This window comes from Arachis ipaensis, chromosome B9 (assembly GCF_059453495.1).
Source record: "Arachis ipaensis isolate K30076 ecotype BB chromosome B9, ASM5945349v1, whole genome shotgun sequence".
NCBI classification, from domain to species: Eukaryota; Viridiplantae; Streptophyta; class Magnoliopsida; order Fabales; family Fabaceae; genus Arachis; species Arachis ipaensis.
In genome coordinates, this window is record NC_142444.1 from 2,705,205 (window position 1) to 2,777,293 (window position 72,089).

Here is a 72,089-nt window from a genome sequence, read left to right on the forward strand (position 1 = left end):
TATAAAAATTTTGATTTTTTTAATTTAATATTTTTTATTTGTACTTTTTATTTTTAATTTTCAACCAAATTCTAAAAACTGAAAAATATGTAAAATCCAAAAATAAAAGATACAAACCGAATGCAATATATGGAATAAAAGTAGGGTAAAAATGCGAGGCTTACCTTCCCATACCCACCATCCCCCAATCTATCTCCAAAAATTCTTTACGACATAATACTCTTCCAACCCGTCCCCCAACCGGCTTGGTAACACGCCCACGTCCAACAATCAAAACCACATGTCTCACCCTAATCTTATGTAAATCAGATGGATGGACTAACATATATGTCATTCTACACGATAACAAAATAAAAATCAGCCATCTAAAATAATAAGAATAAAATAATAAGAATATTTTGTACAATAAAAAAATAATAATTAGGGTCTAAATTTTCGAATTCAGGTGTTACCATTTACCATCACATCAGCAACTATGGGCTGATTTACAGCTCTTCCCACATATCTTTTGGAGCCACTGGTTTAAGGGTTTCAAACTTAAACATGGGCTGTATATATAAATATAAAGAGTACGTATAAGATTATATAACATGTGAAAAGAAAAAAAATAATAAAACATGTAAAAAATATCAAATTAATACCTCTTGCTAATTGAGTTAGGTTGCCATCTTCCTACAAATAAGCATTTCTCCTCAATCATTCTCACGTACCCACTTTTTTTTTTTTGGACATGGTGAGTACCGGAAAACCCGGCCACACCAAAGAGGAACCAAACCCAATACCCACCAAAACCCACTCTCACGTACCCACTTTAAAACCATATAACTTGAAGCTCCATCACAATCTTTAAGATCCAATCCAGTAACTCCTAGATGCTCCAGACATTTTGGATCATTTCTCAGTCATTCAACTTCTTGATCAGTCAAATAGTTATTAATTAAATCTTGTGGTGAAATAATTATGTTTTCACCACCAGATTTTTGTAGTGCATTATAACACATCTCTAAAACACCCGCAACTGTTATAGTCTGTTCTAAACTATCAAGCTGTAATGTTGATAGTTCGATAAACTAGAAGGACAGAGAGGGAAAAAAATAAGTTCTTCTCATTTTAAAAAGAATGAAAAATTTCTTAAAGAATATTCGTTGAGTTATTACATCTTATGTACTATGTACTCTTTATGTACTCTCACTAAAAAAATTACAACAAGTAAACCTACATCTACTATTGATAAAAAAAATCTAGATAACATCCAGCAATAACCTAGTTTTTTTTTTAAAAAATATTTAGATTAATATTATTTCACTGTCTTTACAGGTGATCTAATAAATATACACTTTTTATTCATATTAAAATAGGTAAAAAATCACAGAAGTTGAAAAATAATCTAATTATTTTAATTAGTTAATTAATTCTAATTAACAAATTTTTATATACTCTAATAATATTGACTAGTTAATTAATTCTAATTATTTTGACTAATTAATTAATTTTTATTACTATTATATTGATCTCCCTTCATTTTGAATCTATCCTCAATTCTAAAAATATAAAAATATGTGTATAATGAACTAATATGTTATAGGTAATTTAGGGTGATTAACAACAATAACAAAAATATTAATTCTGTTTTTATCAAAAAGCTGAAAACTTCTAATTATAATTTTTATTCCTATTGTAAAACTAAAATTAAGAAAATAGTAGTTCTTTATCAGTTTTCACGTTATAATTAAGTATAAGATTTTACCATATTCACACTGATTTCTGGTCCTATTTCAAAAGTCTCCTAGTCAATGTCCTGTCACAAAAGTAAAAGTGTTGAAAAAAAAAATAAAAATTCTATAGAATAAATTTTTAAAATTTTAAATATAGGATAATTTTAGTTGTTTTTTTTTTCTCTTTTGTGAGATTTAAATCTAACTTTTTGGGAGTGTATTCTTGTACCTTTGTGCCTCTACCCTAATTAAATTTTGAGGTCAATTTTGAGTGAGAAAATATAGCCACCAAGGTGAGAGATAAGAGGGAAAACAGAATTTCCATTTTTATGCAAAGCAGTAAATTTCAAATGACAGTTTCTCATTCATTCACCGTTGGACCGGCTTAAAATTTGAACTACATGTTCTTCTCATCTTGTTCTTCGTTCTGTTCAGTGGAGATGTTGATTGGAGGTTTTCAGTGGGAGAAATTGGCTTCGCAAGAGAGAAAATAGGTTTCTCATTTTTACACAGAGCAGCAATATTTGAACAGCAGTTTCTCATTATTTTACCGTTGGATCGATGTGGAATTCGGACTTCAGATTCTTCTCATTTTTTTCTTCATTCTGAACGGTGGAGATTTCAATTGGTAGTCTACAGAGAGAGAAATAGGCTTCGAACAACAGTTCTATTTTTGGGTATTTTTCATCTTCTTCCTTCTCATTTGTAAATTTTGGTGCTTTGATGATTTGGCTGGTTATATACACGTTTTTGTGCTTTGTTTGAGACTCTCTTGTACCTTATTTGATTATAGTGAAGCTATTTCATTGGTTTGGACGACTCGTGATTTTTACCTCTCACATTGAGGGAGTTTTCCACGTTAAAATCTCGGTGTGTTCTTGTTATTACTTTACTTACTATATTTGCTTGTTCATAATTGCTGCCATATTGTATTGTAAGTGCTTCCATATTATTCTTGTATTGGATATTTGTATTGTTTTCGTTGCTAGGCTCTTTCATACTGGCATTAGAGCTTGTTGATATTTTTCTAGGCTTGTGATTCTGTGAACAATGGAAGCTAATACTAATACTAGTAGGATAATTACTCTTAATAGTCCTAATTATGATTTGTGGAAGTCAAAGATGGAAGATTTACTTTATGTCAAGAATTTTCATCAACCAGTTTTTGGTATAGAGAAGCCTAATAATAAATCTGATGACGATTGGACTTTGTTGCATAGACAAGTTTGTAGATATATTAGGCAGTAGATTGCCGATAATGTGTTGAACCATATTATTGGAGAGACACATGCTTGGACCCTTTGGATTAAACTTGATTAGTTATATGCTCGAAAAACTGGAAATAACAAGATGTTTTTGATCAAGCAGTTGTTGGCTTTGAAGTATACAGATGGGACATCAATGACAGATCACTTGAATAACTTCCAAAGAATTATGAATCAGTTATCTTCCATGGGTATTAAGTTTGATGAAGAGGTTCAAGGATTGTTATGTCTTGGCTCTTTACTAGACTCGTAGAAAATTCTCAGAATGTCATTGTCCAATTCTGCTCCTGATGGTGTAATCTCTATGGATCTTGCCAAGAGCAGTATTTTGAATAAAGAAATGAGAAGAAAGTCATAAGGTACATCGACTACACATTCAGATGTTCTTGTTTCTAAGTCTAGGAAAAAGTCGAGGTCCTAAAAGTAGAGATCAAAGCAGAAGCAAGTCTCGAGTAAAGTATAAAAATATTAAGTGTCATCATTGTGGTCAAAAGAGACATGTGAAGAAATTTTGTTGGCAGCTAAAGAAGGAGAAAGTCTAGGCAAGTAAAGACAAGAGCACAAATAAAGATGATGGTAGCAACGAAGACAAGGTTAATGTAACTCATGATGATTTTCTTCTTGTTGAGGAGTTTGAATTTGTTAACCTTATTGATAATAGCACTAGTTGGGTGATTGATAGTGGTGTTTCTATTCATGTTACATCTAGGAGGGATCTGTTTACATCTTATACTCCTGGTGATTTTGTTGATATGAAAATGGCTCATCAAGATGTTGTAAAATGTGCCGGTGTTGAACAAGTTTGCTTAAAAACATCCAACTGTACCAAGTTGACTTTGAAGAGTGTGAAGTATGTTCCAGATATTCGGTTGAACTTACTTTCTGTTGGTAAGTTCTGTGATGAAGACTTGGATAGCTCATTCTCTCGTGATAGTTGGAAGCTCATCAAGGGTTCCATGGTTGTTGCTAGAGGTACACGATATTCTACTCTTTATTTAACTCCAACAAAGATTGTGAAAGATGTTATTAATGCTGCTGAGTTTGTTGATGGAATTGATTTATGGCATAAGAAATTATGTCATATTAGTGAGAAAGTCATGAATATGTTATCCAACGGGAATCTTTTATCTGGTTGCAAGGTTGCTTTGCAAAAGTGCAACCATTGCTTTGCTGGAAAATAAAACAAGGTTTCTTTCAAGAGCTATCCACCTTCAAGGAAGCCGGAGATACTTGACTTCGTGCATTCTGATGTATGTGGGCCAATGAAGACAAGAAAACTTGGAAGGTCTATCTATTTTGTAATCTTTATTGATGATCATTCTAGAAAATTATGGTTTTACACTTTGAAGACCAAAGATCAAGTTTTGAATGTGTTCAAGCAATTTCAAGCTTCTGTTGAAAGAGAAACTGGAAAGAAATTGAAATGCATTCGTACTGATAATGGTGGAAGCTTGATGTATGCTATGGTGTGTACTAGACCATACATTTCTCATGCGGTTGGTACTGTGAGTCGTTTTCTCTCTATTCCAAGTAAAGAACATTGGAATACTGTTAAATGGATTATGAGATATCTGAAAGGTACAACTAACTTGAGTTTGAGTTTTGGTGGTGAGAAACCTTTGCTTGTTGACTTTACTGATGCAGACATGGTAGGAGATATTGATTTTCGAAAGTCTACTTCAGGTTATTTGGTCAAGTTTGCAGGAGGAGCTATTTCATGGCAGTAAAGGTTACAGAAGTGTGTTGTACTTTCTACCATAGAGGCAGAGTTTGTTGCAGCAACTGAAGCATATAAAGAGTTGTTGTGGATGAAGAATTTTCTTGTAGCACTTGGTTTCAAGCAAGACCGTTATGTATTGTTGTGTGATAGTAAAAGTGCTATTCATCTTGCCAAGAATTCTACTTGTCATGCAAGATCTAAACATATTGATGTTAGGTATCACTGGATATGGGATGTGTTAGACTCCAAGTTGTTGGAACTTGAGAAAGTTTACACTGATGACAATGGTGCTGATATGATGACAAAAGCATTGTCAAGAGATAAGCTTGAAACATGTTGTTTGATCGTCGGAATGGCGAGGGCCTCCACCTAGTCGAGAAGGGGGAGATTTGTTGGGTTTTTTTTCTCTCCTTTGTGAGGCCCAAACCCAAATTTTTGGGGGTGTATTCTTGCACCCTTGTGTCTCTATCCTAATCATATTTTGGGGTCAATATTGAGTGAGAGAGTATAGCCACCAAAATAAGAGAGAAGAGGGAAAACAGAATTCCCATTTTTATGCAAAGTAGTAAATTTCAAATGGCAGTTTCGCATTCATTCACCGATGGATCGGCATGAAATTTGAACTGCATGTTTCTCTCATTTTGTTCTTCATTCTGGTCGGTGGAGATGTTGATTAAAGGTTTGCAGTGGGAGAAATTAGCTTCGCAAGAGAGAAAATAGGTTTCCCATTTTTACACAGAGCAGCAATATTTGAACAGAAGTTTCTCATTATTTCACCATTGGATCGACGTGAAATTTAGACTGCAGATTCTTCTCATTTTTTTCTTCATTCTGAACGGTAAAGATTTAATTAGTGAGCTGCAGAGGGAGAAATAGGCTTTGAATAGCAGCTCTATTTTTCGGTATTTTTCATCTTCTTGCTTCTCATTTGTAAGCTTTGGTGCTTTGATGATTTGGCTGGTTATATGCACGTTTTTGTGCTTTGTTTGAGACTCTCTTGCACTTCATTTGATTATAGTGGAGCTATTTCATTGGTCTGGATGACTTGTGATTTTTACCTCTTACATTGAGGGGGTTTTCCTTGTTAAAATCTCGGTGTGTTCTTATTATTGCTTTAGTTGCTATATTTTCTTATTCATAGTTGCTGCCATATTGTGTTGTGAGTGCTTTCATATTGTTCTTGTGTTGGATATTTATATTGTTTCCGCTGCTAGGTATAACACCGTACCACACAAAGCTTTACGCTTAAGTCGTAAAACAGAGGTGGTGTGGTATTACGACCTCTAAAATAATATATATATATATATATATATATAGAAAGTAAGAATAGAGGATCAAGATACAAAATATCAAGCTCCGAACTCATCCGGCGAAGCTAAGACTGGCCAGAGAATAGTTACATACGTATATATATAATTCATAACCCAAAATACATAAAAGCAACCCTAGTTCTCCATAAACCTCTATGAGGTGTAAAAGTAAAACATATATACAAGGGAGAATCTATACATATATGGCCACGTCTCTGGTGGCCACAATTTCGGTGACTAGTGGTGGCTATCCATTGACCATCCAATGAGAAGATGACAAGTGGCATCATAGTTAGTTAGGTTAATCTTTGTTTAAGAAATTAACTACGGTAACTCTTGTCTCTTCTACCAGGGGTATTAGGTTGCGGCGGACGTCGTTCCAGAAAATGAGCTCGAAAGTTGATGAAGCAATATTGGTTTTGTATCGATGATGTTGGATCTATTATTGGCCGGAGGCATGGTAGAATGCGAAATGATGATTTTGAAGTTATTGGCGTGTTTAATGGTAAAGACTGAAGATGAGACTAAGGCAACATTGATGCTTGCGTCAAGGATGTTTGATAATGTCATTCATTACAGGACCCGTTTATTATAGTCATTAGGTTTGCTTCAGCCTCCGGAGCACAAGGTAGTAACTTGGATGAGGCGCTCCTCCCCCAGCGATGTATGAAGGGAACACCAACTTGTTCCACCGACAACATTCCATTCATGGTTTCGGAGATACTCTCCACGAATACTAGCGACGTTACACTATCAACGACATTTTTTTCACCACATGGTCACCAAGTCGTTCACAGAAAAGGACCCCTCCTGTGATAGACTTAGAAAGAGCACACAACAGAAGCATAATTTATTTTTTCCCAAATCAAATACTGAATAAAAATTTAATTTTCTTTTAATTTTTTTTGGGTGAAATTTTTGTTAATTCAGTTTTAACCATAGAAACATATATTTATTGTGTTTCATTAACAATTTTACCATCATTGCCATAGTGAACCCGAGAGTCAAGCGACCTCCAAACTCCCTAGGTGTCAGGCACTGGTTGGTTCAGCCGGCTTAGCCATTTGAGGCATTGAACCTTTACTGCCACCATAGATAGCACCTATATATATATATATATAACCAAACACAACAAAAGTATAATCCCAAAAAGCCCACTTTGCTGCGGAGAGCTCCAGATGCCTAGCGAGGTGCCTCTCTGCCTGCATCTGAAAAACACAAATATCGTATGGGATGAGAACCAGGAGTTCTCAGCATGGTAAATGTGCCACGTACATAAGATATAAGGTCCTGGGAATGCCAGAGGCAATCCTAGAATGCCGACACTCATATTATAAAACTTAAGAGTTAAAACTGAAACCATAAATAAGGTGGTTTTCTAAGGATTCCTAAACTTAACCAAATACTATCCAAAACCCTCAATTCTCCGCCTTTCCTCCAATCCTCCAACTCCGGTGAAACCATAGACAGACAAACGGGCAAAGCAAGCACATGTAGGATACAAATACAGCAGGTAACAATTTAGCAAGTAAGCAAAATAATCACATAGACAAGCCTAATTAATGCACAAGCAATCAAAACACACAAATGCATATGATGCATGTCTGTCCTATGGCTAATGATATCATCTATCGGTTATATAGCCAATCCGACACGTCCTGGGAGCTAACCATGGACTCAAACACCCATTGCAGAGCAAGTGAGTTTGAACTACAACACCCTTGCTACTACCTGCTTAACCCAGAGCTAGTGGAATAACCACTACTACGGCTACTATCCAGGCGGGTGTTTAAGAGCTCAACTTGGAGCAAGTGGGACAAACCACAATCCTTGCTACTGCCCAGGCGTCACAATCACTGACCTGGAGCAAGCAGAACGAACCACCATCCTTGTTACTACCCAGGTATCTCAAGCATTGACCTGGAGCAAGCGGGACGAACCACAACCTTTGTTACTGTCCAGGTATCTCAAACATACATTCATTTATTACTCCATAGTTAAATTCATTTCTTCATAACTCTTCCTCTCTCTCTCATATCCGGAGCAAGTGGACATCGCCACTGCCTATTACCTGGGTCACAATCACATTTATTTACAAACCAGCATCTCCGTTAAACTTTTCAACTTACATCACCTCTTTACAATCTTTCTTCACTCGTAAGTTATTATCCTCTCAATGTTCAACTCCTTTTCTATAATTTATTTAAGTTTAGGACACTGGAGAGCAAAAATAGAGGTTTACAAGTTTGAAATTTAGCTTTAAAACACAAAAAGTAGGTTGCTGAAACAGGGGCCACACGTACGCGTAGGCCACGCGTACGCGTGGGAGTGCATTACTGAGACGTCACGCGTAGGCGTGGGCGTACATTTTTCCATGCTCACGTACGCAAGCTCCTTGCTCGCGTATGCGAGATTCTCAACCCGAAAAGGTTGGTCGCATTGTGTACAGGTGGTCGTGTACGCAAGACATGCAGATCAACAAAATGCTGAATGCTGCAGAATTTTTAGTTTTGCCCTCCAAACTTTCGACGTGTATAACTTTTTCATTTTAAAACATTTTTCATCCATTCTTTGAACGGTGTAAACTTTACGGATCCAATTTTCATATGAAATAAGTTTGAAATAAATTGGGAGTCCGGAAGCCGAGTTATGGCTCGCCAAAATTCGGCCAAAAATCATATTTTCACAAAATCTTCCAAACCTCTATTTTCACAAAACTTAACTCGTTAACCATATTCACCCAACATTACCCTGCACCAAAACATACCGAAATCATAACAACATAGTCCCACACCCTACCATAACTAATCATACCTCAATTATACATACATTTCCTTCCAACATTTTCAATCATAACATCAAAATCATTAATCCTTTTACCACATCAACTATACTCATATCATAAAATCATTAACGTTTCCATGCATTATCAACAAATCATTGAATTTATTATGCATTATCAACTCAACATACCATGTCAACTAAATTACCAATCAATCTCCAAAAATTCATAATTTTCACTACATCATCAACTACCAACCATAAGCAACAATCGTCAACCCATTATCATACTAATTCAACATCCTTTATAAACTTTACTAAGCATTTAACACAAGCATACAATTCTAACCTATCCTATGATCATCTAGCCTAAGTTTTCACAAAACATTATATATTAAATACGAGAAACCTAAATCATACCTTAGTTGATTTTCTCGTATAACCCGAAACACCACCAAAAGGTACCAAACACAGCCCCAAGGATCCAAAATCTCCAAAACAATGACACCTAAACTCCACCAAATCTCCAATATTTGCAACCAAGCTTCAATTCACACACAAAATTTAATATCCAACACAAAAAATCAAAGAATTAGCTAAGGTTCTAGAATTTTCACCTTACCCAAGTACCAAATAAGCAAGAGTGAATATTTTTCTCAAGCTAATTCGAGCCTAAACTCCAGAATTAAACACTTTTCAACATAATTACTCATAATTTTCAAAATTAGAAAGGAAAAAATTAGAACACAGAAGTAATTTTCTTACCTAATTATTGATTGGGCTTTGTAGAACTCGACGCTTCGGTCACGTGGCCACAAACGGTGCGATGATCGGAGCTCAGAGCGAAAAGTTATTTGAGATTGAATTAGATGTTGGAAGCTCTCTTCCCTTACTCTCCCCTCCATGAACGTGTTTCATGTGATTTGGGAAAAAATGAGCTGATGCTCATGTGGCTTAGTGAAGTTGGGTTGGTTCTTGGGCTTAATATGGGTCTGGTCCGATCGGTGAGCGACGGCAGAGCAGAGGCAGACTAGAGGCGTAGGCGACGAAGCTTTGAGCAGGAAGTAGTGAGTGACGCAGTTAAAGGAAGAAGGTGAACGGTAGCGGCTCTCCTCTGACAGCGATGAAGGACGACTCTTCTCTGGATGGCGACGAAGGCAGCTCTCCTATGAACGGCGACGATGAAAACTGTGATGGTTCTCCTCAGGCGCGCGGCGTGAAGACGGCTCTCCTCTTTTCTGGACGCAGAGGCATGGCTGGAGCAGCTTCGTCTTCGCGGAGTAGAGGCGACAATGCGGGTGCAGGCGGCGCTAACACTGTGTGAGGCAAGCACAAACTGATTCTCACCAGTTCTTTTTCTTATACGATTAGATACACCAATTGGACTGGCCATGTGATCAGTTTATTAGTTTTTTAGTTGAACCGACTGATCTGGTCCAGTTCTGACAACTATAATGGGAAGGTGAGGCTAGGCTAGATTTTCGGTTTTTACCAAATTTTAAAAAGAGAACGACACCGTTTTTTAAATTTAAAAATAAAAATATTAAGCATGACCCGTTCGAATTATATAAATCGACCGGGTCACTAGAACAGGATGAGTTGAACTTTCAACCGAACCTGATGCTTGACCGGTCCAAAGAATGGCTCAATTCAACCAGGTGATCGAGTTTTTAGTCAAACTGGACATGTCGAGTCGGGTTTAATAACTATAATTCCAATATAAACAACTTAGAATAAAAAAAATTCTAGCATAAACAATACAATAAAACACTGCACCATAGCACCATCAACCACTCACAATAAAAAAAAATCAGCATAAACAACTTAGAATCAGAATCATAACATAAACAACTCAGAATAAAAAAATCCAGCATAAACAATGCAGTGAAGCACTGCATCATAGCACCATCAACAACTCACAAGTAGAAAAATCAGCAATTTGCAACTCAGAAATCAGAATAAATAAAATTAACAAAATAACAAAAAAATAACTAGAGGCGGCAATGCTACCGGTAGCGAGGGAAGAAGAGATGTGACAGTGCGGTGCATACTCAATAGCAGAGAGAGAGAGAGAGAGAGAGAGAGAGAGAGAGAGAGAGAGAGAGAGAGAGAGAGAGAGAGAGAGAGAGCAAACATTTGCGATGGCGATGCCCCAAGCTCAACACAGACCTTTGTGCGACAATGTTGAGAAGAGAAACAATGAGAATCGAGAAGAGGAGAAGAGATCGGCAGTACCCACAATCTATTTCCGCTGGCGGTGACAACACCTTCTATTGGAAGAGAAGAGTTTGGCGATGGAATGGTGGTTGGGTTTTTCCATGAAGAGGGTTATGATTGGGTGAGGAAGTATGAAAGAGAAAAGGGGCGGGGTCGGGACGTTTAGGCCTTTAGTTTTTTTTTTTAATGAAACGACGTTGGTTCGACTGATTTTTTTGTCGATTTTTTACAAGGCAATTTTATGCATCGATTGGATTGGGCAGGAGATCAATTCGGTCCAATTTTCATGACACTGATTGAACGCATTGACATATTTTATCAATTATTTAATTATATATATTATTCAAATCTAAAAATATAAAATTATAATAATTACTTCCATTGAAATAAACTTAACACAAAAGATCTTATAACATTTTCATGACATTTTCTATCTTCTTACACAACATGTAATACTTTTTTTTTCTCTCGTATTAGTAGAGGTCTATTTTATATTGATTAGAGGTCTATTTTATACTCGTTAATTGTGAAATTTTCACATTTAATATGCTTATTAATATGTAAAAAACTAGCTAGAATTAGTATCAACCACAAAACTGAAGTAAACAAGAAGTATGAATGAAATCTAACATCCCCCGAATATAAAACAAATACAATTTTATTATGTAACTAACAAGAATTTAACTAATTTCTACCAATTTTAATTGAATTGGACTCCAAAATCCATTTCATTTAAAAAGTTACATTCCTAATTACCCAAAGTTAATTCTAGTGTCTCATATTTATTATTGTAAACTTAATTTACCCAAAACTTTTACCGTGCAGCCATATCCTCTACTTTATTTTTAATAGATATGTATCTTCTGTTGTATGTGTCTTCTGTTTAAAACTTGTTTGAATGTGTCTTCTATTAAAAGTGTCTTCAATGAATATGTCTTCTATTGGAAGTGTCTTTAATAAATATGTCTTTTATTAGAAGTGTCTTTAATGAATGTATCCTCTGTTACGTTTCACACTTCTTTAAATGTGTCTTTAATGGATATGTCTTTTATTTAAAACTTACTCGGATATATCTTTTATAGATGTGTCTTTAATGGATTTGTCTTCTATTTAAAACTTGTTTGAATGTGTCTTTATTAAATGTATTATTAATTTCAATCATTCCTACAATCTTAAATTATTTCTAAGCAACGTATATAAATACAGGTTACTAAACATATATAATAATAATAATAATAATAATAATAATAATAATAATAATAATAATTCAAAACTGTAACAAGAACTAACTTAACGTTTTGTATATGCTCCAGTTACAAGGCTCATACTTTACTAATGTAACATACAAAATGTTACTGGTCCATAATTCATAACTCACCCCAAGCGGATCTATGCAATAATTTAGAGCATATCCATTAAGGTTTGGCATAAAATTGAATTTAAATAATAATAATAAGATAAAAGATCCATTATCTCCATCACAGATGAGTAATATCCTGAATTAACTATCTTTTATTCATTTTCTTAGCCTCTACATAATAAACCCTTTTTAATGGCCATACATCAGCAAGAAAAAACCAAATCATTTACACACTTGCATAAGAATCAAACTAAATGAATTTATTTTCATTTTTGACTACCAACTATAAAAAAATTGAAGTATGTTCAGTTGTTTTGATCCTTCTTTTTACTCATGTTTGTTACCTTCTATTCTTGCACCAATTCAGTAACAGCATCATCTCCAAAAGCTTTATCCACAACATCATCAAAACCATAAGCAACAATCAGACCACAAAATCCCACAAATCAATAGAATAAGAATAATCTTCATTAGCAACAAAGGATGTTATAAACATTACCATAATAAATGCAGAAAATTATTATTGTGATTACATATTCTCAAAATCATTTTTTATTTTCAACTTTAAAATCTTGAGATCATTAAAAAACACAGGATGTTACAAGTATTATCACACTAAATGTAGAAAATTACTAAATCAACAAAACAAGAATAATCTTCGTTAGCAACAAAAGAACACAAACCCCCAAAATTAACAAACACTGCAAATTCCACAAGGACCCACAATTTGTATATTAATGTACAAAGTCACAACTCATAATCTCAGATAAAATTAATATATATGTGCTACAACAAAACAAGAAAATGTATCAAAAATACAAAATTTGGATAGTACATACTTGACTAAAATTTCTCCCAAGTTTCTAGTAAATTATCCCTCAATGTATTCTTTAATGTTAACAAGCTACAAAAAGATTCATAAAAAAAAAAATAATGTTAGTAGCTAAGAACTAAGAACCATAGTTGTAAGAATCGGACCGGTGATCAAACCGGTCAGGTTACTGGTTCACTGGTTTATTGGTTCAACCGATAAACCGCTGGTTGAACCGATAAAACCGGTTTCACATGAATAAAAAATATAAAATAGTCAAAAACTTAAAATTAAAATTTGAAATACATATTTTTACTAACATTTTAAGAACAGTTAAGTCAAATTCTATAAATAACTAATACAAATATAAACATATAATTAGTTCATACTACTATATAGTATCTTAATTAGATACAATAAGAATAACAATCTATGAATTATATCCAAAAAATAATTTCAAGGTCTAAATATTTTTATATAATTAAATAATTATATAATTTTTTTTTTTTCAGAATAAGTAATTTTTATTTTATTTTTTTATTCATTATCATTTTTATTTTAAAATTAATTAATTTATACTTCAATTAAAAAATGAGTTAAGTATTTTCATGTTTATATATATATATATATATATATATATATTAGTTAGAAAGAATTGATATATATATTTTAAAAAGCATTTAAAACGCCAAGGAAATGGGTTAGTCTAGTGGTTGTTAACTTGGTCTTCATTCCAAAAGAGCCAAGTTCGACTCTCATTGCTTACAATGCCTTTTTTCTGATTTCACAACCCGCATGCTGACGTCAGCATGACGTCATCGGCACGCAGGTTGACCATTGACCACTTGTTGACCGGACCGGTTTGATCGGTTTGTATCGATTTTGACCGGTTCATTTTCTTAAGCGATCAGAATACTAAACCGGACCGGTATAAGGTCCGGTTCACCAATTTTCCGGTCAAACCGACCGGTCCGGTCCGGTTTTTACAACTATGCTAAGAACCCTAACATGAGTAAACTATACAATAGCAAACAAATAGGGAATGATTCAGAATATGCACCTACAAATTCGTATAGGAATCAACTGAGACAAGATAATCTGGAGAAAAAAAATATCATAAACACTAGATGATTAAAATCATACTTTAACAGTAAACCAACATTTTCTCCTTGTTTCGTTTAAGGGGAGGAGAAGGAGGGTTGTGGTGGTGGTGGGGAGGAGGGCTGCGGTGGTGATCTATGAACCATGAGGGGAAGAGGGTTGTGGAGGTGATCTGCAAACCCCAAGGGGAGGAGGGTTGCGGCACCAAGAATCTCGCCGACAAGAACTATGAGTGTTTATAGATCGGATTCGATCTGCAAATCCGCGGTGTTTATCCGAATCCGATCCGAAAATTGCGGATATGGATTGGATCGGATCTGATCCGCAAATTAATAGGATCAGATTGCGGGTTTTGTGTAGGAATCCGCATATCCATGTATCCGCAAAAATAAAGAAATAAATAAGTAAATATTCTTTTTATGTTTTATTTCAACTAATAATTATCATATATGTTATATTATTTTAATTTATTATTTAAGAAAAGTATATTTAATATTATTTTAAGAGTAAACATATTAAAAGAATAAAAAAATAAATTTTATTGATATTTTTTAATAAAAATAAGCTTTTAAAAATATTTTTTGTGTTTTGCGGATATATCTGATATCCGATCCAATCCGTAAATGTGCGGATCGGATCCAAACTTAAAAACTGCGGATATTAGATCCGATCCGATAATTTTAGTCCGGATCGGTTCGAAAGTTTGATTATACCTAATCCGTGTTCAACCCTAACAAGAACAACGATGATGTGCTGGCAGGGCTACGAATTGCAACGAGGATGGTGCCGTGGTGGTCGACGGCGCTTCGAATTGCGAGAGAGGCACTACGGTGGTTGGAGGCAATACAAAATGTGAGGGAAGAAAACACTCTCAAGGGACGACGACGGCGAGAGTGGTTTGAGTGAGGGTAGGGCGCGATCAGGAGAGGGTTATCGCGATGGAAAAGAGGAGAATACGGAATTATGGATTGGAGGGTTGTTTTACTAATCCTTATAATTCAAAATGGTTATTAATGCTGATTATTTATTTTTATTTTTAAAATATAAAAAAAATAATAATTAATTATTGTTGTCAAAAGTTGGCAAATAATCTTTTGGTATCCAATACTTTTCCAAAAAAAAATAATAGTCTTGGTAAAGTACCCGTTAAAAAAAAAATCAAAATTGAATAGATGTAAAAAACAAAACATTAAATAAAAAAGAATAGTAGGATAGAATTCCTCATAAAAAGGGGAGCTAGAGCAACAACATTCTCCACCAAGAATGGACATCGTACTGAATAAAATAAGGTTGGTATGTAATTAGTATTTAATTAATCCTTCTTGAATGGTAACGTGTATATATATCATATCATGCATGGAAAATTTTCATAGCACTCACATATTTGGTTTAATTAAGGGACAATACATGCATGAACCCTTAATTTAGTTACACGGTTGCTACTATATGCCAAGAAGAAAGCATAATCCACTTATCAAGGCTACTTTAGTTTGCATTAAATTGAATAAAATTTGGTCCATATAGTTGAAATAACATACATAATAGGTGCATATATAGAAAAGTAGTTTTTCATTCCAGAAATATTGTTTACACTTGACACTTTGTGTTAGAGAGATATTAACCGGTACAGAGGAGGAGAACAAAGCTGATTTGAGTAGCACCAGGGATAAAAAAACACCAAAGACTCAATCTTTTAAAGGTGATGCAACTCTTTTTATTTTCCCCTCCCCTGCATCCTTTGTTAATTGTTATCTTTATTAGGAAACAAAAATGAGTTTGATGCTTCAATAAGGCTAATTAGTTTATTAACATTTGAGAAACTCTGGTGACAAATTTCCACAGAGAAGAAAAAGGGATCAAGTTGGTTGCAGAGACAATTTTCAAGGAAAATAAGTCATGATTATGAGTCAACTGTGGATGGTTCAACAGCTCCTTTCTTCCTTAATCTTGTAGCCCATGAGATGTGGCCTAATCTTGGCAACAACTTCGAGAGTAGCTCATTTATAGTGTTTATGAACTCGGGTGTGTTTGGGGTTCACGTTGGAGAAGAGAGAAGTCCATTTGAGTGTCTTGAACGTCCCATTTTTATGTTTGGCAATTTGTTGGAATTCTGAACCCAGAAGTGCTTTCACCTCTGAACGTACGTTCAAGCTAAAATTTCTAGCTTCTGCGTTCACGTTGAGAAAGTTGTTTAATAAGATGGATACTATTCTGGTGTCTGAGACGCCATTGTTCGCTCACATCAGAGACCAAATCCATATGCATTTTGAATCCAAGAGAGGTAAGATCAAGGTTCTAAGTTTGATGGGAGAGGCCTATAACACTTTTTTTTCTGCTCGCCATGGACCATCATTGCCTTACTGGCTGCCACACTTGGCCTTGTTCTTACATTTATCCAAACATACATGATCCTAAATCATCATAAATCATAACATCACTTAACAAAGAAAGCTGTTATATTTTTTCTTACTTATTACTTGTTCCTTTCTCTCCTTAGCCGGGTGATTATGCTTGAATGAGTTTGTTTCTAATCTGCTGTAGGATACAACGAATTACGTACTAATCGTAAATTACGATAGGCTATCATGATTTACATAAAAATTAATTTAGGATACGAATATAACTTATTTTAAAAAGTTATATTTATATAATTTTTTTAAAATATTTTATTTATGTAAATAGCCTTTAACATGAGCATTGTATTTTACACATCATTTGATTCAATATACCTTTTATTTTTTATTTATACATTACGAAAAATTGGCTTCGTCCCAAAAAAAATATCGTAATTCTCGAATCCAAATGTCAAACAAACGGTTTCCAATGTCCGTTTTTGTAGCTGTTATCAAAGGATAGGATTGGTCGTTTCATGTGAAAAATAATTTATAAAAGAGCCCAACGTATAAGCCCAATAAACAAAACTTACCTCCGTCAATCCAAGGTGACACACTAAGTTGGCAAGGAAATACTAATTAAAGCAGTCGTGCAAGCTATACCAGTCTACGCTATGAACGCGATAAAATTTTTCAAGCAGTTTTGCAAGAGAATTAATTCAAGAGTAGTGCGATTTTGGTGGGTGACATTCAAAAAGAAGAGAGGTATTTATTGGAAGAATTGGAACATAATAACAAAGAGTAAGATTGAAGGCGAATTAGGCTTCAAGGACTTGAAATGTAGAATATAGCTCATCTTCATGAAAAGCTTTAAAAAATCCAAATGCAATTTGGATAAAAATCCTACAAGCTGTCTATCACCCGGATGGCAATTTCTGGGAGGCACAGGTTGGAAAGAATTCTTTGTAGATATGGAAAAGCATTTTACATGGGCAAAAATTGTTAAGGAGAAAAGGAAAGTGGGGTGTTGAAAATAGTTAGAAAATTAATATATGGAGGGATAATTGGTTAGCTGAAGTAGGTAGGGTGCTGGAGAATGGTAGACAAGATCATCAGAAAGTTGAAGAGCTCATTAAAGTGGGAAGAGGTTGGAATGAAAGCAAAATCAGAAGCATGTTTTCGCCAGAAATTTGTGATGCTATTATTAGAACCCCAATTAATTTTATGAATAGGGAGGATAATTTATACTAGCCTGCAAGAGAAGATGGTATATATACCATAAAGACAGGTTATTTCGCAGCAAAAAGAGAATTTCAATCACAAGGTTATGGAACCCATCCACAAGTGATGCTAGGAGGGAGTTATGGAAAGAAATTTAAAAAATGGAAGTTCCTCCAAAATCAGATCATTTTTGTGGAAGGTAGCCCATGATATCGTGCCGGTAAATTCAAAGTTGTACAAGAAGAGAATTGCTGAGAGTCCTATATGTCAGATTTGTACTAAAGAGGTGGAGACAACAGAACATGCATTATTGCTATGTGAGTAGACAAGGGCTGCATGGTTCGAAACTGATTGTCAATGTATTCCAACAACAGAAACAGATACTAAGTTTGGAGACTAGTTTATTACTATCATACAAAAAATCAAATCAATAAGGGTGAGGAGGAAAATATAAGAATTAGTAAAATAGAATTTCTAGTGTGGGAGATATGGAAGACTAGAAATCAGAAAGTGTACCAGCAGCAAGAATTGATCATAATTGGACTATAAAGAGGGCTAAACTAATGAAAAATCTGTTTTGGAGAATAGCGAAAAAGTAGATAAATATAAAAGAAAAACAGGTTCAAAAAAGAACGAGAGAGAGACTCGTTGGAGGCCACCCCTACTGATTGGATCAAGGCAAATGTGGATGCTTCTTTCAAAAAGAATACAGGCAAAGGAGCTATAGGAGTGGTGTATAGAGACAACAGAGGGAAGATTTTATTAGGTTTTACGGATTAATTCAAGCAAACTCAGTCACAATAGCAGAAGTTTTAGCAATCGGACAAGCTCTAATCATTGCAAATAATTTGTTCATGGAAAAAGTTCTCAGATAATTTAAAAATCATACAAGCAATCAAATCCAAGAGTCCAATAAGAGAAGTATGGGCAATTATTCAAGACATATTCAGTTGTTATTGGAACAATTACTGGTAGGGGCATAATTTGAACTCCTAGAGAAGGAAATATTCTTGCACATAAGGTGGGCAGAGAAGCAAAATTAGGGAACCTTCATTTAAATTGGAGCATGCAACAATCTTTAAAAATTCTGCGTATTATCCGTAATGAAAGTAAGAATCAATAGAATGAACAAAATATGTTAAGAGACAAGCTACCAAGATAGAAATCATCACCTGTTGCAATATTTCATTGATTATACAAAGAAAGCGTTTGTTAGCCAGATCAATTATGATCTGAGGCAAAGGCTCTAAGTGTAACCCAAAGTGACTCGGTCTTTACAAGATTGGTTTGAGAAAAAATAATGTGCTTTGGCTGAGAATTGAGAAATTCCACAGTGACGATGATTGAGAGGGCGGCTATCTAATTTGAATTCCTCCCAGGTAAGAGCCAGGGTGTTCAAATTCAAACCGATCCAAATTAAATGGTTCATTCAATCCGATCCAAATCGAAAACCGATTAAAACAGCACTAATTCGGATTTGATTGGATTCTATTTTTTGCAAACCACTGGATTGTATCGGATTTCGGATCTACTTTTCATAACCGATCCAATTCAATCCAAACCACACAATGTGCTATAATATTATTATTTATTATTATATTTACAATTATACTTATAATATGTTCAATTTGTTATACATTTTTCTATTATTCATGTATTATTATTAAATATTTTATGTTCAAAATGTTATTTATTTATTTATTTTAACTAACCTATAATTTTATTTCTATTGTTATGTTATCGTTAACTTTTTAAGATATTGTTAAAACTTGTTATATCATTGTTGATTATTTAAAATTTGATGTTGAGACTTGTTATATGTATTTAATTTTTTTTATTTAAAAAACCGCAAATCTAAATCGATCCAAACCACTTGTCATCTAATCGGATCGGATCGGATTTCCAAAAAAATTTCATCCAATTCAAACCGCATTGCACATAAATTAAGCATTCGAATGACTTTTTCTCTTAAAACCAAACCAAACCAAACCGTACCGCACCGCGAACACCCATAATAAGAGCATGTCATCTTGGAAAGAATACATAGAGCCAAAAGGAGAAAAAAAAAAGTGTGGGATACGCAAGTTTGAATGCCGGGTCGGGGTCGGGGTTGGGGCATGGGCTTCTGTTTTCGGTCTGGGCCACATTGGTGGCCCGAGTCCCTGACCAAAAAAAATCCAAGGTGACACCAATTCAACAGAATCAGAATCCGATCAAAACCAGCATCATCGACCTCTTTGTTCATACGTTCCGGCGAGTTAAGTAAGTACTCCGCCATCTCTTCTCCGATCCACATAATTTGTGATTTTGTGCGTCGTTGAATTGAAACTCCGCGTGTTTCTCTTCTGTTTCTGTGTTATTTATTGATTGATTCTGAAATCAGATTGGCCGTTAGAGAGAGATGGCTAGTGCTGGAGAAAAAAGAGGAAGGGATGATGTGGATGATAAACTGAATAACACGGTGGAAGTAACTTCTTCTGATGAAGATGACGACGACGATTGCGATTCAGAACCAGTTTTTATGCGTCTCTTTAGTAAGCAACTCACTGAGGCTGAACTTTCTGAGTATTATAGCCGGTCCTTCAGCAGCAATGTGCACACAATTTACCTTCTTTTTTTTTTCTTTTTGTTCTGTTTTATTCCTTTTATATAATATAATAATCTAACCTTTTAAGGTTTTGAATTTTCTACCTTGTTTACAGGGATTTGATGTTCCCGAGTTTGGATGTGCATTAGCTGGCGGAATTAGACCCATGAAGCTGGGTGGAAGATATGACGAACTTGTGTGCAATTTTGCTAAGCAAGCCTTGCAAGTCTACAATAACCAAAATGTATTGTCTATGATGGTTTTTGCTTTATTGATATTAGTTTAAGTCTATAATCTCGTTAACTAATGATTATTGTTATTATTATTTGTGTTGTTACCATGTAGAATGCGAATTTTGAGTTTGATCATCTTGTCAAGGCTAATATCCAAGCTGTTTCCGGCTTTATGTATTACATTACTTTTACTGCACGCTCTGGGGATAATGCGCCTCAAACCTTTTGCACCAAAGTATGGCAAAAAGTAATGAATAAGGGAACAGAAGTTAAGTTTTGTGTGATGGCAACTGTTAAGCAGGTATCTGATCTTTTATGGTGTATCTTGGCATATTGTTTGATTTAGTTATGATTTTGTTGTTTGTGTGGGGATGCATTTGTATTTCTATAATGTTTTGCTTTGTAATTACTTTATCATAAGATTTGCATACATTGTGACTTAGATAATTATTTGTGATTGTTAAATTCCTTACCTGAGTAATCATAGTTACTGCCTATTATAAAATCATCAATACTTAAGTGATATTGCTTCTATTTTTTACCTTGTCAAGATATCTCATTTGATTTTAGCATGATCTTCTTGTATATATTGATAATTGTTGACAAATAAAAATTAAATCATGTCATGGCTTCAAGTATTTCATAGTTTTGATTTAATATTTAAATATTTCCCCCTACTTTTCATGTGATTGGTCTATTTTTCTGCATTTGATTATTTGCATTGGATTTAATGTTAGCATGCTGAGATTCAATTTTAATTTATTTATACAGGAAGCTGGTACATATCAGGTGTCAGTCGCGGAGACGAGTCTAGGACCCTGTTCTAGTTGTGTTTGATGGGTCCTTCCTTCAGGAAGGAAAACTCTTTATGGAAGAGTCTAAGTCCCTGTTCTAGTTGTTTGATGGTTTGCTCCTTCAAGAAGGAAAAAACTCTGATGCTTTTATATAATTTTCATACTGATGAAATAGAGTCTAGGTCATGTTCTAGTTGTGTTTTATGGTTTGCTCTTTCAAGAACGAAAACAATCTAAAATGAAATTATATAATTTTAATACTTATGAAACAGATTATAGGTCCCTTGTGTTTTAAACTTTGGCTATGTTGATCTTTACTATATTGTCCCATAAAAAAACAAGGTTAGACCCTTTATAAACCTGTTTAGAGCTCTAATTATACACAGGTTTTTTCAAATCCACGACAGTTTTAGCTGATAAATTTTATTGTGATCAGCAGAACTGCTTAGCAGCCTCTACATTCTTTTGCATTCAACTATACATTATTCCTTTGCATATGAAGTTTTCTTCACTTTGAATTCTGCCCCCATCTATTTCCATAGTTGCCTGTGCTTATGTATTCCTTTTCTGGTTCAAGCTCTCTTGGTTTCTTCTTCTCATTCTCATTCTAAGCCTTGTATTCGTTCTTCATATCCCTGTTGGTGATTGTCTTGCATTGGTTTGTTTTTTTTTTTTTTAATCCATTATTAGAGAGATTTTTATTTGAAAACACTATTCATGTTTTGATTTCATCAACGGCATAGAATGAAGGAGTGTAAATAAACTTGATGGTGAATTAGTGATGTTCTTTGTAATTGATGAATGAATATATACAAGTGAATGAGATAATGCATAGAATATAAATTTTAACTACGATTATACTATATGTACACTAAAATCAATTACCAGTATAAAATATTTGTTGAAATACAAAATATATATTAAAAATAAACTAAATTTACAACACATATTTATACACAAATACATGGTGGGGTGACTAATTTTAGTGTATAAATAATATTTTTGTTTTAACTAACTAATTGAGTAATTAGGTGACTAAATAATTTTTTCAGAACAAAAATATAAAATAAATTATTTTATTGATGAAAAATAACGATTTCGTTATTTTTAGATCTTAAATTTTAAATTGATATGGAATAGACGAATAGTAAAACCTAGATAGATAAATCCATCATTATTATTATCCTCTTTTGTCCTAAACCAATTATTTATTTTCGAGAAAATGAGATTTATACGTGCTAATATATCCAGTGGCATGTAATGTTTCATTTAATCCGAATGAAAAAAAGTTAAAATAAAAAAAATTAGTAAACTAATAAAATAATATTTTAATCACTAATAAATTTATAATTTTTATCATGTGTGAGTTCTATTATCAAAGTATTATTTTATTATATTATCAATTTTTTATTTTAAAAAAGTTTAATCCAAAATAAAATTTGAACTCACATGACATAAACAACCTTCTAAAGGCTAAATTTATAAATTATATTATCAATTTGACATAACTAATATTTATCAGCCGCTTACCCTATGGATTAGATGTATCTCAATTTACTTTTAGTAAATAAACTATGAATAAGAATAATTAAGTATCAATCCTGCTTTAATTAACAAAATATTGCTTTAACCATGTGAGTCTCATTGGAAATAAAGCTATGTTTTTACTTTCTTCACCTAAAAGCTAAAAACTAAAAAGGGGAAACTACTACAGAGAGAATTGTAGTGTACTAGTTTTGGATCTTAGTTGACTTAAACACATTTACCATCTTAGCTTATCATGGACCACCTTGGTGAATGATTCTATTGGTCTACATTTAAATTTAAATAAATTGGATTTAAATAGTAATGCATACATATTTAGCTATTCTAAAACTTAGGACTAAAAAATTAACAATAAGTGTAGCTAGAACTAATGAGAATATTCAAAGGGGTTTGGTTATATATCTTCTATCATAAAGTTGCTAAGTCACGTGCTAATGATATCAAATTATTGTTCCCGTGTTCCTTAATCTTCCTTATCTTATACATGTTCCAAAAAAATTCAAAATTTTTTGAAATGTTTCAATTCAATTGCTTTGTCTTTTACTATTTTAACACACTTCCATGCATCTAGCTACCATAACTAACTCTCTCTTGTGCCTTTGGTGCTATAGTGTGTGTATTAACTATTAAGACATTTGAATATTTGGGATGTTTCAACTTTCAAGTTATTAGTTATCTCACCCCTTCACCTAACATTTCACATTGTGAATTGACAATACAAGAAGGGGAAATATCTTGAAAAAAAAAAAAAAAAAAACTAATATCAATAGTTGAACTAAAAATATATATATTTGGAAGTTCACCATATTCACCAAATTGCAAATTCTATCACCAAGAACTATATATAGTATACTAATTCTAACTCAATTTGCATGTATGGAAGGTTTTGCCGTTTTAGAAGTGTCAATAAATTTCTAAAATAATAACAAAAAAATTTGTATTGCTAATAAAATTAATTCAAAAAAACAAACAATGAATAAATCTAAAAAAAAAATTAAATGTCATAAAAATAATAAAAAATATATTTTTATAAGTGACACATGTTTTTAATATTTGACAAACAATTTATGTGTTTGATCCAAATTTTTATGAAAATATTAGTAACTATTTAGAAGGTATATACTAAAAATCAAAACAAAAATTGATATCTATATTTTTTATTTTTTAAAATTTTTTGTGGCTATTTACAAAATATTAAAAAAAAATCACTTGACATAAAATCAGCAAATTTTTAAAATAAAAATGTCTTATTTTTTTAATCATACTTACAAATAAGTATTGATATAAATTACATTCCAATGACTAACATGACTTTAGTTTTGTAAAATAAATTGATTCATATTTACTGTAAGAATTCTTTGATTTACAGGAGCATATGCTAGCTATATGTGTTCTCGATACTTCTGTAAGAGTCCTCCGACTTACAAAATAGCATTATAGCTAACTATCTCAGGTAGGAGTGGAAAAAGGCCAGGCGGCTTGCCAGGGGCCTGTAGCCTGGCCTGTGTTTGGCCTGGCCTGGCCTGGCCTGTTATAAAATAGGTACAGGCCTAGGCTCTTTTAAAAGCCTTAATACATTAATAGGCCAGGCCCAGGTTCACTAATTAGCCTTATAGGCCTGTCAGGCCTGTCTGGGCCTGTTAAAATATAATTAAATATATAAATAATTATTTATTATTAATAAAATTATGAGATATTTTAAATTTATTATATTTTATTATAAATATTTTTATATATTTTAAATATCTTAAAAGTTTAAATTTTTTTTACAAATATTAAATATATGACATATTACATATAACTATTTTTATTAAAAAATAATTTTTTTAAATAATATTTTTATTTTTGTAAAAAAAAATTAGCAGGCCTTTTAACAGGCTTCAGGCCAGGCCAGGTTGAATAATAGGTCAGGCCTAGTACTTTATAAAAAGCCTATAACAGGCTGCAGGCCAGGCTCAGGTCAATCAACTGTATGACAGGCCAGGCCTGTTAAGAGCAAAACCTGGCCTGGCCTGGCCTGTTTCCACCCCTAATCTCAGGGAAACATTCTCGGTGGTCGCACCACCATCTATCTGACTGTCTTCTTGCATAAATTGATTCATAATAAATAATATAAGAGAATAATAAAATAAAAATTCATTTATAATTTTGAGAATCAATAAATTCAGTTTTTTCAATTGAACCTTTATTTTATAAAACATACATAGGAATCACTTTGAAAATTACTTGAAACATAAAATAAAAAGCTGCATGCATATATATTCAAAACAACTAGTATGTAGTACTAGATCTTACCCTAATCTTACTGCAAATCCTACCATAAATTAAATTACTTGTCTGTTACATTCTGAATGAACTGTCTTAGTCAAACAAATGGTCAACAACTGCCACTGTGTCCCCTTTTTATTATATTATTATTTCAATAACAAATTATTTTTCTTTTTCTCTTTCTATTAAGTTCTCTTTCATTCTCCACCATTGTTTTGGACAAGATTTTTAAACATCCACATCCCGCTCAGTCTCTTCCCATTCCAAAAGCTTCTTCTTTCAAAGAAAAAAGAGAAGAAAGAAAAGAACTTTGGAGCTTTCTCTCTCTGAGCTCCTACCTCTATCTCTCTTCAATGGAGGTGGTGGTAATGGAGCTTTCAAGATATAGATAGACCCAGGTCCTTATACTTCATCATTTGCATTATCTCTCAACTCAAGCTGAAAAAAATGATTAAAAAAAGTTTTTTTTTTCTGGGTTATTAATTTTGTAAGGGTAAAGCCTTTGGATTTGAAGTAAAATGAAGAATCTTGAAGTGAGTTTGTGGTTAATGTTGGCTAATTTTGATTTTTGCTACATAGGTTTGATAGAAAATAGTCAAAATGCTACAAAAGTCAAGAAATGAATAGAAAGTTGGGGTTTTTTTAGATGATTTTTTCACTATCTGAAGATGTAAGAACAATGTGGCTTAAGTAAGAGTGTGTAAGAGTATTCATTTGAATGTGGTTGAGATGAAATATTTAAAGATAACATTTTAGCATTTTATTTCTTACTGCTTCTTAATGTTTAACCTTTTTTATTTTTGTCTTTTATTTTATTTAATTTTTTTTTTCATGTAGCTGTTACATTGCACAAGAGCTTGATTTTTTCATTGGATGAGAATTGTTTAATTTCTTTGTTCTTTAACTTCTTTTACATGTATAATTTTTTAATTAGGCATCTTTTTTATTTTTCTTTCAAATAAACTTATGTTATTGACAAGACATTCTCAATGGAACTCACCCCACAAAAATATTCATGATAGATTTATTATTTTTTGTTTGTTTAGAAGAATTTTCATTGTCCATAAAATCTTAATCATTCTTTTTCAAGTATATGAATATTTTGCTGCAATTAGGCCTTATCTTGATCTGCTTTCTATTGTAATAAAAGAGTCTCTGTGTCTTTGTCTCTTTCTATAGTTATGCTTAATGTTTGTTGTTTAGGGATAAATTGAATTATGTTGTGATTCAAACAGTTATGATATGCTTGGTTTTGATCTACATACTTACTCACTTTCTGAATTTCAAAACATAGAGCAAGAAAAGCTTAAGTTGATGCAGGTGCTTGATAGTTCTTAGTGAATTGGTGTTGCTTTGAGGTTGTTTTGTTGATCCACTTAAAACCTCTAACCACTTAAAAATTATATTGTTTTCTTACTTAGAATATAATGCATTCTGGTTGCAGGATTATTCTTACATCAAGATTTAGTGTCTGCACTGTTTTCTGTTGTGGAACAGAATCTTTGCAGACATGAAAGAAAATAGTGTCACTTTGAAAGCTGGAGAGCTCCCTTGTCGATTGACTCGTGCTCGAGCTGCTGCATTTCGTGCATCAGGACAGCTTCCACCACTGAAGGAACCAGCAAAGCAGAAGAATCAGAAGCAGCCGCAGCTGCGAGCCAATCCAAAAAGAGCAGTTTCTGATAATGCTTGTCTTCAGCGCAAGAAGAGAGCTGTTCTTCAGGATGTTACTAATGTTTTCTGTGAGAATACATACAGGAGCTGTTTCAATTCAACTAAAATTCAGGTTCTTAACAAAAGTATTTTCTTGTTGGTTGATTGATACTGCATTCATGGAAGGTTTCTCACTATCATTGTCCTTGCTGAAGAGTGATGTTTGTGACTACTGCCAGGGTAAGAAGAGCAAGCTGGCAAAGGCTAGTCGAATCAATGTTTCCAAAGTGGCGCCTTCTGCTGCTGCGCAGCAACATGTTCGAGTTCACTGCAAAACAAAGAGTTTTCCGGAGCCAGGTCTTAAATCAGAAGATGCATCTTGTTCAATTAATTCAGAAAACAATGCACTCATTAGGCTAAGTGTGAAAGAGAGTGGCAAGGATGATAAAACTCATGTATCAGGAATCTCTCCTCTGCCTTTGATTTCGCAGAAGAAAGGTTTTTGCTGTTTTTTTTTTATCACAGCCCAAGTCTGCAATGTTTATATGTTACCCTGCATATTAAGTAGGGTGTATGCAATTCTTAAAATTTAAATACTCTAACTTTTGTGATTTTAGTTACCATATTGAATATTGTCTTTTTCAAAAATAGATCATGATGTATATAAAGTGATATTTGTTTTATTAACAATAAAGTGATAGAAAGTGGGTTGGCAAATGTGATTTGAAAATCATATACATAAAACATCTTTGTTGATGTTGTTATGATATATCTCTTCACAAGTACCAAGTTCTATGAAGTGCAAATTCTCATTGGTGATAACATAGCTGACATATATTTGGAAACAATTGAACTTTTATTTGTATCCTGGTTAATGATTTTTGGAAGCATATTGTACTGATCATGGTTAGTCATTATGCATTCAATTGACAATTTTCATTGGGATGTTGAGTTATGAGTTTTTTGTGCCATAACAAAGTGAATAACTTTCACTATTGACATTTTTTCATGTCTTTTTCTCTGTTGTATACTTTTACTGACATGCAGTACTTTGAAATTTTTGCAGCCAAGAAGTGTAGCCCTTTTCCAATTGCATTAAGGGATCCAGAGATTGCTAACATAGATGATGATAATGAAGATCCTCAGTTGTGCAGCCTCTATGCTGCTGATATCTATAACACCTTGCGAGTTTATGAGGTTTGTGTTATAAATTTCATGCCACCATGTGCAGCACTCTTCTGCTTTGTGATCATTACTAATTACCTTGGTGTTCTCATTTCTCTGTACATTGCATACCAAATTTTCTGAAGGAATGCTTGTAATTTAATCTCAAAAAGGTAGTGAATTGTGTATCGAAACAAACCTTGTACCCATCTTTGTACCAGCTTACTAGGAACTATGCATCTTATTGCCTCTATCACCCTAAGAAACCTTGCTCTTAATAAGCAGAAGATAGTTATAAACTTTATAATTGGCATGATGAGTCTTATAACATTATGAGGTTCCTGAATTCTAATAGTTTCATACAACTGGAATAATTAGCATAATTATTCTGTCATATCATATGCTTTTCTTATATATTTTGTTGTCTTGAACTTGTTTGTGTAATGTATTTTTCTTTTCCAGCTCGCAAGAAGGCCGAATCCTAACTTTATGGACACAAAGCAGCACGACATCACTCAAAGCATGCGCGGGATACTGGTCGATTGGCTTGTAGAGGTTTGCATAATTTAATTTTTCTCAAATAATACAATGATGGAATGTAAAGTGTAGCTAAAGATACTAGTGTTACAGATATCATAATGCCACGAAAATAATGTGAAAATATCATAGAGATTCCATGAGTACAATGGAGATTTTAATTTACTGAGGAGACATGTAACTTAACAAATTTATGAGAAAAAGCAAAAGAAATGGAAACTTTTTCTTTGTATTACATAAGCCAAATTGTGTTTTTTACTCCTTCCAATGTTACTTTTTCAGGTTTCTGAGGAATACAGATTGGGACTAGACACTCTTTATCTCACTGTGTATCTCATAGATTGGTTTCTCTCCAGAAATTACATAGAAAGACAGAGACTTCAGCTACTTGGGATCACATGCATGTTAATCGCCTCGTGAGTTCTCGAATTCAATGAAGACTTTTCATGAATTTGCATTCATATTCTTCAAATGAGCCCTTTTATCAGGATATTAAAATTGAGTTTTTCATTTAAGTTGATGCTGCTGTGATTCCAAATTTAGCCATTGGTGAAACATGCTTCTTATGCTAATTGACATCAATTATAACAAGTATTCTTAGTACTCTTATTTTTAAGAACTTTTATCAGTCATTTTAATGTATTTGAAGATGTCAATTTCTGTTTTCTGTGATTGAAGGAAGTATGAAGAAATTAATGCCCCACGAATCGAAGATTTTTGCTACATCACAGACAACACATACACGAAAGCAGAGGTATGTCCATTGCAAAACTCTTTTACACTGATAGTGCATAATAATTAAACTAATTAGAAATTAATGACTGCAGTTTCTTTTACATATATATACACATGATTATGCATAGATTTTGGAACCATTTGCAATGTATAGTTATTGTAAACTGCAGGTACTGAAAATGGAGAGCCAAGTGTTGAAATCTTCTGGATATCAGCTTTTTGCTCCCACTACAATAAGTTTCCTCAGGTAATAATTTTTCATATCCCTATGATAAAGGGAATTTCAAAATGTGATTTTGAAGATCCTTAATGCAATTTCCTTGCTACATTCTTGGTTTTTTTAGGAGGTTTCTTCAAGCTGCTCAAGCATCATCTAAGGTGAAAAATAACATTTTCTTTAACATTTTATTATAATATTTGTTCATAATCATTTATAAACTTGTCATATTTTCGTATCATATAGTATCATATTTGATTCTCAATCCATACTGTGAAAAGTAGGCTTTAAGAGTTAGTTTTCGCAAAACTCATCTTCCGAAAATTTTCGCAGAGTCCGAGCCTTGAATTGGAGTACTTGGCCAACTATCTAGCTGAACTAACATTGATGGAATATAGTTTCTTGAATTTCCTTCCATCTACCATTGCTGCATCAGCTGTGTTCCTTGCCAAATGGACATTGGATCAGTCAAAACATCCATGGGTTAGTACTGTCTCTAATTCATGTCTTCTTTACTTGCATGTGAAGCAAAGTAAAAAAACAAAAAACCATTGTTTATGAAACAGAGTCCAACTCTTCAGCACTATGCTTGTTACAAAGCATCAGATTTGAAAACCACAGTTCTTGCATTACAAGATCTGCAGTTGAATATCAATGGATGCCCTCTAACTGCGATTCGCTCGAAGTACAGTCAAGACAAGGTACAACTTTTGTGCATTATTTGGTTCATATTTTTAGTTTCAGTGTTTTCTATTTTCATAACTTCGCGAAGAAGCAACTAAAAACAACATTTGATTTTGTGTTTTCAGTTTAAATATGTAGGGTCCTTGTCTCCACCAAAACTACCTGAAACTATGTTCTGAAGAATGAAGATTTATCAATGATTGAGATTGACAATTAAATGCAAAAAGGGACTCCTAAGTTATATGTACACTACTCATCACAGAAAATCTTGTTTCTAATCTAATCTTTCCATTCATTTTTTTTATCCTATTCTTTTCTGAATATCTTTGTAAATACATTATTTCATCATTTTGGCTAGGGTTCATGCTGAGTTGTTTGAGATAGAACCACAAAGCCAAGATTAGGCACCTTCTTGCCTTGGATAATTTCTTAACAAAATGCAACATCTTATGCACTGTTGTGACATTTCTCAAACTCAAATGTGATGAATATTATTATTGTTCAGTGGGGATGTAACAAAATGACAAGATCTTAGGCCTTTGGAACATCTTTTGAACTCAAAAGTTGCATGGTTTTAATTATTTAGTGGGGTGTAACAAAATGACATTATCTTTATGCCTTGGATATTTTTGAATTTTTGTGTATCAAAATGACACTATCTTATGCTTTGGACAATTGGGTTCTTATAGCATGTTCTGCTTTTATAGTTTTACTTTGCTATCAATTATCCATTGTTTGGAACTGATAATGTTTTATCTTCAATTATTTTAGATTTTATTTGTAGCACAACTCTCTTAATGTATGTTTATTTTAAAATAATAATAATAATTAAAAAAAAAAATTTTCATTCTGCTTGACTATGATGTTGTGTTTAGTTTCTTGGTATGAGATTATTTGGAAAATTTATCTAAAGATTTTTCCTTTCTTAGTTGATCATTTTCCAAAGCATCATTTAAAAAAAAGTAAAGTTATTTTACATTTAATTATAATTATAATACTAAAATATTTTATTTCACCTTCAAACACTTTATGAAAAAATAGAAAATCGTAACATCTCAATTTTTTTATATAAATTTACTAAAAACAATTTCTCAAACATACTAAAATTCTTAAAAACTGTTTTTTTATTACAAAAAATCCTCCTTCCACTTTTAGACAAGATAATTGCTAAAGACCAATATAACAATATTATTAGTATTAAAAATAAAAAATATTACTATCATTAACTCAAATTACACGACTAATATTAAAAAACTAATTTTCACATAATATTTTTTATTCTATTTATTGTTATTATTATTATTATTTAATCGAAATCACGAATTTTACCTTTCATAGCAATAACTAATTTGCTTCTCAACTCTGAACTCTTTTCGAAGAAGTAAACAATTGAAAAAGATTCCATTTTCATGGGTGAAAATCGAACCTTCAATCACACCGTCACAGAACAAGGTGAGCATTTTCACTGCCATGATAAAATTTCTCATGAATTTTGTCTAAATCAACCTAAAAGATTTCTTTTTTCTCTTTTTTGGGGTTTGAATTTTTATGGTTCTCCTGACCCAATCATCATCATCGTGATCATGATCATGTGCTTATGAATGAACAAGAGTTCCTCAATGGGTCAACGACAAAACCTGATTTTTCAACTCTGCGGCTAACACTCCTTCATTTCTCTCTCTCTCTCTCTCTCTCTCTTTCTCTCTCTCTCTTAGAGAGAAGAAGAAGAAGAAGAAGAAGAGTCACAGAGAAACATGGCTTCTTCTCTGAATGTGTTATCTCAACCATGCCACCCAACAATTTTGCCATCTTTCACTTGTTCTTCTTCTTCTTCTAACACTAACAACATCAACATTCCTTCTTCTAACAATTTCAAATTGCATTTCTCTTCTTCTAAGCTCTCTCACTTCCTAACCCACTCTTCAAAGTCAGGTACTTTTTCTTTTTTCCCCTATCCACTTCCTTCAATTTTCACTCATTTCTACTTGTTTAACTATCTTATCATATTGATTAAAGAAGTTCTCTTTATTTTGTTTAATTAAAACAGTGGTGTTGGTGTATCTTTACTCTGTTATTTTGAGATTTTTTCTTATAAATTTGGAGATTGAAGACTGTGACTCTAACGAATAGCTTAAACTTTTAGGATAAGTGTTTATATGATAAGGTATCGGAGTTTCTATAATCTAAGGTCTATGCAAAACTCATAGCCTGTTAGAAAAAATTGGGATTGCATGTTGGATTATTAGGTCTTGTGTTATGCTAGAGTTTCAACTTTCAACCATAATCTAACTTCTTTCATTCAGAAACAGGATAAGAAATTATGAAAAGAACAGTGACTATTTGTGTTGTGTTTATGATGACTGTGACTGTTTTGATACAATCACTTGCAACATTAAAGACAGCTAGAAGTATTTGATTTTTGTAATATAGACCTCAATGTATGATTGATTGACAACTTGACATTACACTATAACTGTGTCGAAATTCATATCTTCTTTGAAATAGCTGTTAATCTTTTGTTGCGAAAAATTAGCTACCATTTATGATTCCAATTGCTTCCTGTAGGCAGTGGAAATTCATGGCTCCAACACGGTTTTAATTCAACAAATACTGCTGGCATCAATGAATACAGGCAAGGTCCTTTATATTCCGTATTCCCTACGAAACCGGCTCAAGTTTCCTCTGTGCAGGACCTTTTTGAGTTTATATGCTCAGGGCCTTTGCTAGAAAAAATAGGTGTGACTGCAGAGATGGTTGCAGAGTCCATAGATAAGTGGTTGTTATACGGTCGGCTGCTATCTCAATTGTTTCAGTTGAACGAGTTGTACTTAACGGTGCCTCAAAAAGCTAGGATCTATCACTATTATATACCGGTCTTCCTCTGGTGTGAAGATCAGATTAAGCAACATCGGTCGACATTCAAAAATGAAGAAGATATACCTCCTTTAGTGGTGTGTATTGCACACTTCTCTCTTTCCTTATAATGTTTCATTTTCTTTTATGCAGCTTACTATTAATTTCCTTCATCTATACCGAATATTAGTGATGATCAATTAATCATAAATATTTCTGCACTATTGCTCAGATTGGATTTAGTGCTCCCCAAGGTTGTGGAAAGACGACCCTTGTCTTTGCTCTTGATTATCTTTTTCAGAAGACTGGCAGGTTTGCTTTAAACTTTGAAGCAATCGTGTATATTTATTATCCTTTGTTGTACTAATTACTGTCTGAAAGTGAAGTCTGAAGTGTGCTAACATATGACTGATACATCATATGGTGAAATTCTCAGGAAGTCGGCAACAATATCTATAGATGACTTTTATTTGACGGCTGAAGGTCAGGTATAAGAAAATCGCAATCACCTCGTGCCTTTTCCATTAGTGCCACCATCTTGATCTTTTTTTGTTTTGTTTTGCTGACAAATTATGTATTTTGGTTGCAGGGTAAACTAAGAGAAGCTAATCCAGGAAATGCCCTTCTTGAGGTAGTTATCCACATGATTTGTCGAAGAGTAGCAAGTGATTAGTATTGTGCGGAGATATTTTTTGATTGCTTAGAATTTTTTTTTGCCTTGTTGCTTCCCAGTTCCGAGGAAATGCAGGAAGCCACGATCTTCCTTTGTCTGTTGAAACCTTAACAGCTCTGTCCAAATTGACAAGAGAAGGTTTGGACAAAATTTAGTTGTTTATTTTTTTTATTTTTTCTTCAAGTATTTTATTCATAATTCATTGTCATTTGAAGTTTTCAGGTATGAAGATAAAGCCACCTCGATATGACAAAGTAAGGGCTTAGCTTAGACATATTTTCATTATTTTGATACATTTTTGCTTCATTGTTGCTGATGCTTATTTCTCTGCCTCTGCAGTCTGCATTCAACGGAAGAGGCGACCGTGCTGATCCTTCAACTTGGCCAGAGGTCGAAGGACCCCTTACGGTAACATATTATCTATTGTAATTCTTAATCCCTTTCTTTTTTTTCCTTTTTTCCTGACAGATTAATTTCACGTTGTAACCGATGAAGTAAAGGCAAACGGACCAAATCTTACTGATGTCGATTAACATGAATTCTTTATAAGGCTCTAAGGTTGGTGATATCCAGCTTTGGAAAAAAAGAAAAATGGTTTTCTGGCTGAACTAAACTTAAGAGTATAATGAAATTTTTGGGGGTAGCCTTGCCATGAAACAAATACAGATGTCGAGTTTTTAATACTTCAATTATTGTGCATGAATGACTGTCTAGGTTGTGTTATTTGAGGGTTGGATGCTCGGCTTCAAGCCTCTTCCTATGGAAGTTGTGAAGGCTGTTGATCCTCAGGTCAGAACTTGAAATTCATATTTAGTTTGCTTATAGAGCTGTTGATATTGAATATCCGAAGATGCGATCTATGTAGGTTATGTTCTAAATGCTTGTTTTTTCAGCTAGAAACTGTGAATAAAAACCTTGAAGGTTATTATGATGCATGGGACAAATTCATAAAATCATGGATAGTCATCAAGATTAAGGATCCAAGTTGTGTCTACCAATGGCGTTTGCAGGTAGCTCTGCTTTTTGACACCCCTTTACTAAATTGTACAATGTTTATATTCGGAACCTAGTCGTAACACATACGTCTCTGTTGCATGTTGTCCAAATTCGCAGGCTGAGATTGCGATGAGAGAGGCTGGAAAACCTGGAATGTCTGATGATGAGGTCCGTTTATTATTACTCCCTCCATCAATTTAATGACAAATTGATGCCTAAATATAATATCAGAGGACTAAACTACTATCTGATTTAAAATTTGAGGAACCAAATCTATGTTTGAAACCTTTAGAATACTAACTCCACATCCTTATTTATGTTTGCATGATTAATTCAATTGTTTACCAATGACCAATGACCAATGATGTCTTTTCATGACCTTAACACAAGATTGTTTTCTTCATGGTTTGCACTGTGCAGGTGAGAGATTTCGTTTCTCGCTACCTGCCGGCGTACAACGCTTACCTTCCGACGCTTTACTTGGAGGGTCCAAACGGGTCGGATCCGAAGCATCTACTAACTATTGAGATAGATGAAGGAAGAAACCCCATCTTGGCTACTTAGGTTCCCTTATATGAGAATATATTGCTGGCTTTTAAGATTTTGGAGAGAACTCAGAGTGGAAATAAGCCAACCTAGATGCATCATTTTTCCTTGAAATGTACAGTTTTTTTTTCCTCCTTTTTTTTATTGTTTTTTCTTCCCTTCTATAAATACATCACAGCTATTACATTCTAGTGTTCCTGTGTGAAGAATGAATAAAGGAAGGAATTGTGTCCACAATGTGGCCATTTGTTTTTGGCAATCAGCCTTCAAGATAATTAGTCATTTATTTTACGAGTTTCATATTTTTTTTTTGCTCAAGAGAGTTTAGTTTTTTACTTGTCTATAATATCCTTTTTTTTTAAGGATCAATATATATTCCTCATAATGGGTCCTCCTTAGTTGTTAGGAACCATACACACCTATTTGTGCTTTTTTCTTAAGGAATCCTACCTCCTATTCACTGCTTGACATTCGTTAAAATTCAAACCTGCATACAGCATATTAAAAGACACATGATTTACCACTTGAGTTAAAGTCTCGGCAGTCCAGTAGACTAAGGACTAATTCATCGTGGATTGGAGCTCTATTAAAGGGTATGCAATTGGCCAATGAATTATTGCATGCATAAGAAAAGATTCGAATTTTCGATACTTATCTAAGCAGATTAGTGAGCTAACCAATGGACCGACTCAAATTTGGTTAAAGCCTCACCATCTATTTGTGCTTTTTTTTTGGTAAACATAGAGGGCCTAAGCCCAAAGAAAAGAAAATTACAAGTTTATCAAACTACAAGAAGTTTGTATCTCTGCAGCTATTTGTGCTTTACTTTGTAGAATCACAAAATCATCACAGGCCTTCTTTGTTGGGTCTTTCCTCCTAAACGTTTTATATCTAATAAGGTGTTATATTATGACCCAGCCCAAAAAATAGTTTTCTATTATGACAAAGAGGAAAATTCTATTGATTGCGAGAAATGTGGGTGTGCTGTGTATTTAAAATTGGGAGTTGTCCAATCTATCTGGGATACTTAAAATTAAGAGTTGTCTAATCTATTAACCAAAAAACCTCTGCTATAACAAAAACAATTCTGCACTATAAGACATTCGTTTTGACAAAAAAAAAAATTTGAAATAGTTCAGAACAAGAAAAGAATTTGAAATAGTTAGTTCGGGATTGAGTTATTTATTCTTTTTCATGAATTATTAATAGTTTTACCATTCACAGATGAGTAAAGAGAGAATTATTAATTCACCTGATATATGTTATGTTATGATAAATCTCCTCTTTTAATTTGAGGACATTTCATATAACATTTATAGTTTATCTTTTTTCTTAATAAATTATTATATTAACATATCATAGTGTATACCAAGTTACCAACTAAGTATATTTCCTACATACCACATATTTATTAACAGTAACGTCATATGTATGTGCATCTAAGAAGCTATTTCAGAATATTATATAATATATATGCTTTATAAAACTTGTAATTTCTTTTCCCAATAAACATACTCATATCATATAATACAAAAAATTGCTTCAATCATTAGAATACTCTTATCTCTAAATTTTTTATTTTTTTTTATAAAAAAGAGAGCGACTCGAACCCGCGACCTCTTAGATAAATATGAGAAGACTATACCATTTGAGTTATTGCTCGTTTGCAAGATTCGATTTTTCTTACTTGTACAATCATTTTCTTACTAGCTGCCAAATACCAAAAAGTATTGCCAACTATAATAATTCATATATGAATTCTATAGATTACATAATTGGAAAAACTTTTAAATATATCGGTAGTATTTCAGTAAATTTTAACCGTTGATTTTAATTATATATTATATATATTTTTTATAATTAAAATTAACAGTTAAAAGTTACTGAAACATCAGTATACTGATATATTTAAAAAAAAATTATAATTTAAACTTTTAGCAATGAATTGATTGATAGAAACAAGTTTAACAACCAAAACAAAATGGAAGGTGCATTGTCAAGGAAATCCAAATCCTTAACAAAAACTCAAAAGCAAAAAGGAAGAATAACAAAATAACAAATGAATGCTTCCACCTCCATCACACTCACTCTTGGACAAAACATAAGGTTATTGTCATCTCTTCTTATTTCCTAAAGTAGTGGCAAACCATGGCAACATGGACCCCTATTTCTCATATATATATTAATTAATTTAAAAAGATAATAATAATTTGACTAAATGACACACATACATAACCGAGCACTTTTAATATTTTTCGAGGGCATCTAAGATTTTTTTTACAAAAGAACAAACTTTTATTTATAGAAATTTTCAAGTAACATGTGTATATCCAGGAGGAAATATATGATTTATATCTAAAAAAAATGATAAATATCTTGTATATTAAACTATAAATTAAAACTATACGTAATATTCGATTAAAAATAAAAATATTAATTGAAATGTTTTTAATTTTTAAAATTATATAAATTTGCTGCAATACAATAGAGTATGATATATTTTCTTTTTCTTTGAATAGGAGAAGAAGAAACTTAATATACTATAGAAATTTAAGAGTATAGAATTAAGAGTAAAATTTTTTTTTGGTTCTTGACTTTTTTTATTTAGACAACCTATACATTAACGATTGAAAAATGACAATCTTCAATCTACTTCCTATCTTTTTTTTTTGTTAGACGTATGAGTTTTTCTATGAGAATTTTGATAAAAAGTAACAGAAAATACTTACATATGACAATTAGCTTGTATGATATGACTTGTCTTTCCTGTATTGATGATAACCATTTGATTGTGACTGTTTATTTTCTATATAGTCATCAAAATAATGCTGGAGAGAGATAATAACCATTTGATTAGGACATTGTTTTGATGATTATGTAGGAGTTAAGCAGTTTCAATCGAATGGTTATCATTCACGTAGGATTGATGAAGGTTAGGTCATACAAGTTACGACACACGTAAACATTTTTTGTTATCTTTTGTCAAAAATTCTTACAGAAGGACTCATGCGTCTAATGAAAAAGAATGATATAAGGACTTATGCGTCTAATAAAAAAAAGATAAGGGACAAATTGTACGTCATTTTTCAATCGTTAAGGTACAAATTATCTAAATTGAAAAAATATATGAGTCAAAAAGAGGTTTTACTCTAAAATTAAAATAGTGGTTCAATTGATGGCCATGCTAAATTTCATTATCATCACATACATGGGTGGTCTTTACAAAAACCACATAAGCTTTATGGTTGTATCCTATGTTGACATGATTTATGGTGAGAAGAGAAGTTCGATTTTATCATGTCTTGGCTTTATTTAGCTTTAAATTTTTAAATAACATTTTTGGCAATTTATCATCATCATATATATATCTTTTATTTGAAGCCTATAGCCATATATATAGCTATGACCCCGCTCTATGTATTGAATAATTGTATTTTCTTTTCATTTCTTCCCTTTCTTCATTTGAGAAAACACAACTTTTTCATCAATTTCAAATCTTTTCTTCTTTTTGTCACCTTAGAGAAGAGATTGATTTTCTTTCTTTCAACAAGGTTGGGAAAATTTTCACAATGACATTATATATATTGAATCAAATATCATAAGTTATGATATGATATGATTGTTGGTGCACTGTAATGGAAATATTGCAAAAGCATACCGAGTACTTGTTTCGTCTGAATGTAGAAATAGAATAGTATCAATAGAAGTTGGCCATAATTAGCCTAATATAAAATAGAAAAATTTTAGCAAATCTTACAAAGCTGGAAAAATTGTCAAAACTAATCAATCAGATTGATTAGTGAGTTCCCCCGATCAGTAATAGAAGAAAAGGGCGTTTAAAAAGAGATAAGATTCTCGATCGATTTGATCGAATTTTGAAAAGTATTTCTCTCCCTGCCAAGTTTACTACCCGCTAACGGATCCGATAAGAGATTCCAATAGCGTCAGTACTCTTCGCTACCGGTACCGGAAAATAAGGCACAGAGCAAGGGCTCTCTGCTCTATTTGCTTGCAATGCGTTTACCTATCAAAGTTGGCGAACGCTTTTGTAACCTTAGACTCGTTACGCTGTTCGCCCACTTACTTAAAAACTCTCAAATCAGGTTCCCCCTCTTTCGTCAATTAGTTGATCGAGAAACCTCTGCCCAATAGAGCAACGCCAAGAGTGGTCCGAAATGGGCCGATGAGACTAGTCAAGATTCTCCTATAGGTATAATCCTTGTCTTTGTTCTTTTTTCAATGCTTGAGGGACTTCTGCCAATGCTCCGGGTGCAAAGCCCTCAATCAAGACTTGAAAAATTGCATCTATCACAATGCAAGTCAAGAACCGGAAAAGAAGGGAAGCTAGCCACCCCGATGCCTTCTTACTTAACTTTAGGCAGTGCCCATACGTTTCGACGTGGCGCAAGAGAAAGAAAGAGTGATCGAATCGGACGCTGTGCCATTGATTGAATTTCAATAGGCTCTTAGGTGGGCTTGTTGAGATAGGTCAGAATGAAGCAAATGCCCCTAGTGGAAGCAAGTGTACGATCATATTGGTGTTTCAGTTATTTTTAACCGTTGATCTTAATTATAAAAAAAATATATAATATATATAATTAAGGTCAGGAACATTGCAAAAGCATACCGAGTACTTGACGCATTTTGACGAGCGAGTGTGGGAGGCTTCGGCTATCATCCTTATCGTCAAAGGCAAAACCGTGAGGCCTTGTGTGCCAAAGCGGATAATATCGTGCTAGCGGGTGGTCTGGGCTGTTACAGATGGTATCAGAGCCAGAACCCGGATCGATGTGCCAACGAGGACGCTGGACTCCCTTAGGGGGTTGATTGTAAGGTCCCACATCGGTTGGGGAGGAGACCGAAGCATGCCTTATAAGGGTGTGGATACCTCACCCTAGCATGACGCGTTTTGACGAGTGAGTGTGGGGGACTTCGGCTATCATCCCTATCGTCAAAGGCAAAACTGTGAGGCCTTGTGTGCCAAAGCAGATAATATCGTGCTAGCGGGTGGTCTGGGCTGTTACAGATGGTATCAGAGGCAGAACCTGGATCGATGTGCCAGCGAGGGCACTGGACTCCCTTAGGGGGTGGATTATAAGGTCCCATATCGGTTGGGGAGGAGAACGAAGCATGCCTTATAAGGGTGTGGATACTTCTCCATAGCATGACGCGTTTTAACGAGTGAGTGTGGGGGGTTTCGGCTATCATCCCTATCGTCAAAGGCAAAACTGTGAGGCCTTGTGTGCCAAAGCAGATAATATCGTGCTAGCGGATGGTCTGGGCTATTACAGATGGTATCAGAGCCAGAACCTGGATCGATGTGCCAGCGAGGGCGCTGGACTCCCTTAGGGGGTGGATTGTAAGGTCCCATATCGGTTGGGGAGGAGAACGAAACATGCCTTATAAGGGTGTGGATACCTCTCCATAGCATAACGCGTTTTGACGAGTGAGTGTGGGGGGCTTCGGCTATCATCTCTATCGTCAAAGGCAAAACTGTGAGGCCTTGTGTGCCAAAGCGGACAATATCGTGCTAGCGGATGGTCTGGGCTGTTACAGATGGTATCAGAGCCAGAACCCAGATCGATGTGCCAGCGAGGGCGCTGGACTCCTTTAGGGGGTGGATTGTAAGGTCCCACATCAGTTGGGGAGGAGAACAAAGCATGCCTTATAAGGGTGTGGATACCTCTTCCTAGCATGACGCGTTTTGACGAGTGAGTGTGGGGGGCTTCGGCTATCATCCCTATCGTCAAAGGCAAAGCCGTGAGGCCTTGTGTGCCAAAGCGGACAATATATTGTAAGGTCCCACATCGGTTAGGGAGGAGAACGAAGCATGCCTTATAAGGGTGTGGATACCTCTCCCTAGCATGACGCGTTTTGACGAGTGAGTGTGGGGGGCTTCGACTATCATCCCTATCGTCAAATGCAAAACCGTGAGGCCTTGTGTGGAAAAGCGGACAATATCGTGCTAGCGGATGGTCTGGGCTGTTACAGATGGTATCAGAGCCAGAACCTGGATCGATGTGCCAGTGAGGGCGCTGGACTCCCTTAGGGGAGTGGATTGTAAGGTCCCACACCGGTTGGGGAGGAGAACGAAGCATGCCTTATAAGGGTGTGGATACCTCTCCCTAGCATGACGTGTTTTGACGAGTGAGTGTGGGGGGCTTCGGCTATCATCCCTATCGTCAAAAGGCAAAACCTTGAGGCCTTGTGTTCCAAAGCGGACAATATCGTACTAGCGGGTGGTCTGGGCTGTTACAGATAGTATCAGAGCCAGAACCCGGATCGATGTGCCAGTGAGGGCGCTGGACTCTCTTAGGGGGGTGGATTGTAAGGTCCCACATCGGTTGGAGAGGAGAACGAAGCATGCCTTATAAGGGTGTAGATATCTCTCCCTAGCATGACGCGTTTTGACGAGTGAGTGTGGGGGGGTTTCGGCTATCATCCCTATCATCAAAGGCAAAACTGTGAGGCCTTGTGTGCAAAAGCGGACAATATCGTGCTAGTGGATGGTCTGGGCTGTTACATATATAGCTATGGCCCCACCCTATGTATTGAATAATTGTATTTTCTTTTTATTTTTCCCTTTTTTCATTTGAGAGAACACAACTTTTTCATCAATTTCAAATCTTTTCTTCTTTTTGTCACCTTAGAGAAGAGATTGATTTTCTTTCTTTCAACAAGGTTGGAGAAGTTTCCACAATGACATTATATATATTGAATCAAATATCATAAGTTGTGATATGATATGATTGTTGGTGCACTGTAATGGAAACATTGCAAAAGCATACCGAGTACTTGTTTCGTCTGAATATAGAAATAGAATAGTTTCGATAGAAGTTGGCCATAATTAGCCTAATATAAAATAGAAAAATTTTCAGGTGTACGGTCATATCGGGGTTTCAGTTATTTTTAACCGTTGATCTTAATTATTTAAGATCAGGAACATTGCAAAAGCATACCGAGTACTTGTTTCGTCTGAATATAGAAATAGAATAGTTTCAATAGAAGTTGGCCATAATTAGCCTAATATAAAATAGAAAAATTTTCAAGTGTACGGTCATATCGGTGTTTCAATTATTTTTAACCGTTGATCTTAATTATAAAGAAGGATATAAGGACTCATGTGTCAAATAAAATAGAAAGATAAGGAACGAATTGTCATTTTTCAATCGTTAAAGTACAAGTTATCTAAATTGAAAAAGAATATGGGCCAGAAAGAGGTTTTAATCTAAAATTAAAGTAGTGGTTCAATTGATGACCATGCCAAATTTCATTATCACATACATGGGTGGTCTTAACAAAAACCACATAGGCTTTATAGTTGTATCCTATGTTAACATGATTTATGGTGAGAAGAGAAGTTTGATTTTATCATGTCTTGGCTATATTTAGCTTTAAATTTTTAAATAACATTTTTGGCAATTTATCATCATATATATATATATATATATATATATATATATATATCTTTTATTTGAAGCCTATAGCCATATATATAGCTATGCCCCGCTCTATGTATTGAATAATTGTATTTTCTTTTCATTTATTTCCTTTCTTCATTTGAGAGAACACAACTTTTTCATCAATTTCAAATCTTTTCTTCTTTTTGTCACCTTAGAGAAGAGATTGATTTTCTTTCTTTCAACAAGGTTGGGGAAGTTTCCACAATGACATTATATATATTGAATCAAATATCATAAGTTGTGATATGATATAATTGTTGGTGCACTGTAATGAGAACATTGCAAAAGCATACCGAGTATTTGTTTCGTCTGAATATAGAAATAGAATAGTTTCAATAGAAGTTGGCCATAATTAACCTAATATAAAATATCTCAATTCAACTTAATTTTATATTATTATTAGGTAAATTTTATCAAAATATCTTTTAAATAAAGGATAAGTTACCTCTTATATGACATATTTAATAACTATTAGACGAAATGAATTATGTCATCATAGTTAACATTAACTCTTAATTTAACTTGAATTTTGACAATTAAATTAAATTAATTAAATATTAAAAATTTTGTAAATTATAAAAGTTACAAAAGATATCTTATTTTATAATTTTTTTAAACCACACATATATTAATTAGATCTAACAATACAAAAAAAACCTAAAAAAACAATAAAAAAATCAAAAGGTCAAATCACAAATTTAAAATAATAAAAAGTAAAATTAATTGAGTAAGAGTGAATTTTATAATTGTTAATGGAGTTGATATAAGAATTGTATAATTTTATAGGTATAAAGTTCAAGTGGTTTTACTATAATAATTAGTTTAGTTATCAAAATTTAAGTTAAATTAAGAATTAATATTAATAATCTTGATAATATAATTCATTTCATTTAATAACTATTGAATTTGTCATAAAGGTAACTTACCTTTTATTTAAGAGAGAGTTGGATATAATTTTTTTTTTTTTTTTTTATTATTATTATTATTATTATTATTATTATTATTATTATTATTATTGTCGTTGTAAAAAGATGCATGTTATGGTGAGTGATTATTTATGGTGGTTACAATAACTATATAACTTTGGCAACGCTTAAAAATATATATTACTAAAATTAAAATAATAATTTTAATATTTGAAAATATTTTTTATTTAAAAATAAGAATAATTATTACAAAAATATAAAAAGTATAACCTTAATTTTAACATTTTAAATGTTGCTAAAGTTGTATAACCAAACCACGATATAACTACCGTAACAATATTCATCATAGTCTTCATTTTATAAAATCAATTTATTACTTGTATAAAAAGAAAAAGGTTAGATAAACACGTTATTTTTATAATTAAATCTAATAATTAATTCTAATAAAATCTTTTTTTATTCTTTTTATGTGTATTTTTATTAATTTATTTTTATTATACTAATAAATTATTGAATCAATTAAATTTAATTTAATTTCTAAAATAACTTGTTCATATAGTATTATCGATATATAAAAAGGAATTGATGACTTTGGATTCACTGATTCAGTAACCATTTTGGTCTCACAAAAATTTTCTATAAATAATTCAAGAATAGTTATTATAAAATGTTGAATACAATCCCTTTAAATTATACTCCTTATTATTATGTAACCACTAAATTATAATTATTTTTGTGTTTAATATATTATGGGAAAATTAAAAAACCACCATTACCTGTGGGGACGGTGGTTATTATTACATGAGAAATAAAAGATTGTTGGTTTAATTTATTGAACCTACCATTCTGAGAATGTGACCCCAATAATAATAACCATGCCCACACATACAGTTCAATACTTTTCTATACTAACAATAATTTAAGTGGACCTTACCTTATACAATGAATTGAACCATTGGATGTATATGAACACATGAAGTTGCTTCTGTAATGTTTTATTTTGATCCACATTTAGCTCAATAAACATGTGTTTTTGAATATGTAATATCATCATTTTTAAATATAGGTTAAATTACACAGTTGGTCCCTACATTTTTAGTGAAATTACAAATTGGTCCCTATACTTTAAAAGTTTATAATTGGATCCCTAAAGAGAATTAAAATTTGCAATTTAGTCTCCGTCAGTCTCAGAATATGTTGAGAATATTCTGTTAAAATAGAGAATATACTAAGAATATTTTGTTAAATCAAACATTTTTTGAACGACGGAGACTAAATTACAAATTTTAGTTATCTTTAAGGACTCAATTACAAATTTTTAAAATATAGGGATCAATCTGCAATTTCATTAAAAATATAGGGATCAACTGTGTAATTTAACCTTAAATATATAATTAAAAGAGTAGGGTCAATAATACATGTTAAACAAACAATTAGTAGTTTACACTTATTTTCAATTTAATTAAGTAGGAATTGAATAACGCTATGGGTTAATTAGTTAGTAATTATTAGAACTATGGGTAATTAAGTATTAATGGGAACATAGACAAGATTCTGTACCTAGAATTAAGAATTTAGGATAGAGCTTGGTTTGTGTGCTCTTATCATGTGCATCTCAGTTGTCAGAAACAAAAAATACACAGAGTTCATGAATCAGAATTATTCTTTCATAATGTATTACATGTTATGATGTCTATTGTTACTGTGGTTATGGAAGTTATGCATCTTTAGTCACATCTAAAAAGTGTTGTTATTAAGGTAATAATTATGGTCACGTATATTTTTTTGTCCCTAAAATTTGATAAAAGTTTTAAAAATATCTCTAAGTTTTATTTTGTTTTAATTTTATTTCAAAAGTTTTTTATTTGTATCAAATATACCCCTCATGGCTAATTTTTCAAAAAATTTAAAACTGATTTAACAACAATTTCATAAAAACAACCCCTCAACACAAACAAATCAAGCATAATTTTCATGCATTATTATTAGATTGATTTTAAATTTTTTAAAAATTTAGCTGTCGATGATATATTTGATGCAAATCGAAAACTTTTTAGACAAAATTGAAATAAAATAAAATTTACGGATATTTTTGAAACTTTTGACAAACTTTAAAGACAAAAAGTATAATTTATCTTAATAATTATTTATTATTTAAAAATATTTTTTAGCTTAAAAAAATTATTAAATAATAAAAAATTATCAAAATTGCATAGTCAATGTAATCATTGTAATGATAGCCAATATAAAGAGAAAAACAATTTTATGTTATGTGTACCAAAAATTAATTACCATATTAAATATATATATATATATATATAATATTTAATTTATGATTAATTTTTAGTATGTATATGATATTTTTGTTCGTAAAAATTATGATAAATTTCACTAAATTTAAAGGAATGTGGCTCTAGTTTGTCACACACTATTAAATCACTACAGATGTTTGATTAATTATAATGTAAATTTGTCTTTAATTATAATTATTTTAAATCTAATTTATTAAAATGCATCATTCATTTTTGTGTTTGTTCTTTTTCACCTTGTTTTTCTTTTTATAATGATCAAAGCAGTTTCATAATCATAATCAACGCGAATTTACATTTATAATAAAATATTGATAATTGTTGATAATAATCAATTTTGAGGCATATTCATGTAGTACTATACTGTGTATATAATTTTTTCTTTTAACAAAAATATTTTTAACACTTTCTTTTTTACTTTTTAAATGATGATATGTACCCTCTTAATAATAATTACATATATGCATATATAGATATGGAGAAAACCACTTAATTCTCCTCTACATCATATGGTCTAGACTTTTTGAATTTTCTTATAATTAATTATATTTCTATCACGTTTTTTTATTTAAGATTTTTTTTTTGAATTTGTATAAATCTTTATACAATTTTTTTATTCATCATCTTATGTTAATTTTTTTTAAAGTCAATGACGGTTGAATTTTAAATATTTTAATTATGAAATCTTTGATACTATATTATTATATTATTTTTAAAAAATTTAAACTAATAAAAAAATACACAAATAATTACATCTCTAACACCTCTACTAAAAATGGTTAGTTTGATAATATAAAGGATAATTCTCCACATACAAGCGTTTTTTTGTACAAGTCTTTACAAGTCATTTATACTAACGCGCTTCGAACCGTTCTTCTTCCTCTTCCTCTTCTTATTCTTTTCTTCTTCTTCTTTATTTACGTGCTTTTCTCTCTATTTTCTTTCTTCGTTATTCTTAATTTCCATTGTTTTTTTACATCAAGCTCTGAAATCGTTTTTGAAGAAGAAGAAGCAGCAGAAGATGAGGAGGAGAAAGAGAAAGAGTTCTGAATTATGCATAAGGTGTACTTCAACGAATTTTGGGTGTATTTCTTAAATCTTTTTGGTGTATTTCTGTAATCCTTTGGGTGTATTTCTATAATCATTTGGGTGAATTCCTGTAACCGTTTGGGTGTATTTCTGTAATTTTTTGGTGTATTTTTGTAATCGTTTGAGTGTATTTCTGAAGTTCCATTATCTTCAAATTTGGCAAAAAAATCGTTTTCATGGAGGAAAAAGAAGAAGAGTCGTTCATAATACATGGTGAGTAGCGCGCTTTGGAAACAGGAAGTGGTTGAATAACGTGCGCTTATTTATTCTTGAATGTGAGAGTGTAGTACGTGTGTTTTATTATACTTGTGCCAACTTATAAGACTTGTAAACCAAAAAGACTTATATGTGTAACAAGCCTCGTAAATATGTTTACATACAATTACAAAGACAACAGAATCTTAGTTATAATGAATATCATATAAGCAAATTAAAGGATATAATCAAGTGAAAAAGATGATCATAACCCTTAATGAAGATTATAAAACAAAAAAACATGGCACAACAATAACATTAATAATCTAGCTAAAACGACGAGTTTCCTATTTAATTAAGTACATATAATTAATTAAGTCTTAATACATAAACAGAATTTGATTCATAGTCGTACATCAATTCAAGCTATATATATAAAAATATATAAAGGCATGCTTAATTTCCTCAATATAATATAAAAGAAACGAAAACACAAATATAAAATAATAATAAAATAATAATAATAATAATCATAATCATCAAAACGTGCACAACAACATTAATTAATTAGAAGACTACTAAACATTTTTTTCCTTAATTTCATCTATCTCTATATATGTCCTTTCAATTTGCCACGCATCTGATCTCTTCATAATCCTAAGCCTCTTGCATGATTCCATAAACATTCTGCAAAATTAAATTACCTCCATGATTAATATAATCACATTATTTTTTCAATACTATATATTTTCATAAAATAATTTTAACATATGAAAAAGGAATAATATTATTGTTACAACTTCAAACAAAAATGAACATAATAAATAATTATAATAATCATAAGAGAAAAATTCAAAATAGTTCCTCACAATTATCTCAAAAGATAACGAGACTCTTGACAAAAAAAAAATACCAACACGGCCCCTAAGATTTACTTTTATGGGACTAATTAGTCTGTGTCAAAAAAAGTCAATGTTATTTTTTTTTTGGCACAGAGACTAATCAATCCAAAAAAAAAGATCAGGGACCGAGTTGAATATTTTTTTTTGACCTCGTTGTCCTTTCGAGATAATTGTCAGAAATCGGTTGGATATCCACTCTAATCATAATGATTATTTAGGAATACTTATTTATGTTTAATTTGTTGGTTTTTGAAAAGTCCATATAATTATTGATGGAGACAATTATTATTCTTGGAAATGTGGCCAACTAAGAAGCTTTATTTAAATATTCTCTTTATTACTTTGGTGCATCCAATCTAAAAATAATGGCTATGGCTTTTTCAGAGTACCCCATTATGAATGATTGTTTCTCCATTCTCAATTTGATGTATTCAACATTATAACGAGGGATTATTCACGCATGTCGGTTATATGGGGTCCAAGATATATTGTCGGTTAAAATAAATAAATAAATAAATATTCATAAAAATTTTCTACTACTCTCAAGCTTAAAAAATGGGGAAGGGGAAGGGGGAAGTTTAATTTGAAAGTTTTAAAAGTTGTTCAATTTTCAGTTTTTAAAAAAGTTGTTGAATTTTTCAGTTCAAAAAAGGTTGTTTTTATTTTGGTTCGTTTTCTGTTTTTTCTTTTTCAGATTAATTTTTTTTTCTAATTTTAATTTCATTCTTTCATTCTAAATCTGAAAAATATTAATAAATGTATAAAATTTTTTGAATTTGAAATCATGTGAAATTATTTGGGGTTTTTCTAACTATTATTAATTATTAAAATTTTAAGAGAGAATTTGTTTTCAAAGTTAAAAAATATATTCCGAAAATGTTATTTTCGACTATTATAAAAAAGATTTGTTTGTTTAATAGTACAAATTATTGGAAATTGTTTTTAATATTTCCAATAACAAATTACAATTTTGTTTGTTTTATTATACATATTTTTAGGAATAGATCTTTAATTCTCAAAATACCCCATATCAATAAATAGAAGAATTCTTTTTTTAGAAATATAACAGTCAAGAAATATATTAGTAATTTTATATGCTAACATAAACTCTCAAATATTCATTTTTTTTGGATGACGATAACAATTTCGAGTTTTGACAATAAATTTTTTTTAGAGATAAATTATTTATAAAAATTAAAACAAACATAGAAATAATATATTCATGGACAATTTTCAAAAATAAATTAAAATTTCTTATAACAAATGCCAACTAAAATTTTATTCTCTGTTTTCATGACATGGAAATAGAAAACATAAGAACTACACAATCCTATGATTTTTGCTACAAAATGATTTTGGCAAACTCATCTTTTTGAGTTAAATACAGTTTTGAACAAATTGGATATCATGCTATATATTTAACTAATCAGTAATACTAAGGAGACAAAAAAAAAGATTAAAATTTATTTTATTTAGTATTTATTAATAATTATTTTTAACTAATAATCTTGGGACAAATAGCTTAGTTGATGATTGATTAGGTTGTAATCAAACAGGCATGCATGTTTAATTAGTAGTTGAGTAATTAAACCTAATTAAGCACCACCAATAACACAATAATGGCAATTGACCAAATTAAAAAAAAAAAAGAAGCTAGACATCAGAATTAAGTAACCGAAATTTATATTCTAATTTCTAAATAGCAAATAGAATGATTGAATTCAAGAAATGGAACATAGTTGTTGGTATTAGTGGATGATTATTGAAGCTGACTCTATAACAGTAGACAAAATATTTTGGTGGTTTACTTGGCTAGTATCTTTCAAGATTATCACTTGTCTCAGACATACTTAGATTCCTCCACCCAAAATTCGGGAAATTGTTCCATTTTTTGTGTGCTTTTTAGGATAATTTGAACCCTCTCTATAATATATTTTTAATCAATGTATTTAAATTAAATATATTATCTAAGTATATTAATTTATAACCTATAACAAGTGTTCTTAAAAATTAAAATACTAATTAGTCAAACCCCTCTATTATTATCCCATAAGAAAAAAATACAATATATAATACTATTTTTTTAAAAAATAAATATTAAATAAATAAAAATGTAAATGAAGTAATATATGCATGTTTTGAAATCTTGAAAATAATTTTCCTTTTGTTTAGCAAGTGGTAGAACGCTTATAAAAAATTTGATTAAGAGAATAATTTTTTTTATTTTTATGTTTAGTCTTTAATTTATTTCATATCGTATATCAAAAGTATATAGATCACATATTATTTCATGAAATAAAAATAAAAATATTTGATAACAAAAAAAATTAGCTAAAAATAATTAAAATTTATCTTATTTAATATTTATTATTTTAATAATAATTAAAAATATTAAATAAAATAAATTTTGAATTTTTTTCTTTTCTAATATTATCATAATAAAAAATATATTTATATTTGTTTGGTATTGCAATATAATAAATAAAAGGTTAAATTACACAGTTGGTCCCTATACTTTCAGTGAAATGACAAATTAGTTCCTACACTTTAAAAATTTATAATTGGGTCCTAAAGAGAATTAAAATTTACAATTTAATCCCCATCGTTCAAAAAGTGTTTAAATTAATAGAATATTCTTAACATATTCTCTATTTTAATAGAATATTCTTAGTATATTCTGAGAATATTTTGTTAAATCAACACTTTTTGACCGGCGGGAACTAAATTACAAATTTTAATTCTCGTTAGAGATCCAATTACAAACTTTTAAAATATAGGAACCAATTTACAATTTTACTAAAAATATAAGAACTAATTATATAATTTAACCTAAATAAAAATAACAGATCTAACAATATAGATATAACAAAATAAAATTAGAAGGAAGCTAATTAAATTAAGGGTGATAATAATTAGGGACTTACTCCCAAGGAACATCTCCAACAAGCATCCAATCACCCTCTTTGTCCTCATAAATGGGAACGTGTTCACAGTTCTCTGGATCCTTCAATGCTTCCCCTGCCGACATATATAATCATTTAATTTAATTTTTTTTTCATAAACCAAAATGTTTAATTGTGTCATTATTCTATATATATGCTTTTTGATGTGTTTATATGTTTGGTTCCCTTATTACCTTTAATCACATTCTAATTGAGTGCTTATGAATAGTTAATTAGTATTAGTATCATTATTATATACAACATAATCCAGTGTGCATAAATTCTTTTGTCTATGAGATGATTACTTGCCAGTTCAGCTTTATATATATATATGCACGCCATCACCTAATTATAAGGAGAATGTCTAATTATTATTAAACATACTAATTATAATTGTTGTCCCACTTTTGTCCCTTTTTAATTATAATGTTATTTATACCCTAAAATCAGCTATTAAAATTAATCATGATGTAATTTTATATAAATATATATAATTTAATTTATATTTAATATATATTTTATATTTTAATAAATATTTTATACTGATAATTAATTTTAGTGTATATCTAACTGGTTATTGATCTATGTATAATCTTTTAAATTATTTTGCTATTACTAATTAATTATATTCTTTCTATTTTTTTTAAATTAGGAGTGAAATTGCCAACGAGCTATAACTTAAATGACATAATTTTTTTATATTCACGTAGAGATCGCAGGTTCGAATATAAAGAAATTATGACATTTAAACTAGGTAAAAACTCATGTGGAGTCGACTTCATATGAAGTTGATATCTGAGAGCCATTAAATGATTTAACTAATTTGACTAAATTTTCATTTAACGATTCTCAAATATCAACTTCACGTGAAGTTGACTTCACCTGAGTTTTTACCTTTAAACTATAACTCGACACAATTATATTTTTTTCTATGCTTATTATTAACATTACACAAAATATTCTTCAAGATCCTTATGTTTGTATTCCATAATAATATATGCCGGTCAATATAGATTTGACTTATATAATTAGCATAATCTACCCTGAAGTTATATATGTCGACTTACATATATAGAATACACGTAACGCTTTAAGAATAACTAAAAAGCCTTTTATTCTATTATGTATATTACATAGTACTAAAGGATTAATGGAAAGTGTTACTTATAGTCCTTCTCGTGTTGCTAATTACCCTTACTAATATAGTAATTAGTATAAGGTCCACGATCTATGCCTATGTGGTCCTCATCATCATGATCAACATAAAGAAACTAAGATATATATATATATATATATATTGGAAAAATATTGTAAGTAGTTTACACTAGTTTCTTTCTATCTAGTTAAGGCAAGATCACGGGATATGTTAAATTTTTAACTTATTTAAATCTCATATATTTAAAAAAATCACCATTATATAGTTCAAGCGTGCACTCCATATAATATTACAGTCAGTGTTTTTATTATCTGTTCCCTTTTTTTTTCTTATCTATTTTATTTTTAAAATTTTACGAAAGAAATAATAAAAAAAGCCCAGAACATTATTCTCTCTTTAAAAAAAAAAAGCTCTTTTTAATTTTTTTATATATGAATTCCGAAAAAAAAAATAAATAAAGGAAAACTAGAAATTAAGGTAGAAACTGAAAAAAAAAAACCCAGTTTTTTATAAAATTAAATATATATACTACCTAATCCTCCTCTATATATATTTTTGCATGTCTTGATTATTACTTAAGCATGTTTAACCTATTTTTATACCATGAAAATTGAAAACATCATGTAATGTAACAAACAATAAGAAAGCTATATATATAACAGTTCAAGAAAAAATAATGTAATGATAATGCAAATTAAAATAAAAACTCACCCATTCCATAGCAACCAAAGAGCTTCTCCAAGGCCAAGGCTAACTCAGAGTATCCCTTATGCATTCCCAAATCAATTTTCCTCAAGAAAGGAGCACCATCCATGCTAACCTTCACATACATCTTTGTAGCCTCATTCATGCTGTTCTTCTTCCGGTACGAGCACACTGGAGGCCACCCTACGACCTGAGCCTTCGACTCAGTAGTCTTCAGGTTGCCTCCAGTGTTACTCTTCTTCTCGTTGTCACCATTGCCATCAATCTCCGAAAACATTCTCTTCTTCTCATTCTTATTAGTACTCACCAAACTTTTAGGCTCGCCGGGTAAACCTAACCTTAGCTCCGTGATTTCAAATCCGAGACTTTCTCTCGCCATAGTCGATCAGTATATCAAAATTAAATTCTTTTGTAATTTGAGAATGATTTTTTTTTTCTCCCCTCTTGTTTTGATAAGAAAATATGGTGAAGAAACAATGCTTTTTGCCTAAGAATGAAGAAAGAACTTAGTGTTATATATATATGATATAAATTAACATAAGCTAAGTGATTGTATATATAAAATGAGAAAGGAAAGGACATAGTGGGAGCAAAGACAGGTCAAGGAATGGGAAATTGTCGGTCACATGAGAAACAAGTGTGGGGACAGATTGTTCCCTAAACAAAACCAAACCCAATACAGGCCAGCACTAATTAAATTGGATACATAGGACACATCTAACGGCTGTTGATGATTTGTGATTAATTGCGATTCGATCGTGGCCGTTCGATTAGATGACTAGGAACATGCCATGTGATTTGCTTCATTGAGGGGGTTCTGTGCAATAAATTATTACCTTTAGGGAGGGTTACATGAAGAAGGTGCATCATGTATATAGAATCCCTTATATATGTATGTTTATGTGTAATATCAATATCTAGATTTTTTCTTTTTTTTTTTTTAAATTATTTTCATTTAGTCAGAAAACTATATATATATATATATATATATATATATATATATTATTTCCATAATTTTTCTTTTCTTTTTTCTTTAATGAAATTTGTTGATGTTATATTATATGGACTTTAGCTCCTATGCAAATCATCAACCATTATTTAAAGAAAAATAGCTCATACTTAAGATAATTTAGGAAATTAAATTATCAATTAAAATGGGGGTATTTAGTGGTTATTCAAATTAATTAGTATAGAGTTCAATTAACAACTTGATTTTTTCAACTAACATCAATTAATTTTTAAAAATATTTTTTATCATACATTCTAAATTCTAAATTTTAATCACTAAACGCTAAACTCTAAATTCTAAATTTCAACTAGTATTATCGTTCTTTTATATAGTAAAATGCACATAGAGAAATTCATGTCAATTTTCAGTATTTTTTAAAATGCAACATTAAAGTGCACATGATAACACTTAAGTAATTAACCTTTAACATGTTATGTTAACTACTTTTTCTAAAAATTTAAACTAATAAAAAGAGTTACATAAATGATTGTATTTTTGACATATCCCCTCATTTTTTCTTTTTATTTGACTTATTTTAAAAAAAAATATTTTAGGGTTAACAAAGATCGCAAACTTTAAATTTTTAGGTGATAAAAATTCTTATATAATATTATGTAACCATTTCTCTAAAATATTTAACCTAATAAAAAAGGTCATAAATTATTATATTTTTAACCACGTATATAATATTATATACAAACACAAAAAAATATGAGAAAATACTCAGTTTAGTCCCTGAAGTTACACTCGGGCCTCAATTTAGTCTTTGAAGTTTCAATTGCCTCAATTTAGTCCCTGAACTTTTCAAATTTTAATCACGTTAGTCCCTACAGTGGTTTCCGTCATAGAGTCAATTGAAAAGTTTGGGAATTAAATTGAGGCAATTAAAATTTTAAGTACTAAATTGAGGCTCGAGTGTAATTTCAGGTACCAAATTGAATATTATATATATATATATATATATATATATATATATATATATATATATATTATACAGAATTACAGATACACATACACATACATACATATACAATTGCATGGCAACATTATTATCATACATATTAATGCATGTGGGATGTGATATATATATATATATATGTATGATATATAGCAGGTAGCATGCATATGTAGATATAAAGTAGTTGATGAAGGTGTGAGGGAGCAAGGAAATGAAATGACGAAAGAAGTAGGGTATCTCTCATCAGTATTATGAACTGTTGTGAAGAATCATCACTCAAAAACACAGCAAATTTCAACATATATGAGTCAAACTATACAAAATTAATTACTTGGGTCCAGGGGAAAACCGTACCATGGGGACACTTTATTCTAAATACTAACTCCCACGGATATGCCATTTCCAAGGTTAGCTATTTATCACAAATTCATTCAAATTTTAGAATAACTTGAAAGGAAAATTTTCAAGTATACTTGTATACTGGTATATTGATATACTGGTATTTCAGTGATTTTTAACCGTTGATCTTAATTATAAGAAATATATATAATATATATAATTAAGATCAACGGTTAAAAATCACTGAAACACCAATATACCGGTATACTTAAAAACTTTTCAACTTCAAAACTTGCACCTTCATGCATCATTTTCTGTTACTTCGAAAATAATAGAGGTGTATAATTATAGCGGGTAAGTTATTATATATTTAAATAAAGAAAAAGTATATTTAAAATTATTCAAATATAATAAATAAGAATTGATTATATTTGGGTCCTGTATCAATTTTAATTTATATAAATCGCTACAACTTATAAAGAGGTTTAACAATTTTTATGTAAACCTTTCTAACTCATCGTGAATTACGTTAAAGCATGAAAAACTCATAAATCACTACGTACGTTAGCACGATTTATGAAGAAGAAAAAGTGAAGAATAAAATTTTGCAACTCACATCGGTTTCTGTAGGAATTTTTTTTATTTCCAATCCAAATTATATCTAAAAGAAAAAAAATAGTTTATAGGAAATAATAACATTACTTCTATTTTGACAATGTCACTCATTTTTTATTAATTTTTACAAAATATAATAAAAAAATCATATAGAATATAACATTATCAAAATAGGAATTTCATCATTAATTTTCTTGATATGTAATTTTAAATAAATAGTAGATATATGACGAGCATGCTAACTGCAATTCTGATAGGAGCAAGGCTATTCTAATTTTTGGATATGATTAATTTACCTAATTAAACATAGAATTATCGCATCTCTAATTTGTAGATAACACAATTTTATTTTGTTCACAGAAAATAAAGACGCTTGTGAATTATAAGAGACTTTTGCGTTGTTTTGAGTTGATATCTGGCCTGAATATTAACTTTAATAAGTCAAGCTTGATCTCAGTCAACTGTAAAAAGGAATGGGTGACGAATATGTATGGTTTGCTAGGATGTGCTGAAGCTGCTTTATCTGTCAGGTATCTAGGAATTTCTCTAAGTGCGAATCTTCGGTTGGTGAAGATCTGGAAATCAATCATTGACAAAGCGAAAGATAACATGAACTTACGAAAAGCTAAATTCCTCAACAAAGCTGGTAAGTTAGTTCTCATAAAATTGGTTCTTAATAGCCTGCCGGTTTACTACTTAAACTTGTATAAGATACCAAAGGCGATTGTACAAAAGATAATTGGGTTACAAAGAAAGTTCTTGTGAAGTAAAAAATATGGGAATAATGGTATTCCACTTGTGAAATGGGAGGTGGTTCAAGCTCCGAAAAAGTTAGGTGGTTTGGGGGTGGGAGATGTATTAATCAGAAATGCGTCGCTTTTGTCCAAGTGGTGGTGGCGCTTCTCAAAGGAGGACTGCCCGTTGTGAAAAAAGGTTATATGTTCTTCTAATCATTTGAACCCAATTGTAATGTTGTCAAAACAACCTTTATCGTCGAGATGTGGCCCGTGGAAAGATCTACCAGCTTAATATTAAGGAGCAACAGGTAAGAGATATGATGATCAGTGGTTTGTCTATGGAGGTAAAAAATGGCAGACGTATTCGTTTTTGGGAGGATGATTGGTTACAAAGTGGCTCTTTGAAAGATAACTTTCTGAGACTCTTCTCTGTTTCAGATCAACAAGAATCAATAGGGGACTGTGGGTTCTGGGATGGGTTAGAATGGATTTGGAACTTTCAGTGGAGGAGAGAGCTATTCCAATGGAAGTTAGAGTTGCTCAATCAACTTCATGACCAGTTATGGATTGTAAGATTATCGGTTGGTAGAGAGAATACAGTTGTATGAAAATTTGACAAAACATGTGTTTTTTCCACTAATTCATTTGTACAGGTATTGCAGAAAGAGACTCTCTCGAAAGACATCATCACAAGTTACAGCTTCACTAGCACCATATAGAGAGGCTTGGTTTCTCCAAGAGTTAAACTATTTGCATAATTTGTCTTAGTAGGTAAGGTCAACACGAAAGAGGACCGAATAGGCTCAGGATTATTCATCATAATGATAATATTTGTGTTTTGTATAAAAAGGATATAGAATTTGTGCATCATTTGTTTTTTGGCTGTGAATTTACGTGGCAGGTATAGTGCGCTTAGTTGACGTGTGCTGATAAAGTTTTGGCTATTCCGGAGAATGTTAAAGATTTTTTTTAGAGTTAGATTGGAGTACCTGGATGTAAGTCTGAGCAAAAGAAGTGGCTGATAGGATTTTTTGCGATTACTTGAAACATTTAGTTAGAACGAAATAACAAAGTGTTCCAGAGTTCAGAGACAGGTATTGAAGGAATCAAGAATAAGTCGTTTTTGAGTTACAGAGATTGATGCGGTGTTGATCTGTTTGATTGTTAATGGCAATGTCAGAAATAACAATGGAGTATGTCCTATTTTATTGTATTTGTTATCCTGTGTTTTTGTTGTATTTTTTGCTCCTATATATTCCACTTTAGTGTGTTAAGTTCTTTTTGTTTCAAAAAAAAATATATATATATATAAAAATCTTAAATTTTAAACTTTAAATATTAATTTATAATTTTTAAATTTTAATAATACAAAAATAAAATATTAATTTAAAATATTAGCTAATATGAAAACAACTAACATCAACCATGGCAGAAGAGATTGTTCTGTTGGACACATGGGCAAGCATGTTTGGTATGAGGGTGAGGATTGCATTGTTGCATTTAAAATTACAATTAGTATGTCTACTATTTATCTACTATATTCATTCCAAATTTATTACGTGGGACATCTAGCTACTTTCATAACAATTTTTTTTTAAGGTGTACAGGGATCGAGTTTGTTTGGATTTAAAATAAAATAAGAGTCAAAATAATTAAATTTTAATTGATTTGGATTAGTTTGATTTTAAAATTTTTTGTAAGTGAACCTAAATCATTCTAAACTGATTAAATTCAAATTAAATTGGTCCGAGTAATTGATACCCAATTAAAAATGAAATTCATAAAAAAATTTAAAAACTTATCTAAATACTATAACTATGTAATAATAATAATAATAATAATAATAATAATAATAAAAATAAAATATGACATACATGATTAATTTAAATTTAAATAATTATTATAATTAAAAGACTTTTAGATTAAGAGATAAAGATGTATATATATTATTAGATTTTATTTATTTTTAATTAATATTAAATTAATTAGAATTGATTCAGATTTCGCCATCCCAAAATCAATATCTAAATTAATTAAGACCGAATTTAATCGAGTATGATTCAATTATACTCGATTATCTATTAAATCTATAATCAATATAATCAAATTAGATGACAGATAATGGTACCATAAATCTCTCTGATTCTTTCTTTATTCAAAATTCTTCTCTTTATATTAGTACTTTTATTAAACATCATATCAAATTATTAGGGGTGGCAAAACGAGTTAAATCTATCAGGTCGACCCGCTAAAAAGGACGGGTCGGTCTAGGATTTAGAGTCCGCCAAATTAAAAAAATTCGCCAAATTCGCACTGCCAAATTAGCGGGACGGACCGGTCTGCCAGACCGAAAATTTTTATTTTTATTTTTTATTAAATAAAAAAGTGATTACTATTATAAAATTAATAATTATAGAATTTTCAAACATTTTTTTTGTTTTTATTTTTATTCTTCTTGTAGTTATTAACTTTATTTATTTTATTTTACAATTTCGTATATTTGTTCAAATTTTGTGACTTGTTTTTTAAAATAAAGATAGTTTTATTGATAAATATTATTTTGAACAATTTTATTGAAATTAAAAATAAAAAAAATAGTAAAAAAATTATATTATAATTTGACTATTTTTTATTTGTATTTAATTTTTTAATTAATTTTAATTAATTTTATTTTAAAAAAAAAAGAGTCAAACGGATTAGCCCGCCGACCCGCCAATCCGCCATAGATGGACTAACATTTTGAACCCATTTTAATTGGCGGAGTGGGTCTAAGTGGGATGGGGCGGGTTGGGCGGGCCGCTACAAATTATCAAGGTGATTCCCCATACTCTTTCTGGAATCAGATTCAACCATGATGATTCTTCTCCTTATTTAAACGCTTAAAACGCTTGGATTAAATTGAATGAAGTAAATATATAGTAATATTAGTTATTACGTATTGCAGAAGAAAAAAAAATGACATTAATCGTGAGTATACCAAATTCTCTTGTTGGTAAGATAGCCAGATAGGGATGGTGGAGATTAAATTTCTTATCCACTCGTGCATGGCCTTAATATGCGTATACCCATTAATGCAAAAGATTCTATCACATTTGACCAGACAAAAGAATTAACCAAGTTGAACCAACGCTTTCTTAATTCAGGTCACAAATTTTGCAAATCACACTTTATACTAATGTCAATGTGCACATCCATGTGATTATTCTTTAATTTCGATGTTAACCACTTACTCCCCTCCTTCTTTCTAAAATATATTTTTTTAAGATTATTACAAATTTAATATATTTAAATAATCTCAAATCTAAATATGTTAGTTTTTTTTTAATAAATCTATAAATACATAAAGAAAACTTATTTTAAACAAGATTGAATATAAAATATAGAAAAGACTTATAAAATGACGATATATATATTCAAGTTGTGTAGAATGATATATAACAATATAAAAAATTTTACAAATTAAAGGAAAAATAAATTCGAACTTTTTTATAATAGGTAATAATTGTAATTCTAGAATTACGTGACATTCAAAAGAGTGCCCTTGAGTTATTGCCACGTACAAATAAATACTATATGTTGAATCATATATGGAATATTTGGGAACTTCACATAATAGTAGAAAACTACTTTGTAAGACTGGAAAATTCATTTTTGGTGAAAGTTTATATAAAATAACGGTCCGCTACTTACCAACAGTATATCTGCCAACTTCTGCTAACTCTTATTTATAACTGTATTTTATAGAAGTGTCTTTGTAGATGTGTCTAATAAAATGTCTTTTTTATGATTGTGTTTAATAGAAATGTCTTTATAAATATATTTTCTGGATGTGTCTCTTTATATATATATTTAAAATATAATAATTAATTATTGTTAGCAATAAGTTGGCAGATAATATGTTGGTACCTATACTTTTCCATAAAATAATTACATAATAGGTAAGAAGGGATTTTCAAACTCATTAAGACATCACACGTGTCTATTTTAATATATATAGTACATTGTTTCTAGGGCAATTTACGCATCTAAATTGTTTGACTCCCAATATTACGCAAATATATTGTTTCCAAATTTAATACGCAAATGCATTGTTTCACTATTTTATGTAAACTGCTACTGGCAGTAGCGGTTTACAGGTGTGCATAAACCGCTACAACCAGCCGCGGTTTATGTGTGTGAGTGTGTGAGTGTAAACCGCTGCTGGCAGCAGCGGTTTACGTGCGCGTGTGTTAGTGTAAACCGCTACTAGCAGTAGCGGTTTACGTGTGTGTGTGAGTGTAAACCGCTACTGGCAGTAGCGGTTTACGTGTATGTGTGTGTGTGTGTAAACCGCTACTGCCAGTAGCGGTTTACGTGTGATGGGCTGAATGTGGCTGCCTATATAAACCATAGAGGGGCCAAATATGGAGAGGTAGAGTGTTATTCACAAATGGAGGGGGAGGATAGCTTTGTGGCTCTGGTTCACTGCTCTGGAAAAATTCAAAAGAGCAAAAGGCATGGTGTAAAATTCACAGATAGAGAACCGCTTAGTGTTTTTATCCGATCGTCGAATACGTTGGCGGAGATTAAGCAAAGCATATTACGAAAGCTCGGTACGTGTGGGACGAAGTGGGTAAAAAAATTATTTTACAAGATTTCCATTGACGTTGTCTCAACTGGTGTGAGATATGAGACCTTCGTGATCGGGTCGGATGAAGACTTGCAGGTCTTGTTTCACTGCAGGCGTAGTTTTTCGGAGGTGAGGATAACTGAGCTGTTTGCGAAGTTGGAAGATGGTGTGGATAGCTCTGGAGCATCGGCACCTAATCCTCAGTCGACCCCAGCTGGTGGTGCATCAACATCGATGCCTGTGGTAGCAGTGGCCTTTCCGAATGCGGAGCCCGAACGTGCTGGGGCTGTTCATGCATATATTGGTCATGTTGTTCCTGATTTTGAATGCGATGCCGGACCGGATCGAGTTAAGAATGCACTGTTTGACGATGATTCAGATGAGGAGCCTGTCAATATTGGTGGGGATAGTGATGATGATATTCCAAGAGGTGGATGTTCAGCCCATGGAGGTTCCGGTTCTGCAACACAAGAGTACCCTCCCCACCTCTCTTCTTTGAACTTGGAAGTCGTCGGCCAACAGCAGAATGTAGATGCAACATTCAATGGGCAGGGCATGCATGATGGGACACCTATGACTGAATTTCAGATTGGCCAATCTTTCCAGAGTAAAGAGGAAGCCGTGTTGAGTGTAAAAGATTACAGTATTCGGCGTGGAGTTGAGTACAAGGTTATGGAGTCCGACAATCTGAAATACCAAGGGAGATGTAAAGAGTTTGGTAACGGGTGCACGTGGTTGATTCGGATAGTCATGCGAAAAAGGAAGAGCACATGGGAAGTTAGGAGGTACAACGGTCCGCACACGTGTATGGCCACATCGATATCAAGCGACCACAAGCAACTTGATTATCATGTCATTTGTGCGAGAATCTATCCGTTGGTTCGAGCTGATGCGTCGGTGTCGATCAAGGTGTTGCAAGAGGCAACGGAGGCGACTTATGGATTCCGGCCTAGTTATCGGAAGGCTGCGCATACATGTGAGAGCTGGGCTCTGACATCGGAGAGTAAGATCTGCTGGTAAATGTCCCCCCTCCAGCCTGACTCGCTGCGGTCCCACTAACTCCACCACCAAACTGTGTAGGATCCACTGTTCTCCCGCGTCTGGCACTAGACCGACGAACACGGTGATCGACCTCAGCTCTAGCCTCTCCGCCTGCATCATCCTCCTGCATCGCATCATGTAACCATCGCCACATTTCTGTTCGCTACCCGACACATGCATCGGTACAGCCATGCCAGAGCGGCCGACCCCTAGCTATACCTCCCCATGTCATCAAGGTTTGCCACAAATGGCAACCACCGTATATGTACCCGGTTCGCACTCTTGTCCCCAAATAACTGAGTCGATAACAGCATCATGATGTAGGCCCGTGCGTAGATGCGGACAGTAGCGGTTTGCTCTTACCTCTCTCTAGAATTTTCTCTCTCTAAAAAACTCCACAAACCATCTAAATGCATAATCCGCGACTACAACCACGATTTATATAGGCAAAGCAGCACACGTAAACCGCTAGGTTTACACACACACACACACACACACACACACACGTAAACCGCTACTGCCAGTAGCGGTTTACACTCACACACACACGCACGTAAACCGCTGCTGCCAGCAGTAGTTTACACTCACACACTCACACACATAAACCGCGGCTGGTTGTAACGGTTTATGCACACCTGTAAACTGCTACTGCCAGTAGCGGTTTACATAAAATAGTGAAACAATGCATTTGCGTATTAAATTTGGAAACAATGTATTTGCGTAATATTGGAGATCAAACAATTTACTAACGTAAATTGCCCTTGTTTCTATTTTGAGTAATAAAATAAGTAGACTTTTGAGAAAATTTTTTAGTAGATTTATGGATTTATAAGAAAAAAATACTACTTCATAAGTATTTGAAAAATTATAACATCAAAATTATAGATCTTGGTACTGTGTTAATTAACAATATAATTTTCAGGAACCTATAAACTCAGACTCAATTTTTTATGGACTTATTTGGTTTTGTTTTTTAAATTTATAACTTTATTTAATTATGTTACATATAGATAAAAATCAGTCACTCTTATTGAAATATAAAATATGTATTAAAAATAAGTTAAATAATATATATTTATTTTTTTAGTCTTTAAATACATGTATTTATACATAAATATATAGTAATTAATTTAATAATTAATTTTGTGTACATATAATATTTTAAAAATTTATTACAAAATTTTTCAGCAATTATTTGATACTTTATTTTACTTATAAATCTATAAATTAATTACAAAATTTTTCGAAACCTACTTATCTTATCATTCTTCTAGTGGTTTTTTTTTAAACCAAAACTTTAGAACATACCTAACATGCTTGCGAATGTTAGGATTAGTATGTTAGGATTAGTATGTTACAACCCAATTAAAAAATTATACTATAAATAGAAATATAATATAATAATATAATAATACATAATATAATTAGAAATCCTATTTTTTCTTTTTGACATTAATTTTAGAAATTTTTATTCTATTTTCTTTTATTTCTACCTAATTCTCTATTTTTTTACACAAATTCGTATCAAATGGGATTTTCATTGAATACCATGTCAAATTTCTATAGTAATTTTCATTGATTTGGAATTAGATTTAAATTAGCTTACAATATTTGAATTTAAATTATCAAAAATAAAACAAGATACATGAAGAAATTAAAAAAATTTGTGCCAAAATTTATGCAACCATAAACTAGATGATTTAAGAAGAAGCAAATTGTGTAACATCAGCAAGTCCAGAACCAAGTTCATCAAGAGACAATCCAAATCCAAACATTCAGGCCATTTTCAGAGGCAGATTTTCAACTACTCAACAACGATTCACCAAATCTAAAAGCAGAAAAGTTATTAATCGCATATCTACAATTACAGAATTCGAATTTCAAATATAAAGATGTATCATTTGAGAATGCAGAAATAAAAATTCCAGAATTCAAAAATAATGCAGACACACAAAAACAAAAAATCATCATCATATTTCAAGTTTGAATTTCAAACACAACAGACAAAATCAAGAAATCTAGATACAGAAAATTTAGAAGCAGAAAATTCAACCAAACTCTAGAAGCAAATTCAACAACTCTCTGATGCAGAATTCAAGCATGCAACAATAACAATTTCAGACTTAGCAATAACTTCTGCACACATAGAACAAAAAGCAATAGATTTCAATTTTCAATTTCAACCTCACCAACAATAAGTAGAATCAATAAGAAGTGTAAATCAAGCAAAAATTCAAAATTTCAGACCCAAAAATTTAATCAAACTTTCAAGATTCAATTTTAAAAATTTCATATCGATCAACAAAACAGCAATTATCGATGTCAATTAGTAATTACAATACCACAGCAACACAATGCTAGCAATAATGAAAAAGTTCTATTAAGATAGAGGCATAACGTGGAACTTCATTCTATCAACTTGATTAAGAAAATGTTATGTATAAAAACGAAAATAAAATTTTTAAGGCAATAAAAATTTCATATGCTTTATTGTGGGGTGAAATCTCAAAAAATTAAATGAGAATTTTTGGTGATTTTAAAAAATATGAAAACAAATAGAAATTCACCTTTAGAGAATTGTAAATTCTAATTTAAAAAATGTTAAAAAGTGAATTTGTCGATAGCATATTGTCAAATAAACTTCATAAACCAACAATAATAGATATTACATATATACCACCACGTAAAATACCATGTTGCATTGCATTGATTATTTCCATAACAGTTTCTAAAGATTAACCCTCAAATTGATCTCTAACCATTTTTGTATTGGATAATTTAGTCTTTAACAAAATAAATAGACAAATTTATCCCTTATTTTTTAAAATTTTATACATTTTAATTCCTCAATCATATTATTTTTATAAAAATTAAATTTGGTCACTTTAAAAAAAAAACTACTAAGAACTAATTTGTCTAATATTCTAAAATTTGGGACGAATGTATAAAAAAAAAATAATATTCAATTTGGTTTCTGAACTTGCATGTAAGTCTCAATTTAGTCCCTAAAGTTTTAATTGCCTTTATTTAGTCCCCAAACTTTGTAAATATAATAACTCATATTATTCCTTGAAACAATTTTTAACGTACAAACGTTAACGGAACACTGTCGTGAACAGTCGGATGCCACATTAAACTTTGTAAAATGATGTCGTTTTAGTTTTGGCACTCAAATAACTCAAAAACAACATCGTAAATGGTGTTTATTAAAATTTTACCTAACAAAATAAGTAATATGATGTTGTTTTTGAGCTATTTAAATGCCAAAATCAATACTGCATTATTTTACAAGTTTTACTGTAACATCTGATAGTCTATAACAGCGCTCCATTAACGTTTTTATACTAAAAATAGTCTCAGGGACTAATATGAGGCACATTTATAAATTTTGGGGACTAAATAGAGGCAATTGAAACCTTAGAGACTAAATTGAGACTTGCGTGTAACTTCAGGAACCAAATTGAGTATTAACTAAAAAAAAGTGGAACTAATTTGTCTAATAATACCAAAATCGCTAGGAACTAATTAATTTGGGGGTATTATTATTTGTTCTAAGTTCAGATTGTTCAATATTTCAATATAGCTTGTAAATATTGATGTCAACCATTAGGGAGCCCACAAAATGTGAATTGAGATACCTTGTAGTAGAAGGAGTAGACAAAACAGTATAAAACAAGATATCTAAGTATTATTTTTGAATCTTTAATAACTGAAATATCATTTTCATGCTTTCATTTAAGGGCTTAAAGTCCTATATCCATGCACAAACCCTAATAATGGTTGCAATAAGAAAGAAACAATGTATCTTTAGTGATTGGCACATATTTAATATATCGGAAATGTTTGGTAACCAAAGAAAATCAGCCAAAAACAGCCATAACTTGCCTTGTTTAGTATTTATTAATTATTACGACAATTAATAAATACTAAATAAGACAAGTTTTAGCTGTTTTTTTTTGTCTTCTTAGCATGTTGATTGAGGAATATATGATAATTTTGTCTTCCACTTAATTAACTAAAATTAATTAAACAATAAGAATAAAAATATGTTTCCAGATAAATAGTGATTGATGTACTAGTTATTTTGAACAGATAGATCCATATAATACATTGCTAACGACTCCATTATGAATTGAAATTCTATTGAAGACAAATAATCTAACTTGTTCTTTGGATTGAAACAATCGATATATTCCTTGAATTATGCAAAGGACAATAATTAATTTTAGTTAATAACCTTAATTTATTTAATTTAAAGTCTAATTAATAATTCATGGTGTTGTTACATGATTGATGTTTCACCAAGTACAAGCAATAAATCAAGCGTATACAAATTTCAATACGCCCACATGACATAATACCTACATGCATGAGTGCAAGTGGATATGAATCTTTATTGATATATTACAGTGTAATATAATAATAGTAATAATAACAATAATAATAAAGTTTAGGAAACATTTCAAGTGCATGGAGAGTATCGATGTTTCAGTTGTTTTAACCGTTGATCTGAATTATAAAAAATATATATAATATATATTAATTGATATCAACGGTTAAAATAACTGGTGCACCAGTACTCCGAGTGCACTTAAAATGTTTCTTTAAGGTTATTTTATTTTACATAACTGAACAATGTGTGAGTATATATATATATATGTCAGAGAGGAAGTGATCTTAAAGAAACCAAGTTGGTTGGTAGAAGATATATATTGTCTTATGGGATTATATTTAATTAATTGGTTTCCAAATCTTATTATCAAGAGGAGACAATGTCTAGTAATGGTTAGGGATATAACAAGAATATTTTTTTTTTTATACCTTAGCACATGTTTTCACTTTTTTTTTTTTTTTTTTTGAAGTCAACAACACTAATAATTCTGTTGTTTATTTCTAAGAATAATTTAATTGTTATACAGTGAACTTATATTGTTAACTTAAAGGATACTTGTATTTACAATTTTTTTTAATATAATGACTAATTGAGTAAAATATACCTTTATTAGCATAAAAGAAATGTTTGGTAATTAAAAAAAATTATAAAAAATAATTATAATTTATTTTATTAAATATTTATTAATTGTTGTAATAATTAATAAATATTAAATAAGATAAATTTTGATAATTTTATTTATAATCTCGCTAACATTACCATTAACATAAATATATTTATATAAACATCAATGTGAAATCGATTAATAGTACAAAAATTTAGGAGTATTAATATTTTGTCTTAACTATTTACTTATCCATCATGTTAGATTAGTCGAATTCCTAGTAATAAGACTAAGACTTGTTTAGGTGTACTAATTCACCCAAAAAAATACTTATAAAAAATTATCTTACATTATTGATAATAGATATAATTTAGGAAATTATTATGATACCTTATATAATTACAAGGTACCAATCTTATTATAAAATAAAATATTGTTAGATATTTAAGTATTTTTGTTAACTAAATTCAATTAAATTGACATAAATTAAACCTAACAAAAATTACTCATATGAGATGTGCGTGAATCATGCACTTATTCACATTTTTTCATTTGAATCATGCACTTATTCACATTTTTTCATTCTTTTTCGCGTGTGCTTTATATAACATATTTTGGTATCATTTTTTTTCTATGTTTTATTTAAAAAATTTCGATATCATTCTTTTTCTTCATCATTATCATCATCATTTTTTGTGATATGTTTTTTTTCTTTATTTTTTTCCTTCATAAACTTTTTAAAAATACAAAAAAAAAAATAATTAAGAACAAAAAACACATATAAAAAGAAGAAGAAAACGATATCACTGATAATGACATCGATAATAACGACGATGATGACAATGATGAAAAAGGAGAAAAATCAAATGAGAGAAAAAAAAAAGACTAAAAAAAAAAGAAGGGGGGAAAGAAAATAAATTAAAAAAAAAGTAAATATATATCATAATTTGGTTGAACTTAATTATGTAAAATACTTGGTTGTTTAAAATTATGGTATAGAATATGTAACTAAAAAGTAAAACTTGTTATGTATCTTGGTAACAGAAGTTATTTTCTTAATTATTTTTAAAATTAAAAATAAATTTTAAAACTATTGATTTAAATTAAAGATACAAGTACCCTTATTTATATATATATATAAAGAAGAATACCACAACAAATTAAATCCCTATAAACTAACCCCCCCCCCCCAAATAGCACATGTTTCCATCAGTGTTATATAGTTTTCAGTTGTATGTGGTGGTTGGTAATCTCAAGAATAGGAATTTGGATCCTCTAAAGTTTGAATTTTACTTTAGAGAGTAAAATGTGATCTTCTACCCTTGAATAGTTTCTCTTTCATATTTATTATTGGTCCCACCTATGAAATCAATGGTGAGAGATCACACTTTACTCTCTAAAGTAAAATTCAAACTTTAGAGAATCCAAATCCCAAGAATAGATCTCAAAGAAAAAACCATAATCTTTTTAATATATAGTCGCTGATAATTAATAGCCATAGCACACCATAAGTAATTAGCGAGTGATAATCAAGTAAATTAATTAATTAATGATTCGTATCATCCAACAAATTGGAGAATAATAATGGCTTCCTCTTTTGTCAAGTTCACATGCTATCCAATTCGAGACTTGTTCATGAATTTGTGGACCGAATTACTGGTTTTAGCATTAAAATTATAATTTAAGTACATCAATTGCTGAAAGAACGCAATGTAATCTATTATAGTGTGTATGTTTTAATTATTAAGGGTAATACTAGGTAAATAAAAAAAAAAACAGCCAGAACTTGTCTTATTTAGCATTTATTAATTGTCACAACAATTAATGAATACTAAATAAGGCAAGTTATGGCTGTTTTTGATTGATTTTCTTTGATTATCAAACATTTTCGTTGAATTATATTATAAATTAGGAGAAGAAAGAGTCAATTCTGTTATATTCTATTATATTTTATTATTTTTAAATTATTCTAATCTTTTACTTATTCTTTCATCACTTTTATTCTGTTTAATGACTAATTTAATACAAATTTATATTTAATTTAAAAATTAATTGTTTGTTAATAAATTATCTGATATTCGAGTATTACTATTAAATACTTGACGAACTCGACTTAATCATAATGAATTAGATATCACAATAATTATTTTTTCTTTAATTTTTTTATTTTTACCTTTTAGGGTGGAGGGGACTAGGCCTGCTTTTATTTGTTAATAAGTAATGTAATTGGAGATATCATATAAAATAAAAAAAAAAACACTCATATATATCTCAGTTGTTTAAACTATAATTGTAAAAACTGAATCAGACCAATCAATTTAATCGAAAAACCAGTGAATCAAATTATAAACTGGTTTAATTTATTTTTAGACCGTATAAGGATAAAAATTGATATAAACCGATAAAAATCGAAAAAAACCGATCAAATTTGATAAAAATTGACAGAAATCGATTTAACCGATTCGGTTGTCACTTTATGGTACTCCATAGTAGCGCATCTTGACTTGTGATCCACTGCGATGTACGATCCTCAGTGTGCCACTTGTCAACCTATTAGCATGTGTTAGTTTGGAGAAGTCCAAAATGTTAGCCCTAGAGTTCCAACAAGAGACCTATTGGTTATGCTTCTTCCTTGTTGCCACTTTGTCATTGTGGTTCTTAAGATTTTAAACGACAAAAACTAATTATATAGTAACTCTTGAATTAAATAATTTTATAAATATCTAATTTAATTTTAATTTTATATTCTCTATTTTTTGAATTAATTATATTTTTAACTATGTACTATTATTAATAGAAATATAAACTTTACTAAAAATTTATTAATTTACTTTATCTATTTCAATATTAATGTTAATTAAAGTTATCTTATTTGATACTAGTATTGAAATTTACTGATATTATGGATTGTTATTCTTATTATATCAAATTAAGATACTAGTGTAATAGTACTAACTAATTTAATATCTATCTTTGTATTAGTTGTTTATTTTATATTTTTTATTTACATAGGACCGATTTTACCGGTTCAACCAGTAATTTATCAGTTAAACTAATAAACCAATGAATCAATAGTCTGAGCAGTTTGATCATCGATTCGATTCTTTCAACTATGATTTAAACAAAAAAAAAGTTGTAACAAGTTTTTTTTTATTGTTCACGGAATTTCTCAATTTGGTAAATCAAAGATTAATTCGTCATGAATCGAAATTCTATGTAAAAGTTTGTCGTTGGCCAATAAATTACTACATATACAAAGCGGAATTCAAATTCCAACACCTATTTAAACAAACTAATGAACTAAATACTAGACTAATTTAAATGGATTAACAAAATAATTGTAACACGTTATTATTGCATATGTTGTTATAGCATTTAAATATTATGAACAATAGAATTCAACCAATAGTTGAATTAATGCATACAAAACTAATAACCAATATGCATACATCAATTCATCTCCTCTATCAGACTATCACTACTACTTGCTGAATTCTATTGTCCACAAATATCCCCAACTTAAAGTTTGTTTGTTTTTTTGTAGACCAGGAACCACAGAGCCAGCCTTATAGGAGGGAGCACTTACCCCTAGTCCCTACATACAAATATCTGCAATATACATAACAAATGTTTTGGGTAAAATTTTTTTTATGAATAATATATCTTGTACACTTTACGATTGAAATAAATCTAACGAATACTTGAATATATAATTTTTTTTATAACCCATAAACTAATCAATTTATATAATTTTTTGTACAATAAATTATTCTAGCCTTAAATTATATAAAATATTATTCTATATCAAAAAACAATAATAATAATTTTATCCATGTCTCCTGTATTAAAATTTTCTGAGTCCAGCATTAGCCTAGTAAGTAAATTATTTTCCTAAATTGCCAGATAGTGAATGATGTAATTTAGAAATTGATGATGACCCACTAGCTAGCTAACGGTATTAATACTAAGGTCCAAAAATGATGAGTGTATACACATCGAACGTTAACTGATGACAGAATTCAAGAAATACCATCCATAGTCCATAGACATTCTACAACCATTTTATACAATTCAAAGATAAGAGTGTAACAAACATATAGCTGGGGTCACTTCAAAGAGACATGGTTGTTAATTGTTGTGTTGCATTGCTAGCTATATTTGAGTCCTTCTTATTCATGTGGTTAAAATCTTTTGTCCCTACCTCTTGTCTCCTTTCTTGTCTTTTAACAACTTTTGATATTTGAAATAATGTATAATACGGACATTTTGTCGAGTTATTGTGTTTGTATATTATATCTATTTTAGATATGATATTTATCAATATTCGTCTGATATGCATATATTTTTTGTATCATTAAAAATAAATGATTTTTCCTAATACGGTTGGATATATTTAAATATCATCACATATTAACGTATATAATTTTATTTTAATATGTATTTTTGAAATAAATTTTAGAAAATAAAGTAGTATGTGTTATTATTTATTAAACAAAAAGATTTTAAATATTTTATATAATTAAAAAAATTAAAATTAATTTATATTTTAATATTAATAAAATATTAAAATATTATTACAGTTTATTTAAAAAATATTTTATATTATATATATACATTATGTTCTCATGTCTTATTATATATTATAAGAATTTAAAATTTATGTACCCACATATTTCATATCGTGCCATGTCCTGTTAGTATCCGTGCATAATAAAAAATAACACAATTAATGAATTACACACATGTATAAATGATGGATTTCAACAAATTAAAATTCT

At 31.1% G+C, this 72,089-nt stretch overlaps 5 protein-coding genes across 7 annotated transcripts; 4 read left to right on the plus strand and 1 right to left on the minus strand.

Moving 5' to 3' along the window:
- The first annotated feature begins 19,974 nt into the window (after window positions 1-19,974).
- On the plus strand, window positions 19,975-21,744 carry LOC148543532 (uncharacterized). The gene is made up of 5 exons (XM_016320684.3): window positions 19,975-20,096; window positions 20,218-20,427; window positions 20,537-20,665; window positions 20,767-20,955; window positions 21,426-21,744. The coding sequence occupies exons 2-5, from the start codon at window positions 20,236-20,238 to the stop codon at window positions 21,489-21,491; spliced, it is 576 nt and encodes a 191-aa protein (XP_016176170.1). The 5' UTR covers window positions 19,975-20,096; window positions 20,218-20,235; the 3' UTR covers window positions 21,492-21,744.
- A 3,734-nt stretch (window positions 21,745-25,478) lies between these two features.
- Window positions 25,479-30,926, plus strand: LOC107618023 (cyclin-A2-4). 3 transcript variants are annotated; one of them, XR_001615124.3, is made up of 13 exons: window positions 25,479-25,659; window positions 26,706-27,047; window positions 27,154-27,412; window positions 27,981-28,111; window positions 28,541-28,633; window positions 28,898-29,031; window positions 29,294-29,369; window positions 29,521-29,597; window positions 29,695-29,728; window positions 29,901-30,050; window positions 30,134-30,268; window positions 30,377-30,495; window positions 30,610-30,926. XR_001615124.3 is itself a non-coding variant. In XM_016319944.3 (12 exons), the coding sequence occupies exons 2-12, from the start codon at window positions 26,772-26,774 to the stop codon at window positions 30,428-30,430; spliced, it is 1,419 nt and encodes a 472-aa protein (XP_016175430.1). In that variant the 5' UTR covers window positions 25,479-25,659; window positions 26,706-26,771; the 3' UTR covers window positions 30,431-30,832. The 3 variants fall into 3 exon arrangements, 2 of the variants coding, with proteins under 2 accessions (XP_016175430.1, XP_016175431.1); XM_016319944.3 differs by having other exon boundaries at window positions 30,377-30,832; XM_016319945.3 differs by lacking the exon at window positions 30,610-30,926 and having other exon boundaries at window positions 25,521-25,659; window positions 27,154-27,271; window positions 30,377-30,608.
- Window positions 30,927-31,765: 839 nt separating this feature from the next.
- LOC107618024 (P-loop containing nucleoside triphosphate hydrolases superfamily protein) lies at window positions 31,766-35,578 on the plus strand. The gene is made up of 12 exons (XM_016319946.3): window positions 31,766-32,183; window positions 32,817-33,202; window positions 33,337-33,416; window positions 33,541-33,592; window positions 33,694-33,735; window positions 33,837-33,915; window positions 34,000-34,031; window positions 34,117-34,185; window positions 34,492-34,566; window positions 34,671-34,787; window positions 34,891-34,941; window positions 35,194-35,578. Exons 1-12 carry the CDS (start codon window positions 32,006-32,008, stop codon window positions 35,335-35,337), a joined length of 1,305 nt encoding a protein of 434 aa, XP_016175432.1. The 5' UTR covers window positions 31,766-32,005; the 3' UTR covers window positions 35,338-35,578.
- Window positions 35,579-47,628: 12,050 nt separating this feature from the next.
- On the minus strand, window positions 47,629-53,803 carry LOC107619580 (auxin-induced protein AUX22). Its single transcript, XM_016321871.3, has 3 exons — window positions 53,013-53,803; window positions 51,128-51,221; window positions 47,629-47,988 (listed from the first exon to the last, which is right to left on the minus strand). Exons 1-3 carry the CDS (start codon window positions 53,383-53,385, stop codon window positions 47,880-47,882), a joined length of 576 nt encoding a protein of 191 aa, XP_016177357.1. The 5' UTR covers window positions 53,386-53,803; the 3' UTR covers window positions 47,629-47,879.
- A 7,290-nt stretch (window positions 53,804-61,093) lies between these two features.
- LOC107614652 (uncharacterized) lies at window positions 61,094-62,293 on the plus strand. The gene has a single exon (XM_016316795.1). It carries the CDS (start codon window positions 61,094-61,096, stop codon window positions 62,291-62,293), a length of 1,200 nt encoding a protein of 399 aa, XP_016172281.1.
- Window positions 62,294-72,089: the final 9,796 nt, after the last annotated feature.

Excerpts from the sequence above, each read along its gene's own strand:
- LOC107618024 (XM_016319946.3), top strand. The coding sequence starts at position 32,006 with ATGGCTTCTTCTCTGAATGTGTTATCTCAACCATGCCACCCAACAATT. Across the intron at positions 33,593-33,693 it reads ATTTGACGGCTGAAGGTCAG|GGTAAACTAAGAGAAGCTAA; the intron begins GTATAAGAAAAT and ends TTTTGGTTGCAG. Across the intron at positions 34,567-34,670 it reads TGAAGGCTGTTGATCCTCAG|CTAGAAACTGTGAATAAAAA; the intron begins GTCAGAACTTGA and ends TTGTTTTTTCAG.
- LOC107618023 (XM_016319944.3), top strand. The coding sequence starts at position 26,772 with ATGAAAGAAAATAGTGTCACTTTGAAAGCTGGAGAGCTCCCTTGTCGA. Across the intron at positions 29,729-29,900 it reads CTGCTCAAGCATCATCTAAG|AGTCCGAGCCTTGAATTGGA; the intron begins GTGAAAAATAAC and ends AAATTTTCGCAG. Across the intron at positions 30,269-30,376 it reads CGAAGTACAGTCAAGACAAG|TTTAAATATGTAGGGTCCTT; the intron begins GTACAACTTTTG and ends TTGTGTTTTCAG.
- LOC148543532 (XM_016320684.3), top strand. The coding sequence starts at position 20,236 with ATGGCTAGTGCTGGAGAAAAAAGAGGAAGGGATGATGTGGATGATAAA. Across the intron at positions 20,428-20,536 it reads GCCGGTCCTTCAGCAGCAAT|GGATTTGATGTTCCCGAGTT; the intron begins GTGCACACAATT and ends CCTTGTTTACAG. Across the intron at positions 20,956-21,425 it reads TGATGGCAACTGTTAAGCAG|GAAGCTGGTACATATCAGGT; the intron begins GTATCTGATCTT and ends TTATTTATACAG.
- LOC107619580 (XM_016321871.3), bottom strand. The coding sequence starts at position 53,385 with ATGGCGAGAGAAAGTCTCGGATTTGAAATCACGGAGCTAAGGTTAGGT. Across the intron at positions 51,222-53,012 it reads CTTTGGTTGCTATGGAATGG|GGGAAGCATTGAAGGATCCA; the intron begins GTGAGTTTTTAT and ends ATATGTCGGCAG. Across the intron at positions 47,989-51,127 it reads GTTGGAGATGTTCCTTGGGA|AATGTTTATGGAATCATGCA; the intron begins GTAAGTCCCTAA and ends TTAATTTTGCAG.
- LOC107614652 (XM_016316795.1), top strand. The coding sequence starts at position 61,094 with ATGGAGGGGGAGGATAGCTTTGTGGCTCTGGTTCACTGCTCTGGAAAA.